This window comes from Camellia sinensis, chromosome 5 (assembly GCF_055761805.1).
Source record: "Camellia sinensis isolate YWXY chromosome 5, ASM5576180v1, whole genome shotgun sequence".
Lineage (NCBI taxonomy): Eukaryota > Viridiplantae > Streptophyta > Magnoliopsida > Ericales > Theaceae > Camellia > Camellia sinensis.
The window spans coordinates 39,111,017-39,183,105 of record NC_138965.1 but is presented as its reverse complement, the minus strand read 5'-3'; the positions used below and the strand labels follow the sequence as shown (position 1 = coordinate 39,183,105).

The 72,089-nt window shown below is 40.0% G+C and overlaps 1 protein-coding gene, 1 long non-coding RNA gene and 1 pseudogene across 2 annotated transcripts; 2 read left to right on the top strand and 1 right to left on the bottom strand.

The window, feature by feature from the left end:
* The first annotated feature begins 7,067 nt into the window (after nt 1-7,067).
* Nucleotides 7,068-8,192, top strand: LOC145790084 (uncharacterized). Its single transcript, XR_014328728.1, has 3 exons — nt 7,068-7,649; nt 7,731-7,829; nt 8,038-8,192. It is a non-coding gene; the product is annotated as an uncharacterized LOC145790084 (long non-coding RNA).
* A 39,973-nt stretch (nt 8,193-48,165) lies between these two features.
* On the top strand, nt 48,166-48,702 carry LOC145791347 (disease resistance protein RPV1-like). The gene has a single exon (XM_082871701.1). It carries the CDS (start codon nt 48,166-48,168, stop codon nt 48,700-48,702), a length of 537 nt encoding a protein of 178 aa, XP_082727827.1.
* Nucleotides 48,703-59,664: 10,962 nt separating this feature from the next.
* LOC145791346 (secreted RxLR effector protein 161 pseudogene) lies at nt 59,665-59,988 on the bottom strand (annotated as a pseudogene).
* Between the last annotated feature and the right edge of the window lie 12,101 nt (nt 59,989-72,089).

Below are 72,089 nucleotides of genomic sequence, written 5' to 3'. Positions count from 1 at the left end.
TGGGCTTATACCAACATGAGTGAGCCTCAGCCGCACTCACATCGGATGCCGGCGGATAAAAATGAAGTGCCTCGAAATGCGTGCACACGGGCACGCAAACCGAGGCAATGGCAAAATGCGATGTAATGACATGAAAATGACAAATGGGCTTATACCAACATGAGTGAGCCTCAGCCGCACTCACATCGGATGCCGGCGGATAAAAATGAAGTGCCTCGAAATGCGTGCACACGGGCACACAAACCGAGGCGATGGCAAAATGCGATGTAATGACATGGAAATGACATGCAAACATTCTAATGGAATTTCAGTAGTAAAATATGGGGGAAAACAGTCCCGAAATGAGGCGAAATGACATGAAATGCAAGGAATTGTCCCGAAATGTGAATTTAGGCACCCGAAATGGCCTATAGCTATGCCAAACATGCACAATATGGACATGCAATGCAAAGACAGAAGCTAGACAGTCCCAAAAAGGGCACTTTCACAATTATAAACATGGCCAAACAGCAAGCATAGGTATGGCAAAAATAGCATGCAAGAATAGGGGCCAAAAGAGGGGTAATGAAGCAAGTGATATAAGCAAAACCCAAACTGAAAAATTTCCTTCTACAACACTGAAGAGGGACCAAAAATATGAATATTTACAGTATATGGAAGCCTCAAAATCAGTATACAAACATGCTAAAAATGTGATGTAAAATGAGGCTCAAAAGGTGCTATAACATGAAGTATACAAAATAATCACCAAACAGAAAAAAAAATGTTAATAAAACATGAAGTATAGGCCAAAATAAGGCCACTTTCAGTTCGGACCAAGGTCCAAAAACAGAAGAAAAGAGGGCTGCCAATTTATGCAAAAATGGGGCCAAATAAGGGATATAACTACAAGTGACACATGGAGACACCAAACAATGTTGAGCCCTTCTCCAATGTTGAAGAGGGGCTCAAAATAAGCCTAACATCAATTTACAACATGCTCAAAAACAGATTGCTCATGGGCCAAAAATAGCATGCAAGATTGTGACATATAAGAGGATCAATAAAGCAAGTGTGTCATGGAGGGCTCAAACAGGGTTGAGCCCTTAATGAAAAGTGAAGATGAGCTCAAAAGAGGGCCATTTTCAGTCAGGGCCGGAGCTTGAAACAAAAAGCAAGTGGGGCTTACAAAAAGATCAAGAAAAAGGGTCAAAAGGGTAAAAGTATTACTTACCCTTGAAGACTCAAACTTTTGTTGCTTCTTGGATGAATTTGCAGCTCCTTTGGCCTTTGAGAAACCTTCCTTGTTGCTGGAAAAGAGGTGGTGGTGGTAGAGCTTGGTGGTGTAGAAGGAATGATGGTTAGGGACTTAGGGTTTTTCAAAGAATTGAGAAGGATGAAGATGGAATTGTGTATGGAGGTTTGAAGGAGAGTTTTTCTAACCCTTGTAAGTGAAGCCACCAGCTGGTTATAAGGGTTCAAAAGGGGGTGTAAAGGTGGGGGAAAAGGAGAGCAAAATTCTCCCACAAAATATCCCCCGGGTAAAGATCTTTTCTGGGGGATATTGCCCCACAGCTGTAAAGTGCACAGTGTAAGGAACACGGCCGGCCTATTACTTTTGCTCCAGGTGGCCGGCCGGCCACACCCCCTAGCCGGCCAGCTAGGGGTCAAAAGGTTCAATCATATTTTCTGGCCGGCCACCAACTGGTGGGGTACTCCTATGTGTGTACAACACAACCATGTGGTTAAAAGTCCGAGAAAGTGGGTCCAAGGGGTTCAACATTGGCTCGGAAAGAGGGGGTCAAAAGGGTCAAGTTGAATTACTGGCCGGCCATGAACTTTTAGGGTCCTCCCAGGTGTGTAGATCACAGATATGTGGTTGAAAGTTCTAGAATGTGGGCCCAAGGGGTTCAACATTAGCCCAGAAGAAAGGGGTCAAAAGGGTCAGGTAACCTTAATGGCCGGCCACCAACTTTTAGGGGCCTCCCATGTGTGTAGATCACAGATATGTGGTTAAAAGTTGGCAACATTAACTCCAAGGTGTTCAACATTAGCCCGGAAGTCAGAAAAACGGGCGTCGGAGGGCCTCAGAGGAGATATAACTGGCTGTTGCAACAATTACTAGCCTCCCGTCCTTCAGTGACCTTACCCGTGATAAAACAGAGGTACCTGCCAAAAATGAACGAAAACTGTTGCAAAACGAATGTTCGGGAGCCAAAACACGCAGTTCGGGATCCCGAAAATGGGCTGTTAAGCACCGAAAGTGGCGTTCGGCCACGAAGTGGGTTTCTCGGACCCCAGTGTCCCTCAAAAGGGAGCAAATAGGAAGTATGCCAAAAACCGGAGCAATAGGAGACGGTTAAGCGGTCCCGAACCGAGGCACATGGCCTAACGGCTCCGAAAACCGGAAATCGGACTCCAAAATGGGCAAAATGGCCTACGGCCACCAAATGTAGCCTACGGACATTGAGAGATGATCTACGGGATCTCTCCCTTCCCTCAAGAAAAGAAACAGAGAAAACTGAGCCTGGTTCGCAAACCGAGACGAGGCACAGAAGAGGGTTCGGAAGTCCGGAGGCAGGGCTCACGGCCGCAACTCTGAAACTTCTGAATGAGCACATTATGCAACATCACCAAGCGCTCAATCGGTGACGTCTGAGTCTTAAGGTCGGTCAAAAATGGGGTGTCTACAGTTGCCCCTCTTTGACAAAACTCGGAAGTCACAAGTGACGGGAGTGAATGTCAAAGCCCAGAGACGACCCATTTTTGACAAGGCCGAAGACTTAGACAAACATACAAGATAAACAGAGATGTGCCCGCAGGCATGCCCGCAGGCAGGGGGCAAAATGCAAATGATATGCAAGAAGCCGAAGGTAACCCAATGATCATGCAAATGCAGCAAGCTGTAATGAAGCAAGTATTCGCAAATAGATGCAACAGTTTTAAGCAAGAATGCAAAGCAACAACTACATTTCATGTAGTTAAGAATGCGGAGGATTATTCAATCCCCGCCACGTCTCACACGGAGAAGATACGATACCTGCGCGATTCGTCTGGTCGCACCAGCCTCAATTGAACCGTACATACAATATCGTGCCTGCAAAAGAGAGAGACTCAACGAGCACAATATGCTAACAACATGTATTTAATGTGATTCCGAAAGTTCAACACACGCAGTGCCGGTGAGTGAATGCATCACAATGCAAGAATGGAACATGTGTGATAACGCATGCTCAAACACAGAGGCATGCCAATATCAAGAAATGTACATGACAAGGCAAGTATGCTCATGAGAATGCAAGATAATGTGACACGAGCATGAATCAGGGTGTTCATTTGTCATGAAACAACGAGTACGGGAACGCGTGTTTCGGCGAAGGTAACTTAGTCGCGGCCTTCGATCCACTTCCCTGAAAGGTTACAACTTATTCAAAAAGGATACACTTTGATTTTGATGAATGATGATGAGACACATGTCAGAACTTGAAGCCGAAGTCCCGACGGAGCTATTTCGCGACCGGAAGTGTACTTTTCTTGAACTTTTTCAGGTCCCGGGAACTCCGATCTTCCTCAAAATTTGCAGAGAGCTAGGTGAGCATGTGGGGAGCATGGCCGGCCGTTTATCTTCCCAAGGGGAGGTGGCCAACCGGTTTTCAATAAACCTAATGGCTGGCCGGCCATTTCTGCAAAAAGTAGATAGCTGGCCGGCTAGGAAAAGGGGCCGGCCGGCCATGTGCTTTAATCCGGGGGTATTTTGGTCTTTTTCCCTCCTTTTTGCATGCTTCTTCAACCAAGGCTTGAGGCCTATAAAAGGCAGCCGAGGTCCCTTCATTTCTTGCCTCCTTCAACACTTTCCTCTCCAGATTTGAGTTTCACGCGCGTTTTCCAACGCCCCGCGCAAATTGTTTCCGCAAAAACACTCAGTTTCAAACACTTTGAAGCGATTAAATTCCGGCTTCGAAACTTCTTTTTGCATTTTCGCCACTTGGGGTAAGTTTGTCTCAATATTTGGATATTTTCTCGGGAGTTGACTTTTGTTGACTTTTTATTTCCCGAGAGTTGACTTTTGTTGACTTTTTCCAATTTTGGCTCATTTTGCTCATTTTTGCTCCCTTTTGCAGATTCTTTGAAAATGGCGGGCAATTCTTCCCACGGCGGAGGCTTTTCAGGTGCCGGAGATGATTTCGATCCCATGACTCTACCCCCGAGGACCCGACCTTTTATTCCCGGGAGGTACCGCCCGTCAGCACACGTCCTCTCTCGTGCTGTCTTCCGTCACTTTACCAGTTTTGACGAGCGAGCACCCGGGGATCTGCTTCTCAGAGAGCCGGAGCAGCATCTCTCTCATGAGGCCCGAGAGGTATTTACTTTATTTTATGTATTTCTCGTACATTTCAGTACCTTTGCCATGCTTAAACACGCAGCTTAGCTTATGACATAGTACTTTGCTTGCATCCCGAACATGTAGTTTAAACATTCGAATTTCTGAACACTCGGCTCATCAATTAATTGCGAACACACAGCCCATATTAGAACACACGGCTCAAACACTGATTTGTCGAACACACAGCTCGAATTCGAAAGTGAACACACAGCCCACACTTTACATTTTCTGAACACACAGCCCAGATTAAATAGTGAACACGCAGCCCACACTACTTGAAATTTGAACACGCAGCCCAAACTTCAAATTTTCTAAACACGCAGCCCAGGTAGATAGTGAACACGCAGCCCACAATAGTCGAAATTTGAACACGCAGCCCAAACTTCAAATTTTCTGAACACGCAGCCCAGGTAGATAGTGAACACGCAGCCCACAATTTAACTGAAAGTTGAACACGCAGCCCAAATTTCATATTTTCTGAACACGCAGCCCAGGTAGATAGTGAACACGCAGCCCACAAATTAACTGAAAGTTGAACACGCAGCCCAAATTTCATATTTTCTGAACACGCAGCCCAGGTAGATAGTGAACACGCAGCCCACAATTTAACTGAAAGTTGAACACGCAGCCCAAATTTCATATTTTCTGAACACGCAGCCCAGGCAGATAGTGAACACGCAGCCCACAATTAACTGAAAGTTGAACACGCAGCCCAAATTTCATATTTTCTGAACACGCAGCCCAGGTAGATAGTGAACACACAGCCCACAAATTAACTGAAAGTTGAACACGCAGCCCAAATTTCAAATTTTCTGAACACGCAGCCCAGGTAGATAGTGAACACGCAGCCCACAAATTAACTGAAAGTTGAACACGTAGCCCAAATTTCAAATTTTCTGAACACGCAGCCTAGGTAGATAGTGAACACGCAGCCCACAAATTAACTGAAAGTTGAACACGCAGCCCAAATTTCAAATTTTCTGAACACGCAGCCCAGGTAGATAGTGAACACGCAGCCCACAAATTAACTGAAAGTTGAACACGCAACCCAAATTTCATATTTTCTGAACACGCAGCCCAGGTAGATAGTGAACACGCAGCCCACAAATTAACTGAAAGTTGAACACGCAGCCCAAATTTCATATTTTCTGAACACGCAGCCCAGGTAGATAGTAAACACGCAGCCCACAAATTAACTGAAAGTTGAACACGCAGCCCAAATTTCAAATTTTCTGAACACGCAGCCCAGGTAGATAGTGAACACGCAGCCCACAAATTAACTGAAAGTTGAACACGCAGCCCAAATTTCATATTTTCTGAACACGCAGCCCAGGTAGATAGTGAACACGCAGCCCACAAATTAACTGAAAGTTGAACACGCAGCCCAAATTTCATATTTTCTGAACACGCAGCCCAGGTAGATAGTGAACACGCAGCCCTCAATTTAACTGAATTTGCATGTAGCTTATTTCACTTCATCGGTACACAATCTATTTCATTTTATCGGCACACAGCCTAGTTCATCTCATTGGCACACAGCCCATTTCATCTCATTGGCACACAGCCCATTCATCTCATTGGCACACAGCCCAGTCATCTCATTGGCACACAGCCCATTCCATTATTGACTCATGTATTCATTCTGAACGCAGGTTTGTTCCCGCAGTGTGCGGGGATATGTTTCCACCATTGCGCGGGATTGGTATGCTGAGCTCCCGGAGGGCATCAGAGACTTAGTAGACTTGGCGGGGTTCGGCCCCTTCTGCGTCGGGTTGTCACGTTGTCCTGCCAGGAGGACATTGATGGCAGCCTTGGTAGAGAGATGGTGGGACACCACCAACTCCTTTCATTTCTCTGCTACCGGGGACATGACCATGACCCCTTTTGACTTCGCTGTATTGACCGGCCTTGACGTCGGAGGTTGGTCCATCCCCTACGATGAGGATATGGGCGAGTGGGAGGCCGCCTGGACATATCTATTGGGGGCTCGCCCGCCTGTTGACAGGGTCTCTGGGAGAGTCCGATACACTTGGTTCTCCTCCCATTTCCGGCGGGCGGAGATGGTGCCTGAGAGTCCCGAGGAGGCGGAGCAGTACGCTCGTGGTTTCCTTATGTTCCTCTTCGGGACTACCCTGTTCGCCGACAGAGGGAACACCGTCGGGCTATACCTGTTGAGCGCTCTGGTTGACCTATCACAGGTCCATCGATATGACTGGGGTGGCGCCGGCCTGGCTACCCTTTACTTTTATATGAGCGCGACCTCCCGCGGGCGGGGCGATTTGCTTGGCGGCTACTGGAGAGCCTGGGAGGTACTTTTCTGTCCCCTTGATTTACATTTCTGCTTTTCATCACTTGTACATTGCACACACGGCGCACTTTTACAGTCTGTATTTTGCTCTCAGCATTTCGTACTTGCATTCTGCACTGTTTTTCTCAGCTATGGGTCTATGTATACTTCCCATCATTAGCCCCAGAGCTGGAGGTGGTAGGGATTCCCATGACCCCATATTCACTGGTATTCGAGGGCCCGCACCGGCCGAGACCTCGAGAGACCCTCCTTCGCCTGCGACAGTACTTTGACACTGTGCGACATTCAGAGGTACTTCAGAACTTTCAGTTCTTTTCATTTTCATCTTTGATTTGCTCTGTATATTCTCGGTTTCTGATTGGTTTATGCATTCATCATCCGCAGATCACATGGCAGCCCTGGGTGTCCCTGGGTGATGGTCTCTGACTTCAGTATACCGGAGCGTCGAACATCTCCCAGTATAGGGTCCTGCTCGAAGGGCCGGTTGGCAGGGTATGGTTCCTGGGGGAGCGCTTTCTGCGCCAGGTATGGGGGTATCTTTCTCAGGATATTCCCGCAGTACCCCCAGCCAGTATGCGGACTGCTGACAGACTCTCTTACTCGGAGGTAGTCGGCGCCATGCTGGGTACTGATGCTTTACTGCATATTGAGGAGGGGGACTACGCCACTTGCCGTCACATATATTTGATGCCTCCATTGACGGGAGCTCATATCCCGATGATGAGGCCTGCCGGTATGTCATCCTCGGGCCAGGCTCGGGCTCGGGCTGCAGACGCCCCTTCTACTAGCAGGGCCGGTACATCTAGAGGTGGGAGTAGACCGGTTCCTCCGGCTCCGTCGGTTCATCCTCATCCCGGATGGCCAGATATGCCTACTGAGTTGATGGCGTGGCAGTATGGGGCTACCTCTCCGACTCCGATTCCACTAGAGCCTCCGATGCCCAGTGATTGATACGCCATTGATCCGGACTCACCGCCGGTATGCTCCACTTTTTTCATTCATCATTCAGATGTTTAGACACTCTTCTGTTTACTGATGATTATGAGCTCATTTTTGCAGCCATCGCGAGGGTACATGGAGGAGGTGGTTGGACTGGTGGCCACACTCGAGGGCATGGTCCTGCGTAGGGAGGCACAGTTGTCTGTCGCGGGCATCCAGGTACCCTTCAGTTTTCTGGCATTTATCATACTTCTGATGACATGCTGATTTCTACTGCATCGATAGACTATATGTGTAGAGCACATCTAACACACACCCCACTTGGACACTGTATTTATATGCACCCACTTCATGTAGCCTTTGCTTGTATCTGCATTTGATGTATATATTTGGACTGATGCATTTGAATTGAACTCTTTGTTTTCAGATGCCTTCATGGTCCGGTCAGCCGCAGGCCAGGCCATCTGGGCCTCATTGGGGAGCTGGGCCATCTGGGCCTTTTCAGGGAGTTGGGTCACCCGGGCCTTTTCAGGGGGCGGGGTCATCTCGGCCTTCCCGAGGAGCCGGGCCATCTAGGCCTTTTCGAGGAGCTCGAGGAGGGCCCGTCTGCAGACGCAGGGCTCACGTTGTGGAGGTGGAGCCTGAGGAGGAGGAGGAGGAGGAGGAGGACACAGATCGTCAGTCCGAGACGTCTGCCGGGGAGGAGGAGGAGGAGGAGGAGGCTGAGGGGAATCCTGAGGATGACGGCGCTGACTCAGATGATGATGATGCTGTGGAGATTGTCCCGCAGAAGAGGATGAGGAGTGCTTCTCGTTCCCGCTCCCGAGGACTTTGATGTTGCTATTTCCTGCTTTATTTTTCTTTTTTTGCTAGTAGTTTGTAGCACTTTGCAAATTGTTAGGCAGTTTTATTTTTTGTAAAACTTGTACCTTTGTTTGTTGTAAAGCATGATGAAATGAAATAGCTTTTGAAAAGGCGTTTGTATTTTAAACTTTTAGCATCGTATCGCATCAATTTATTTTGCACAAGAATGAAATCGAATGGTAATGTGCACTGTGTAATCACCAAGTCAGGTAGTGAACCGACGCAACAAACTAAACAACTCAACTTACTAAGATATAACAGAATCCTTAGCAAGTTTACAACTCGATAAACAAAATGCAACAACGCAAATAAACAAGACTTTAACAAAAATTGCTTAAACAGAGAGCAATGACTCAAAAACACGAAACACGTCCGCTCGACAAACAACTCGATAAGCAAAACGACAACTCGATAAACAAAACTCGGGAACAACAAAGTGTACTTCGGACGATCTGGGCACCGGAACGTATCCGAAACGGAGGGAGATGAAGGCCTTTGATTCTCCCGTTGCATGGAAATGCTTGAAACTTCCTCTCGAAGAGTAAAACAGGGCCAAGGAGATACACTGCAGCATTGCTGGCCATCCCTAGGAGCCGGCCGGCCATTTTTGAAAAAGAGAATGGCTGGCCAGCTAGTTTTGAAAAAGAGAATGGCTGGCCAGCCAGAAAAGGTGGCCGGCCGGCCAGCTAGTCCTGCAGCCACCAGATTTTTGACACGTGTCCCCGTGAATAGTGTCTTTCCTTCTATAAAAGCCTCAACTTTGGGAACATTCATTTCATCTTAGTTTTAGACAAAGATGGAGGCGTTTCTCGCAGAAAATGTCACCTCTTGGATCTCTTCTCTAGATGGCTCGAAAAAGCTGAACTTCCGGGGTTTCGGCTTGAATGCACTATTCACGCTGAGCCGTACTCCGCTACAGCTTCCTTTTCTCCATGCCGCGGCAAGGTTCTGGAATCCAGTGACGCATGTTTTTAGCTTTGGCGGCCAAGAGATGTGTCCCACTTTCGAAGATTTTCAGGTTTTGATGGAGTCTGAATGCTCTGAAGTGATCTTGCCCCAGCTCCGTTTTGGCCATGCTCAGGCTTTAGGGCGAATGTGTGGGCTCACAGCGCATGACGCTCGATCTCTGATTTGCAATGGGGAGCTGGACATCCTCGGCTTAATCCATCGTTTTTCCGATGCCGGTGACCGCAGCAACCATTATTGGCAGCGTTTCCGGCAACACGCCCTCTGCTTATGTATGTTGTCTCACTTTCTGTTTTCCTCGGGCTTCGGCGGGGCTAGCATTCGCCTGATTGAAGTCGCCCAAGGTTTGAGAGAAGGAAAGAGCTGTATTGCCATGACCTTGGCCGAGACACTGATGGGCTTAGATTCTGTTTATCGCCGGGAGGCGACTAGGTTTGCTGGGAGTCCACTGCTGCTGCAGGTAATGTTTCCCACCCAACCTTACATGTATATTTGCTCACATCACTCGACCCTCAGGCTCGGTTTTTCTCACAAAACCCTTGTCTTACTTTTCTCTCATCGTACATCTCTCTGTTCTTTATTCTCTCATTTTCCATCCCTCCCCTAGGTATGGTTAATGGACAAGTTGCAGGTTGTGGACTCTTGCCCGGCCTATTCAGCTCGAGGCTACTTCTTTCGGCAGCGCCTAGTCAGTGCTCTTGACGAGAGGTGGTGGTTTGATTGGATGTGCAATTTGTCCGCAGACGACATTGCTTGGCGTTGTCCTTGGCTCAACCTCCCGACAATGAGCTATAGTATGTCTCGGCTGATTGGGATCCAATTGATTGGTTTCACCCACTGCGTATTCTATTTTCCGTTCCGGTTCCTGCGTCAGTTTGGTCATGACCAGACCTGCCCACCGGAGGGGATTGAGTATTCAGCCGCTTTCCCGATCCGGGGTGCACAGCTCGCCCGATATGCCACGGCATGGAGGACTAGAGAGCTCCTGGCCCCTGCTTCCACTTTTAGTTGCACTTTGTCCGATGAGTGCTTGGATTGGCTCAATGAGGAGGCACAGGTTGGGCCTAGCTTGGCTTCAGATGCTTCGTCCAGCTCTGGGAGGGGACGCAGAGATACTTGATTCAGCTATGCCCCAAATTTATTGCTTACTTAGTATTTTCAAGTTTTCTTTATGAATGTACTAAAAGAAAGCAACCTCGATTGTATGCAAGAGCAGGAGAACTCTATTTTGAAATCAATGAAATTGAAGGTTATGGTACTGAAAACTTTCCGCTTTTGGTCCAAAAATGGTCTTAGTCGTAAAAAGATTAATTTGAACAAAGTCAACTTTTATTAAAATTTTTCAAAACTATTTTCGATGTGGATGAGAATTGGACACGCCGAAAATCTGTCACTGAGACGCACAACCCCAGATCCCCGCAACTGGAAAGTTGCCCCTAGTCTGAAGAACAATGCGGCGCTTCAAAGCAACGGAAAGTTGCCCCTTGTCTGAGTAACTTTGCACTGTCGCGGCAACGGAAAGTTGCCCCTAGTTTGAACAGCACTGTACCGGAGATCACAATAAATGCTGATGGATAAAGATGACTGAGATGATCAAGATGGACAGAGTTGATCGGGGAAAAGTTTATGGCTGAACTTCAAGGTGAAGTTGCCTACGTATCCCAAAGATGGAAATCAAGCCTTACGTAGTTCAGGCTAATGTTCGCTCGAGTATTTTCACTCTCCTTTTGTGCTCTAACTTTTGCCAAGGCCGCCCTTTCGGGTTTTCGGCCTTGCGAGCTCAGTTTTTATATTTTCTAATTTTTTGTGCTCTGACTTTTGCCTAGGTCGCCCTTTCGGGTTTTCGGCCCAGCGAGCCTCTCAGGGATAGTATTTCTTCAACTTGTCCATATTGATCGGTTGTGAGAACTCCAAGCCATCTAGATCCATCAGAACCACAGCTCCACCTGACCAGATAGCTTTGATGATGTAAGGACCAGTCCAATTAGGTTTGAACTTGCCCCTTGGGTCGTGGATGGGAGCTCGGTTGTCTTTGAGCACCAAATCTCCGTCTTTCAGATTCCTGGACTTAACCTTCTTGTTAAAAGCCCGGGCAATTCTGCGTTGATAGCCTTGGATGTGGTACAGTGCTTTTAGTCTTCTTTCATCAAAGAGCATGAGTTCTTCGAATCTACTTTGCTGCCAATCTGCTTCGGCTATCCGGCACTCAGCCAATATTCGTAACGACAGAACCTCAATCTCAATGGGTAGAACAGCCTCCATTCCATAGACCAATGAATATGGAGTTGATCCAGTAGAAGTTCTGATTGAAGTCCTGTAGCCCCACAGAGCAAATGGCAGCTTGTCTGGCCAATCCCGATAGGTTTCCACCATTTTCTGCAGTATATGCTTGATATTCTTGTTGGCGGCCTCAACTGCTCCATTGGTCTGCGGCCTGTATGTAGATGACTTATGGAAAGCCACATTGTATTTTTCCAACAAATCTATCACTTCTTTCTTGAAGTGGGAACCATTATCTGAAATTATTTTGTTTGGCACCCCGTAGCGACAGATGATGTTGTTTCTGATGAACTTTGCGACATGCGACGCCTTCAACACCGTGTATGATTGGGCCTCGACCCACTTTGTAAAATAATCTATCGCTACTAGGATGAACTCATGCCCGTTTGACCCCTTCGGGGTAACAGCTCCGATCACATCAATTCCCCAGACTGAAAAAGGCCACGGCAAAGTCATGTTGTACAGTTTTGACGGCGGGACGTTCATGCGGTTTGCATGAATTTGACACTTGTGGCATCGCCGAACAAAACTAATGCAATCTTCCTCCATGGTTGACCAGTAGTAGCCCTGTCTGAGGATCTTTCTGGCCAACATTACTCCATTCATGTGTGCACCGCACTCTCCCCCATGGATGGCTTCCATCAGGCGCTTTGACTCTTCAGCTTCTACACAGAGCTTATGCATTCCCAGATGACCCCTTTTGTATAGCTTACCCCCGCAGATGATAAACTGAGCAGCCATTCTTCTGACAGCCCTCTTATCCTTGGCATTTGCCCCTAGTGGATATGTCTCCTTCTCCAAGAAGTTCCAGATGTCGTAGTACCAGGGGTTGCCGTCTTGAACTTCATCTATGGCGGAAATCGACTCATATGCTGGCGCAAACTTCTGATCAATAATGACTGGACGCATCCGGACTCCGGACGGGATGTCTATCATAGAAGATAGAGTTGCTAATGAATCTGCGAACCTGTTGTTCTCTCTTATGAGGTGGGTGAAATTTAGCTTCTCAAACCGAGGAATTAACAAATTCAAGGTTTGGTGGTAGATTATCATCCTTTCCTCCTTGACTTTCCAATCTCCTTTTGCTTGAGACACAACAAGGTTCGAGTCCCCAATGACGTCCAACCGTCTTGCCCCTAGTTTCAGGGCTGCTTCCAGGCCAGCAACACATGCCTCATACTCTGGTTCATTGTTGGAAACTTTGAACCGGAGCTTGAATGCTAAAGGGATGCGGGAATCATCAGGTGCTATCAGCAACACCCCTATCCCATACCCATATTGGTTTGACGCTCCGTCAAAGTACATCGTCCAAGTTTCATCTTCGACGTGCAGAATGGCTTCATCTGGGAATAGATACTCAACCGCTTCATCCCCCTCAACCGGGTGGTCGGCAAGGAACTCCGCTACCGCTCTCCCTTTTACTGACTTGCGCGTTACATACTTCAAATCAAATTCGGAGAGCAACAGCAGCCAGCGAGCTAGCCTACCCGTAAGTGCTGGTTTCTCGAAAAGATATTTGATGGGATCTAAACGCGAAACCAACATTACAGAGTGGGCTAACAGGTAGTGCCGCAGCTTCCTGGTCGCCCATACCAAGGCCAAACAAGCCTTCTCCAGCGGTGTATAGCGGGTCTCGTAATCCAGCATCTTTTTGCTCAGATAGTATATGGCCCTTTCCACTTTGTCTTCTGACTCCTGCGCGAGCATGCAGCCCATGGTAGTCTCAGTTACCGAAAGGTACAATATCAACGGTCTCCCCAGCTCTGGTGATGACAACACGGGTGGGTTCTGTAGATACTCTTTGATCTGCTCAAAAGCTGCTTGACATCGGCCGTCCCATTGGAATTTCTTTCCTTTCTTCAGGAGACCAAAAAGTGGTTCACAAGTCAAGGTTAATTTAGAAATAAACCGTCTTATGAATTGCACTTTACCCAGAAAGCCTCGCACCTCCTTTTCAGTCCTTGGTGGTGGCATTTCTAAGATGGCCTTGATTTTGGAAGGGTCGACCTCGATGCCCCATTGTGTAATCAGAAACCCTAGCATCTTCCCTGCTGTAACACCAAACGTGCATTTCTGGGGATTCAGTCGCAGCCGAAACTCTTTGATCCTTTGAAAGAATTTTTGTAAGGCGGTGTAGTGGCCCTCTCTATCTTTGGACTTGACAATCATGTCGTCCACGTACACCTCGACCTCTTTATGGATCATATCATGCAATATTGTAGTTGCTGCCCGTTGATACGTAGCTCCAGCATTTTTCAACCCGAATGGCATCACTCTATAACAATATGTACCCCACGGGGTAGTAAACGCAGTCTTCTCCCGGTCTTCGGGTGCCATCACTATCTGATTATAGCCTGAGAAACCATCCATAAATGAAAGCAAGGCGTGTCCTGCCGTGAAATCCACCAATTCATCAATGTGCGGCAAGGGGAAGTCGTCCTTCGGACTGGCCCTGTTCAAATCTCTGAAGTCTACACAGACCCGAATTCTGCCGTCCTTCTTTGGCACCGGAACAATGTTGGCCAACCAAGTTGGATATTCGGATACCAGCAGGAACCCTGCGTCAATTTGCTTGGTGACCTCTTCCTTAATTTTGAGAGCCCAGTCCGGGCGAATCCTTCTGAGTTTCTGTTTGACAGGGCGGGCCTCAGGATCAAGAGGGATCCGGTGCTGTACAATCTCAGGATCGATTCCAGGCATGTCTTCGTAGGACCACGCGAAAACATCTTTGAAATCTTTTAATAAAGCGACTAAGCGCTCGCGCTCCTCTGAAGACAACGTAGACCCGATCTGGACCAGCCGCGGGTCCTTCTCAGTACCGACATTCACAGTAGTGATTTCATCCATTAAAGGTTTAACAAATCTCTCCTGCTCTTGATTAATTAATCGTTGCAAAACTGGGGGAATTTCTTCCTCGCTGTTTTCATCAAAATTTTGAAAATCCTGATTTAAGCAATAAATCAAAGGCACAGAAAAATACTCGGAAACCACATCCACATCATTCTCATTAAATACTTCCAAGCCGTCAGATTCCTCTGTTACAACAGACTCAAAAGAAAATGAAAAAGACGACCTAGACAGGACTGTGGTATCCGGGTTGTCACCCCCAGGAATACCGGACTCAGACTCAGTCGAGCTGGAATCTGATTCCGACGCAGAAGATTCGGTAGAATCAGATTCCGGCTCACTACCTGACCCGGAACTGCTAGATAAAAAGCCTTCTTCATATTGCCAGATGAGAGAAGGTGCGATAGATGCATCCAAGATCGGCGTTGGAAAGCCCGCAGCTATTTCATCTCCAATCACAGAAACCGAAGAGTTATCCCCCAAGCACTCTTGGCCGATCGGAGGATCTGATAGTAGACTCGCCAGTGCTACCCCCATTTCAAGCTCTGTGCTCTCAGGCTCCACTGCTTCACACTGCTCAACCTCAGTTGGTGGGTCTGTCTGCGCTTCGGCAACGTCATCCCCAGATAATTGTATGTCGAAGAAGATTTCAAAACCGGGCACGCGCTCCCCCTCCGCGTTTAGCCATGGCTCCGGGAAGCCGCAGAATGGAAAATCTTCCCCCTCCCGGATGAAACGTCCGTTTAGGGTACCCCAGATGGGCCTGTGCATTAACTCAAATGGCTTCCCGGCCTTTTTTGCTCTGGCCCTTCCGGCCATTTCTTTTCCTTTCCTCACCCAATCCTCTTTGGTGGGCAGATAACCCGGTCCAAAGGCGTGAGGGTTGTGTGGCACTTCGGCCAATACTGAGACGCCCTTCCGGTCGCTTCTCCCTAATCCCATCCCGGGGGTATGTTTTAGCTTGTTCATGAGGTAGATAGATTGTGCACTAACATACATGCCCTCATTCACAGCCATGACATTCTGAACCACTTGAGCCTCGGCCAAAGTGAACCCCGACAAAAACACATCCTCCGTGCCGTGCTCGATCTCCAAGACAGGTATGGACACTTCCGGCGGCGGATGGATTGATGAATTTCCAAAAACAATCGCTACCCCTTTCCCGTGAGGGTACTTCAGCATCTGATGCAGAGTGGAAGAGACTGCTTTGACCTGGTGCAACCATGGTCGCCCCAAAAGTAAGTTAAAGGTTGCGGGAACGTCCAAGATATGAAATTCGACACTGTGTTGTCCTGGACCAACCTTGGTTTGAATTTTAACAGTCCCCATCACTTCTCTGCTGGTATTGTCATATGCTCTGATTACTTGGGTAGTTGGGACGAAGTCCACGGGTTTCAACCCGATTGCATATGCCGTTCTGGTCGGGCAGACATTAATCGCAGACCCGGTATCAACAAGTACCACCGGTATCCACTTATCTCTACATTCCACAGAAATATAGAGAGGTTTGTTATGGTTTGTGCCCTCAGGCGGTAACTCCTTGTCCGAAAAGGTTAATGCCGGGGAACCTCTTCCCGGAAAAACCAGCCCAACCAGCTGTTCAGGGGTGGTGTCTATGGAGAGTTTGGACTTGTCCATAGCAGATAGGACAGCTTCTCTGTGTACTCGTGATGCCATTAGCAGTCCCCAGATGGAGATATCTGCTTGTATTTTCTTTAATTGTTTCAGCACAGCTTCCTCTTCAATCTGCTTCTCCTTCTGTCTCTCCGCTTCTCTATCTTTCCCGGATGCCTCGGGTTGGTCCAGGTGTGGGGGTTTGAAGTACCGTCCACTTCTTGTCATATGGTCAACCTCATCGAGGTACCAAGTGTCATCCGGTTGGTTATTCCCCCAGTCTTCATCCGTGTGGGCAAGACATAAGTCATCGTCTTCCCACCACATTCCATTGGCAGCCAACAGACACCTGTCTGGCTCCGGTTTAGTTGTACTCTCAGTACTCTCTGTCCATATGCTCGCAGCATTCTCCATTTTCGTGCACACAGCACTTTCTGTCCCCTCAGGGCCTTTTGCCTTCCTGGCTCTCTCAGTAGCCTCAAACTTTTCTTGTTCCAGCTGCATCAGTACAGCTGTTCGTTCAATAATTCCCGTATCTGTAATGCCCATGTCTTGAGCGGAATTCTTAACACCGGCGCTCTCCGGCGATACAACTTGATTTTCGGCCGTTCCGGCCACAACTGATATTTCTGCCCCTGCCGGGCTCTGTTCTGGTTGGGCTTCCCCTGCTGCATCCGGCTGATCTTCGAGCCATCCCGTAGCCTCCTCTGATCCCTCATAATCATACCAGTTAATCGACGCATCCCCCAGTTCCTGGTCCTCGAGAAATTGCAAGTTAGCAAAGTCCTCCTCTACGGCTGTCAGCTCATCTGCCCATAGCCCAGATCCATCCCCCCGGATCATGCATAGTTCTCCTGTCTCTGGCAATTCTACACTTAGCCCAATTCGGCTCGTTGATAGGATGTACTTGCTTGGATCATAGGCTCCCCCAGCAAAATTCTACCCAGTCCCAGATTCAACAATCTCATTTCCTCCCAAAATCTGCCCTGCTCCGTCTTCGACGGTCACCACCACCGGTTTTGGTTGGGTTTTGGAGATGTCCACCATGCACAAGAAATCAGTGTAATCGGGGAGGAACACCTCCGGCTTGGGTAGGTGGGTGGGCGTAATATAGATGCTAGGATCGTAAGATGCGACCCCAGTCTGGATGAAATTAATTCTTTTGGGAGGAGGAGCTTGGTTATGTGGTGGGAGAGGGTTGGTTGTGACATTGGGTTTATCAGGAGGTGCGATCACCTGTTTGTCAATAAGATCTTGGATCTCATGACGCAATCTGTAACAACGGTCGGTGTCATGACCGTGTTGTTGGTGATATGCGCAGTACTTTGACGGGTCGTAAGAGGGGGGGAGTGGATTTGGTAATGGCTTTGGTTCCAGGGGTTTTAAATGATTCTTTCTGATCAATATTCCCAGAACCTTGGTCAGAGGCATATATAGTGGGGTAAAGGTTCTTTGGCCCCGCGGTTGGAATCTGTTTTGTGCGTTGCTTCCGGACGCGCCGGAGAAGGGTGTGGCAGTCATGGGCCTTGGAGGGGGAGGGGGAGTGGTGGTGACCATACCAACTTCCGAGGCTCTCGTATTTGCAGCGCCACTCGGGCCCGCATTGTTGTTACGATTGAAAGTCCTCCTCGGTTGTTCTCTGTCGTGGTCAAACAGACCTTGTTTCATTGCATCTTCGATTTGCACCCCCATATCATGTAAATCTGCGAAAGTAGGGAAGGGGACTACAATCATTCTCTGCATTAACTTCGGGTGGAGATTGCGCACAATCATCCGGATTTGATCTTTGTCAGTGGGCCTTAAAGTCATTGTTGACGCCTTTGCCCTCCATCGGATCACAAAGTCCGAGAAAGATTCCTTGGGCTCTTGCCTTGTCGTTTCAAGATCACGGGTTGTGACCTCGATCTGAGTGTTGTATGAATATTGCGTGACAAAGGCCTCAGCCATTTCATCCCAATTCTTTTTCACTTCATCTTGTAATCTTGCGTACCAATGGGAGGCCACACCCGACAGGGTTCGGCCGAATAGTGAGAGCTTCTGTGGTCGTGTAAGGCCCATTGGCCGCAAGACATCCGCAAACAGTCGGATATGGACCATGGGGTCGCCGGTCCCGTCAAAACGGTCGATTTGTGGCATTTTGAACCTATCGGGGAGTGTTACGGCCTCCTCGGTATATCCATCTTCGATATCCGGCATAGCCTTGACCCCTTGGGATTTCTTGAATAGCTTCTCCAGTTTGCTCAATTTCAGAGCTGTAAGATCAACCTCGACCTCGAAGGGAGAGTCCGGGTGATTGGATGTATGGACCTTGGACAGTTGTGGTGGAAGCGGGGGCGGAGCTGGCCCCGTTGGAAGACTCGTGTCCTCTTGTAAGTTTTGGACATTTGGTAGGGTATTCTGGGCATTTGGTGGGGCGTTCTGAACAGTAGGTGCCTGCTCAGGTAACGGAGCCCCCGCCGGAGGAGGGATTTGGTGTAAAGCAGATGCTGTATTCTGCTGTTGCAATCTGGCGATCAGTTCGGCCTGTTGGGCCATAATCTCGGATTGTTGCTTAGCAAGTTCATCCTGGCGGACGGCATCCTGTTGCATGGCCCGCATGGTTTCCTGCATTTGGCGCATCATTTCCTCAACTCCCGTTGGCGCCGTCATACTGTTTCGATTTGTCTGAACTACCAGTAGATCTGTCTCAGTGGGGATCTCAATCCAACTATCCGCTGATGGGGGAAACCACCGTTCTGATGATCTCTGTTCAGATGTACTGCGCTTTTTCGGCTTCCTTCTGGTAACAGGGGGTAGAGAATGGAACACTGGCTGTCCGTCGATTAGATCCTCAGATCGGTGGAGTCGACGACCTCGTGTCCAAGGTGCTTGGGGAATGCCTGCTGGGTTGGAAGCAATTGTGCTAAAACTGACCTAGCAAAAGATAAATAAAGCGAAAAGGAAATAAATAAACAGATAAACGGGCAGCATAACAGCTTAAAATAAAATGCATGACACACAGTCGGGCATAATCAACACACAGTCAATAAGCTGAATACACACTGTCCTCAAACACTGATTTTTATCCCTGTATCACTGTTCCCTAAAACAGAATCTGATATCCCGCAGGCCTGATACCCATAATACTGAACTGATGCCCGCAGGCCTGACAATTCTGAACTGATACCCGCAGGCTTGATACTCAAACTCATATACTGAACTAATGCCCGCAGGCCTGATACTGACAATACTGAACTGAAGCCCGCAGGCTTGATGCCCAAACTCATATACTGATATATGCATTCCTGTAGAGACGCACTCTAAAGCACATAACAGATAAGTGAGAGCCAAAACACCCCTATGTTGGGGTAGGGTTTCCCTGTCCTATTTTATCAGGAGCTAGGGTTTCACTATGCACACAGCGGTTTCAAACAACCTATAAACGGGTAAGCAACCTGTCCTAATTTGGAATGGTCACTATGGATCCGAATATGCACTAGGTCGAATGGTCAAAGAGGGTGCCCCGGTAAAACCGGGGTTTGTGTTCCCATACTGGCAGAGCCCACAACCGGTCAGCCTTATGGTCATGTCTTGACAAGACAAGCCTCCGGCAAACCGTTCAGGAATAGCAAATGGCAAACACGGTGTCCTAGGCGCACCAATGCAAATGCAATGCAAAGAAACATACAAGTGTAATAAAAAACAGATATCACGAGTTCGAGTCAAGTTCTCTAAATCCCCAGCAGAGTCGCCAGAAACTGTAGACGTCCCCGAACGCCCCGGGAGGAACGAGCTCTCGTTCTGTTCATTTGGGGTCACTACAGCTCGGACTCTTGAATGTCACGGTTCCTAATCTGAACCAAAGATTCCAAATCCGGCAAATCGTTTTGAGAAACAGATTTTTGAAAAAGTAGTGCCAAACATGGACTGCTTTGCCAGATACAGAGTCGCCACCTAAATATTTTATTTTGGGAAATTTAGGAAACCCTGACTCGGTGCCAAAAGGCCACGTGTCCGTCATCACCAAAGTTGCCTCGGCTCGGGAACTTGGGTACGATTGGGGAAGGTCACTTCGTGAGCACCCCCGCTCGCCCGGTCATAGACCGGCCTCTACTAACCATGATATCAATTTTTGAAAACTTTGTATGTCCTTAAACCGGTTATTAGCCAAGGTTACTATGTGATGCGCACAGCATACAAGTATAGACCGGGTCGCCTGAATTGGAACAAAACATTTCATGTTCGCTTTTTGAAAATGGTTTGCTACCCGCAGGTAGGCTTGAAACAATTGATGATTTATTCTAATTCAGATAACCCAACCTTCACCCACAGGCATTCAGGCAGTTATATCACATAAGCACATAGCCTCATGGTAAGCATGCTATTCATGGCAACACTCACACGCATGCAAGGATGCTAAAGCATAAAACTCACCAAGTACTCCAAGCCAAAATAGAAACTATATTAGAAATCATGCATGATCCTAAGTATACAAAAATGCTTAATGCAACACATGCAAAATGCAACTATAACAGGCTCGGCTATTCTAAACATGGCATATGAAATGCTACAACTATCATGTATTCAACTTTGAATTGAAAGTACAATGCAGTTAGTATGGTGCGCCGAGCCTGGTGCATGCGATACAGATGAATGATGCAAACATGCTGTCATACTGTATGCTAATCTAAACATGCCCTAATCTAACCATCAAAAGCGGATAAATAAAAGGGAGAAAGACGTGGGGTTGGAAGACATACATCACACTCACCCACACTTATTACAGTTGTGCCCTCACTCGGAGGGTCCGAATAAATATACAGTCCCAATATTACAGTCCCGAATAAAAGAATATTACAGTCCAAAATATTACAAAATTCTAATTAATTAATGAATTAACTAAAAAAAAGCAAATAAAACTGGCGTGCAAGCCAGGGACTGCCTTGCTTCTGATGGATGATGCATGTCCGGGTTGTCTTGCGCGGAAATCCACCGGAATGCCCCAATTAGCCTCTGTTTGTACTTTTTCTTGAAATGCGCGCCAAACTCCAGAAAGTTGCTGATTCTTGATTTTTGCTGCAACAGAGAGCAGGAAAGGGGCATAGCAATGTATTTCACAAATATATGCATGCCTCGATCCTCGTGCCACCAATCACGCATATCGATACATGATGGCCGAGGAGCCGAATTGCGCAATTCAATGTAGAATGAATGTACATGAAAACACAACAAAACCTAACTCCATCATGGATGATCCGGAGTGTCGGTGACTGGGGAATTGAGACGCGTTCCGTCACTCGGAGTACGAAACGCACCTCGTTTCCCGCGCCCGGGCTAACTCCAATTCCGAACACAATGCAATATGCATGACATGCATGAATGCAACTAAGACACAGCCTAGCATGCACAATGCTATGAAAATGAGATGCCTCGAAGTGCGTGCACACGGGCACGCAAACCGAGGAAATACATGAATGCGATCTAAGATACAACCTAGTATGCACTATGCTGTGAAAATGACATGTCTCGAAATGCGTGCACACGGGCATGCAAATCGAGAAAATGACAGAATGCAATCTAAGATACAACCTAGTATGCACTATGCTATAAAAAAGAGACGCCTCAAAATACGTGCACACGGGCACGCAAACCGAGGCAATGACAGAATGCGATGAAAATGAGATGCCTCGAAGTGCGTGCACACGGGCACGCAAACCGAGGCGATGACAAAATGCAATGAAAATGAGATGCCTCGAAGTGCGTGCACACGGGCACGCAAACCGAGGCGATGACATAAACAATGAAAATGAGATGCCTCGAAGTGCGTGCACATGGACACGCAAACCGAGGCGATGACAGAATGCAATGGCATGAAAATGTGATATGGGCTTGTACCAACATTAGTGAGCCTCAGCCACACTCACATGGGATGCTAGCGGATAAAAATGAAGTGCCTCGAAATGCGTGCACACGGGCACGCAAACCGAGGCAATGGCAAAATGCGATGTAATGACATGGAAATGACAAATGGGCTTATACCAACATGAGTGAGCCTCAGCCACACTCACATAGGATGTTGGCGGATAAAAATGAAGTGTCTCGAAATGCGTGCACACGGGCACGCAAACCGAGGCGATGATGAAATGTGATGAAATGACATGAAAATAAAAAATGGGCTTATACCAACATGAGTGAGCCTCAGCCACACTCACATAGGATGCCGGTGGATAAAAATGAAGTGCCTCGAAATGCGTGCACACGGGTACGCAAACCGAGGCAATGGCAAAATGCGATGTAATGACATGGAAATGACAAATGGGCTTATACCAACATGAGTGAGCCTCAGCCACACTCACATAGGATGCCGACGGATAAAAATGAAGTGCCTCGAAATGCGTGCACACGAGCACGCAAACCGAGGCGATGATGAAATGTGATGAAATGACATGAAAATGACAAATGGGCTTATACCAACATGAGTGAGCCTCAGGCACACTCACATAGAATGCCGGCGGATAAAAATGAAGTGCCTCAAAATGCGTGCACACGGGCACGCAAACCGAGGCGATGATGAAATGTGATGAAATGACATGAAAATAAAAAATGGGCTTATACCAACATGAGTGAGCCTCAGCCGCACTCACATCGGATGCCGGCGGATAAAAATGAAGTGCCTCGAAATGCGTGCACACGGGCACGCAAACCGAGGCAATGGCAAAATGCGATGTAATGACATGAAAATGACAAATGGGCTTATACCAACATGAGTGAGCCTCAGCCGCACTCACATCGGATGCCGGCAGATAAAAATGAAGTGCCTCGAAATGCGTGCACACGGGCACGCAAACCGAGGCGATGGCAAAATGCGATGTAATGACATGGAAATGACATGCAAACATTCTAATGGAATTTCAGTAGTAAAATATGGGGGAAAACAGTCCCGAAATGAGGCGAAATGACATGAAATGCAAGGAATTGTCCCGAAATGTGAATTTAGGCACCCGAAATGGCCTATAGCTATGCCAAACATGCACAATATGGACATGCAATGCAAAGACAGAAGCTAGACAGTCCCAAAAAGGGCACTTTCACAATTATAAACATGGCCAAACAGCAAGCATAGGTATGGCAAAAATAGCATGCAAGAATAGGGGCCAAAAGAGGGGTAATGAAGCAAGTGATATAAGCAAAACCCAAACTGAAAATTTTCCTTCTACAACACTGAAGAGGGACCAAAAATATGAATATTTACAGTATATGGAAGCCTCAAAATCAGTATACAAACATGCTAAAAATGTGATGCAAAATGAGGCTCAAAATGTGCTATAACATGAAGTATACAAAATAATCACCAAACAGAAAAAAAATGTGAATAAAACATGAAGTATCCAAAATAAGGCCACTTTCAGTTCGGACCAAGGTCCAAAAACAGAAGCAAAGAGGGCTGCCAATTTATGCAAAAATGGGGCCAAATAAGGGATATAACTACAAGGGATATAGGTTTGGCTTTTCTTAAATTGACCAACATTGGGTTAGGCTTGATCGGCATTATATAGTAAGACTATATGTGTCATTCTATATCCGGCCCTGCCCTTCATCAAGTCTAATCTAGCCATCCCAAAGCCTACTCAAAAAAATATCTAAATCTCAAGTCCGCCTACTTAACCCAACAGATATGAACTATTAATATTTTTTTTTTCCGTCTTGAGGGGCTATTAAATTAATTAAATTTTTTTAATGATTATTTGAATTTAAAATACTAATAAAATTCAATTATAAAGTATATATAACATTTTAAGAAGTGTTTTAATTTAAGATATAAAAAGAAGAATATATTCTTTATTGATTATTCTTTTTTTAATTTATTTTGTAACTAAATAATATAAAAATTAAAACTAATATTTTTTAATAGGCGGACTAGGCTAAAACTCTTTATTCCATATCATGTTTGTTCAAGTAATAAGGGTCTTATTTATCAAATTAAAGGTTTTGGTTTCAAGTCCTAATGTCTTCTTTATATAATTTTGTAATTTTTTTTTAATTTTTATGATTGGCGAAAGTAAGTAGTTAATTGTTAGATTAGCACATTGGGGAGTTGAAACTCACACACATACACATCTTGCAAGAAAATGGATGTGTTTGGTTTGTGTTTCAAACCATGATTCCACACTAATAATCAACTCTCTATTTATTTACAGTTTTCAAATCATGATTCCAAATCAATTTTAAAATATGTTCATATTTGGTAAACCAGAGAGGTTTTTGAATTTTTGATCTACCCGGTCGTCTGCCTGAATATCCGCCTAGGCAATTTTTGAATTTCTAGGTCTACCTGGTCGTCCCCCCAGACGTCTGGCCCGTTGACGGAAACAATATTTTTTTTTGTAATTATTATTTTTTTTAGCAATTGGCACCTGTTATCTGGGGAAAAAAATTATATTTTATTTTGATATTTTTTAAATATAGAAAATATTTTTTTGAGATCAAAATGACAAAATATATGGACATTTATTTAAAATTAACAAAAAAAATTAAAATAAAAATTAATTTGTCAAAGTAATTTTTTAAAAATAAAGCAATAATAATATTTTCTTTTAATATTTTAAATAAAAAAATATTTTTGGCATTTTTTTACCCTTTTAAATAAAAAAATTATTTTTTCTCAATAATTATTTATTTGAATTGAATTTTAAAAAGAGTTTGGTTATAAGTTTTGCATAGAATTTTTAATAGAGTTTTAAGTTGTATGTTTGGCTATGAGTTATAAGTTTTTAAATTAAGTTTTGAAAGTTCTTTTCAAAACTCATAATCAAATAACTTTTCACAAACTCAACACTCATTTCAAAATTTCAACACTTAATTCAAATCATAATTCAAAACCTTTTTCAAAATTCATAACCAAACAAATTTTCTCTTTTCAAATCATAATTTGAAAACTCACAAACTCAAAATACAACTCCACATTCAAATCATAATTCTAAACACAAACCAAACGCTACCTTGCTTTTCCCATTCTAGTCCTAAAAGTGAAACCCAAAATCCCCTCCTTAGGAAAGACTTAGTGGCTAAAGGGTTAGCCAACTAGATTAGAACATCTTAGTCATATAATTTTGTGTTTTTAGATAAGTTAGAAGGGCGTTTTATGAAATTAAAATGTCACATTGTGTCAACACCATCGGGCGGCTCTAAATGCACCCCATTTTGTTGGTTGGACAACCCAAATTTCATTTTGAAAAAAAAAAAAGCATTTTATCCTTTTATTCAATTACTAAATGGGATTTTTATTTATAAGTCCTTTTAAGGAAATTTGTTTAATGTGAAATCCTGTAAAATTTCTTATAATTTCAAAAGTCCAATTTAGATAAGAGTGTGTTTCATGAGATCTTATAATGTGTAAATTTGTCACGCCCTCAAAATAAACCCATTATATATATATATATATAATTGACATGCATTATTTAAAGAAAACAATTTATTAATTCATTCATCAGAGTATTACTAAATAAAAGCATTACATGTAACATCGAATAAAATGCCCTACAGGCTTACATCTTTTCAAGCCAACACTTGGATACAAAAAAATGAGTTCTAACTCAATACAAGAAAAGCCCTAGGCTTGGATGTTTACATGTACTAATAAATAAAGACAATTAACTAAAGATAGTCTTCAAAATCCAAGTCCCTTCCAAGCTAAGTCCTTGGAGGTAGCTTATCACCTGAACCTGAAAATGATGTTCCCATATAGGGTGAGCCACAGCCCAGTAGAAATATACTAAACCACATATAAGCAATGAATAAAGCAATAGCATTCAACAGATGGTTAACCAAGATAATCAATGACTCCATTTTACAGTCTCATGACACTATTGTCTAAGACACATTTTACTTTCCAACTTTATCAACATGGCTCAGAACCTGGCCAAACTTACCACAGTGAATTATATATATCATATTCACATTCCTCCAATATCAACAAACAAATGAGACTCAAGCTCAAATCAAAACACTTCATACTTCCAGTTTGATACACATTTTAGTGCTGTATCAATAAAACACTTTAATATAGATAAGCCCACATAAAAGTGATGCTAATGGAGTCCATCCCCTATCTCCTCCCAAACAAAATCCGGTTTAGAGGTCCATCCCCTATCTTCCCCTAAACCGTGGAGTACATCCCCTATCTCCTCCCACACAAAACAAAGTATGTAAACACATAACATATACATCACACAATCAATACACATAATGTCTGTTTTAATTCAACAGTCAAAATTAATGACTCAACTAATGTGATTAGTTTCAGTTATACCTAATCCACATGCATTGTCTACAACAATCACGACTATCCTCCACCGATAGCCCAAAACAGTTATTTCTAGACTTGGAAATAAATATATCAACAATTCCATAGGCGAGTGATTTAAATTATCCAACTACACCATTTAATCAATAAATTCCCCAATTTCATGAATTTAACCAAATTCCCCAATTCCCTTAAATTAATTATACAAATTAATTAATTAATACAACTAGGGTTTTTCCCCAAAATTACCAAAGTACCCCCCAACATATCAAAATACTAAAACTTAGAACAAAACTTATAAGATGGAGTAGGAAATCCCTACCTCGAAGAAATAGCCCCAAAAGAGAAGATGGAGATGAAAGCCCAAACTCCAAAGTGCTCCAAACTATCAACAATTCAGATTAAATGGAAGCCCTCGACCCACTCTATCTTTTTAATAAAGGATCTAAGGTAGAAACTCACTCTAAGTAGATCAATCCTAAGAGAGAAGGTGTGTAGAGGGAGAGAGAACTCGTACCTAGGGTTTTGGAATCTGAAAGGGAATGAAAAACTGATCTGAAACACGTTGCTGCCTATTTAAACCTAACAGGCTCGCTCGAGCGAAGACTTGGTCGCTCGAGCTACCAGACACAGAAAAGCTACGCTCGAGCCAAGAAAACCTTGCTCGAGCCAACAACCGAAAAGCTCGCTCGAGCGAAAGAAAACTCGATCGAGCGAAGAACTCAAACCCTCAGGTCTGTAACCAGACTCACGCTCGAGCGAAGGAACTATTGCTCGAGCGAAGAACGAACTAACTCGCTCGAGCGAAGAAAAGCTCGCTCGAGCCAAGAATGCAAAGCTACATGTCCAAACCAGACGCAAACTCTCGCTCGAGCTACCAAACCCCGGCTCGAGCGAAGAACCAAAACAACATCTCGCTCGAGCGACAAACTCCTCGCTCGAGCGAAGATCCAAAATTCTGGACAGCAACACTTGGTTTCTAAACCCTACCAACCTGAAACAAACCTGCCCAAACATATCCTATAATTCCAAATGAGAAAATAAGGGACAACAATAACAACAATTATACAATGACAGAATCTACGGAACCTAAGTCCGGATACAATAATCAAACGGGAAAAGACCGGGGTCGCTATAAAATTAGTGTTGGCATTAGACTATTGTGCCCTTAGTTTGTTCCCATTTTCAAAATTATATTTTATATTTCCTATACCCTATTTGCCATCTTTTTGGGAAGGTTATTCCCATTAGGCAATTGTGCATTTCTTCACAATCAGAATATCACTTTGATTGTGGGATTTATTGCGTTTCAAAATTTCGGATTAAATGGATGTGAATATGGCGGATAATCGATGAAGGTCTCATAGTTGTATGTTCTGCATTCATCAGCTTCTGAGAAGAATTGGTTATCACCAAGAGGTCTGTGTATATTTTTTGTAGGCTATTTTTGTTTTGTGTTACTGTTTGGGTAACTATATGCAGTCCACATAAAGTTTTGCCTTCAACATCATCTACTAGTGTTATAATTATTGAAGTAAACAAGCAAAATGCATGGCATACTGTTGATGTTTGGCTGTTTAAATGTCACGTTCACATTGTCGACATATAGTTACGAACAAGATTTGAGGATGCATTCAAATACTAGCTAAGCGCGTCAATGTCACACTCACCATAAAATAAAATAAAAATGCAATCGCAGATACGAATATCGCTGTGTTTCGCCACCAATTACTACTAGAAGACCCAAGTGTTGACCGATAAAATGTATCAATACGAAACTACATTAGTTGACATCACATTCTATTTGCAATGTGAAAAATCTAGAAATCCCCTAGATATTGATTTGTGATTATGTATCAATTTTAATGAGTAAATAGCAATCCCAAAAAAATAATCAAAGACAAATCAACATAACGATTTAACGTGAAAAAACCACAATTGGAGTGCCTCCAATTGTGATAAAAAAATCACGGGCAAAAGTCACAAAACAACCCACTAAGAAAACATAAAAGAATTACACAAGTGTACTCTCAATTATCTAGCGAATCCACGCCCGAATCGAACTGAACCCTACGTGCCTCTTCCAACCTCGTCTTCACCTCAGAATTGTCTTGCCCAATGTTGAATCCACAACGCCGATGACGATGAGCCACTCCAGAATCTAGCAAAGCTTCAGACCCAAATTCTTTGGAATCCACCGAAGAACAACACTCTCTTTTGTATTGAACGAAACAAACTATCCTTTGATGTATACTTTTCAAACCATAGTTAAACTTAAACAAACATCAAAGAAACTAGCAAAGAAGCTCCAGATATAAACCCTAATATCTAAGAAGAAGATCTGGAAGTCATAACCCTAAAAACAGACTGAAACACATATTTATAGAAAACAGGGCCGCGATGGTCACTCGAGCGAAGGATCTCTCGCTCGAGCGAGGAGACTAAAACACATATGAAAAATCTAGAAATCCCCTAGATGTTGATTTGTGATTATGTATCAATTTTAAGCAGTAAAAAACAATCCCAATCAAACAATTAAGACAAATCGACACAACGATTTTAACGTGGAAAAACCACAATTGGAGCACCTTCAACTGTGATAAAAAACCACGGGCAACAGCCATAAAACAATCCACTAAGAAGATATAAAGGAATTACACAGGTATACTCTTAATTACCTAGCGAATCCACGCCCGAATTGAACCAACCTCTATGTGCCTCTTCCAACCCCGTTTTCACCTCAGAATTGTCTTGACGATGAGCCACTCCGGAATCCACCAAAGCTTCAGGCTCGAATTCTTCAGAATCCACCGAAGAACAACTCTCTCTTTTGTGTAGAATTAAACAAACAATCCTTTGATGTAAACTTCTAAAACCATGAGGTGAATACTCAATCAAAACATCAAAGAAAACTGGTAAAATATCCCCAGATATAAACCCTAGAACCCAAGAAGAAGATCTGGAGAAGTTTCTTGAATATAAAGTAACCAACTCCTTGATGTATGAATCTCAAATCATAAGTTTAGAACTCTCTCAAAAACATCAAGGAAAACACACAAAAACCTCAGAAGAAAACTTCAAACAAAACCCTAGGGCTCTTGAATAAGATCTAGGAAAAGTAAAATCTAAAAACAACCTAAACAGATATAAATAGGCAAAACTTGTTCGCGATCTCCGCTCGAGCGCCCAACGGCCCGCTCGAGCGTCTTCAGCAAAATATGTGTGTGACAAAATAGAGGTCCGCTCGAGCGCTTGAGAACCCGCTCGAGCGCGAAATCATACATTCCAGTATTTTTACAAACCTGACAAACTTCTGAAACCCAGCATTCTCCGCTCGAGCGGACAGGCAACTTTGAATGCATTTTTGCATTTTGCTTTGGGGGCGCTGCCCCTCGACCCCGCCGTGGCGCTGCCCCGGACCCGCCAAGGGGTGCTGCCCCCTGGATCCCCGCGAGCTGACCGGGCAGCTCGATTCCCGTCATAATCAGCAAAGTGGCAATCTTGAAAGTACTAACAACACAAACTTCTCTGCAAGGCACAATTCGGGTTGGATTCGCATCTAAAACTCATATCCTCACTGAAATACAAGAGCGAATAAAATTACAACTGAAAAGGAGTTTTGTCAAACGGGATTGCCAACAATAAAAACCTAACAGCGTGCTTTCCAAATGTCTTCGCTTGAGCCACCAAAGTGTCGCTCGAGTGAGAAATGCAACTTCTTTATATTTTTACGGTCAGTGAAAACTTCTGGGACCAAGGATTCTTCGCTCGAGCGCACACTCCTTCGCTCAATCCCTGACATAATGAGCGAAGTGACAAACATGAAAGAATTAACACCACAAACTTCTTTGCAAGGCACAATTTGAGTTGGATTCGTATCTAAAAACTCATAGTCTCACTGAAATAAAAGTGCGAATATAAGTACAACTGAAAGTAGTTTTGTCAAACGGGGTTGCTAAGAATAAAATCTAACAGTCTCTCTATTTGGCAATGCCGTGACAAAACACACCTAGCAACTAAACTCTCAATCACCCCAATCCATTACAGCCAGTAAAAGAAAACTTCTTTCTCAAGGTCATGATCTGTAAAACAGCTATTAGTGCCACAAAAAGTATATGAAAAAGAAGTAGACATATGACAAGATTATCCTAAAGCATGAGATGGAAATATGAATATATATAAATTGGAGATTTTAGATGTTTTATAGCGATTTCGATTTTAACCCATTACTTATTGTATTCCGGACTCGGGTTGGTATGGTTTTGAATAGTTATTTTTTTTTATCTCTTTCCCTTGTCTTCCCTTTCATTTTGGTTATCGGGTTGTAATTGTGCGTTTGGGATAGGTTGGTTGCTTGTATTTCAAAACCGGTGTTGCCTAGATTTTGGCCTTTCCACTCGAGCAGGCATTCTTGTGCTCGAGCGGGCTTCACAAATTTGCTCCTCTGCTTGAGTGGCCATTCTTGCACTCAAGCAGGATTTGACAACTCTTAGTACCTTTGCAGAGTGCATTGGACGCTCAAGCATCCAGTCCCACACTCGAGCGGGGTCCTTCATTTGCAAAACTTCTGGGAGGGCGTATTTTACGCTCGAGCGCCACTTTTCATGCTCGAGCGGAACTTTGTGTCTGATGCTCAAGCGGGGCTTTCTAAGCTCAAGCGAACTGCGTGTATAACAGTCCGAGAAGATGATATTTTGAATTACTTTTTCATATCTCTCTCTCTCTAAAACTTTTCAAAAAGCTTGTTCTTGAGCCTCTCTCTCTAGAATTCAAATTTTCTCTTAGATTTCATTTACATCCATTGATCTTTTCACCCAAGTACCTTTGAGAAAAAGGTAAAGCTCGTCAAGATCTTCATTTTGAACCAAACGGAAATGGGTTTCGGTGTTCTTGGGGTTCCACTCTTGCTTGGCTTGTCTTCCTCTTTGAGGTAGGGATCTTTCTACACCTTCATATGATATTTAGCTTAGTTATTTGCCTCTTGTGTAACAATGGTGAAATTTGGAGATATTTAAAACAAACCTAGGGTTTTGGGCATAAATTGGAAAGAGGGGTTTTGGGTGAAGATGAAATAAATGCTTATGGGGTTTGGAAATGATGTTGTGTTATATCTAATTTGATGATTTTGGCACTTGGCTAATATTTGGGAAAAATGGGAAAATTACCCTAATTGGATCAAACTATTATTTTGTTCAAATAATTAGATTTGGCATTGAAAATGTGAAATTGAGAGGGTATTGACATGAATGGCGGGATTGGTTATGTATTATTTCATTCTTTGGTAGTTTCGAATAAACTATCTGTTATGAGATTTTATATCTGTTTAGAAATAATTGTATTAGGCTATCGATGGATGGTAGTTATGATTGTCATAGAAATTGCATGCGGATTAGGTAAATTAAAACTAATCACTTGTGCTTGTCATTAAATATGACTATATTTATATACATTATATATGTATGGTTATTTGAGAGTGGAAAGAGGACATACTCTGTTGTTTGAGTTTGTGTTTAAATACATTGAATATGTATGAATGATTGTTTGGGAGGAGAAAGGGGATTGACTCCATTATAATTAAGTTATCCGGAGTGTCCGGGTGAAAGTCTCGAAATTGTACATGGGTGCCTAGCCCGCGGACGAAATATCCGTAAAAGAAAAGTTTGAAGTGCTTACATGTTGACAATTTGTAATCTCATTTTGGTTGTTGAGAAATAACGAAATTGACTCATGAATTGGGAAAAATTAGTGAATGGAACATGAATTGAAAGTACATGGATTAAGATTTGAAATTAATATCTTACGAGTATATAAAGTTATGAAAAGTTTTATTACGGGCATTGTTTACGCACTTGTATTTATATCTTTGCTAAATTTCATATATTGTGTTAGATGATTTCTACTGGGCCGTGGGTCACCCTACTTGGGAATAACATTTTCAGATAATGATGGCATACCTCCACCAAGGCAATAGTGTTGAAGAGAAATTCGGGAGGGCAAGAGCTTTCTTATTTTGATTATATATATTTGTAAAGCCAAGGGCTTAAGATGTAATGAGCGAAGCTCACTTTTGTTGTAACCAAGTTAAAGCTTGGAAAGATGTAAGCCAATAGGGCATCTACTTCTAACAAACTCTTTGTATTCATTAACTTTATGTAATGAAAGGACTAAGACTCTGATTTATGCTATTATCTATACATGTTTGTGGGTGTGTTTATGATATTATTTTGGGAGTGCTACATTTTAAGAACATGTAACATGAAAACATGAACAGTAAGGCACATGCACCCGACACATGGCATGAATACATGAAATTTTAAAACACATGCACCCTACAACATTTCTCCCACTTTTTGTTACGAATTGACAAAGGAAGCTCAAAAAACAAAAGCAAGATCAAAAACCACACAAGCAAGGACAAGAGAAGTAAGCAATAAACAAGCAGTGGATAGCAACACAGAAATTAACTAATACCAAAGTCCCTTACCAAACCAATCCAAGATGAACCAAACTCCCCCTCGCTAAAAGCAACCACAAACACTAAAAACAGTGAACAAGAAGAAAAAGACAAAAACAAAATATGGTGAAGCAAGCAAAGAATTTCTGATTTGTACCTTAAAACACACAAGATTATCCAAGAAACACAATTACATGATAACAAAATGTGCACAACCTCTAGAAGATTCCTTATAAAAGAAAGTGATGCATTATGTGAAAAACATAAATCCCATGATAAAAGTGCACGTGTGACTCTTGGAGTTCGACAAACACTAGATTCAAATCCTAGTAATGATTTGAAAGCCAGACCCCTGGCAAGAGAATCTAAGCACAACAAAGGAAAATTAAACCACTAGGAATCAAGGGGTATTTGTTGAGTAAAAGCGGACGCTCCCCCCCAATCAATGAATCTTTTCTTCTTCTTTTTTTTTCTTTTTGCACATTTTTTTCTTTCTTTTGCACACTCATTGGTGGCTAACACGCTCAAGAGTATGGAAACCGAACCAGAGAAGCATGGATATATAATAAGGATAGCCTGGTTAGTGACTCTGAGGTAGCCTTTTCCTCATGGCTGGACTACAAAGAATAGAGAGGAAAGTCGTGGAGATGAAAAAAGATGGAAGGTGGTTAAGAGACTCAACATCACCCATGATATGCTAGTATAGGTCAATTCCTCTAGAAAAGCAAAAGAGACAATGACAGAAGTCCATAGAGAAAAATGATCACTAAGGCTGAAGACTCCAATATTTGCTAATCCAAGAGTGTGTACAAAATGAGACATACTAATCAAAGAACACACTCCGAAATGAGTGATGACCACAGAAAGCACACTCATATTAACATATAATGGATATTCTCATTAATTCCAATATGTCACAAGAACTTCTCAAAAATTTCAAGCTTGCAAAACCATACTAAGAAAATCTTTTTGGTTTTTTTTTTTTCCCCCTAAAATAAAGCAAGACATAAAATGAACAAGCACACACTAAATGATACCAGACATTAAATGACCCAAAAAGAAAAAAACAAAAAAGGCACACAGAAACCCCCCTTAAAAAAAGAATAAACAACTTAACACAAGTCAAGTTTTCTCACCCAAACTGTTTTAGTATGAACAAAGTTGTGAGAATTGCGGTTCTTGGGTGGTGTCTTAACGTTGTGGTTCCCTTCCCTTTCAATGGGAACCCGTCTTGACGTGGTTTCCAACTTCCTATTCCTAGGTCTAGGCAAATGCAAACTTGCTCCATGTTTGGTTTCAAGCACATCAAAATAGCAAGGTCTGTTATGACCCTTAACCTCATTACGACCAATGAAATGTCTCCTATCCCACGAGATGTCGGAATTTCTTCTATTTTTATGAGACACTCTCCCTGCAACTCATATAAATAAGGGTGAATATGATCATACATACCACAATGATGACAAATAAAAACAGGATGTACCTTCTTTTCTTTGGCCTTACCAACTCTAGGAAGTTTGAGAAGTCCACCCTCATGTTGAATTTTTTGTTCTCCCTTTCCTTGAGTTCTTATATCATGAGATGTGGATGCATTCTGTTTTTTCTTTTCTTACCACCAAAGCCAATGCCACTCTTGTCAGAACAAATTTGTTGAGACCCAATGATAAAGTCTTTGATCCTTTATTCCAAAGACCAATGGTTGCCATAGCACACTTGAGCTCTTCCTCTTTCTTCATCATTAGTTCTTCCAAAGTAACTTGAGACATCTCGAGAGATTCAATCTTTTCTTCATACGTTGCATAGATTTGCTGTAGCTTATTCTTCTCTGTCTTACAAGTCAAGAGTTTTGCACAAAGAGCTTGTCGATCACTAGAGAGAGAGAGAATTAGAAAAGTTAGAAAAAGATCCTTTTTTGCAACTTTATACAAAATAGACCGCTCGAGCGAACAAAACACCGCTCGAGCGTCAGACACAGAACATAGAAAACTCAAAAACTTGAAGTAACGAAAGACCGCTCAAGCAAACAAAACACTGCTCAATCGAACCCAAACTCCAACAGACAAAACCTCCCCAGAAATACTAAGCCTAAACTGTTTTAAAACATAACCTAAAGATCTAATTCACAATTCAAAGATTACATATGACTAGAATAGATGCCAACTACCTCAATAGATACAAGACTCAGAACTAAAGAGTATAAAAGGATTGGATCTTAACCCGGGCTGCTATATACATGATGTATGGATAAACTAAAGTCCTAAGCATGATTTGCTAATGAAAATAAGCAAATAAAAATGATTGAAATTATCAAAAGATAGAGTTTTACCTGTTAATTTTCAAGAACCCAAGAGCACGCAAAGAAAAGTGAAGAAAATAAGGATTTCCTAGCTTGTAGGTCTCCATCAAGCTTAGGTTCTAAGTTTTGTTCAAATCTCCAAGTGCTTAGGAAGTTTTAGTTGTTATTTAGGTGGTAATTTTTAGAGTTAGAAGGGAAGGGGAAGGCTTCTTTTTTCCAAGCTCCCAAATTCTCTCAAAAAGTTCACAATTTTGTAACCCCTTGAAGGGAGAATAAGGGGGAATGTGTGCTTTTATAAGCACTCCTAGCTTGGGGAGGAAGCCAAGAGAGGTTGCTAGGGTTAGCTATTGCTTTCTCCCTAGCACCTCTCTCCGATGCCGCATTATGTGGCCTCTCATGAGAGGTGTAGCCACACAAAATAAGTGCGGCCACACAAACAAGCTGTGGCCACACAATGCACGTGCGGGCGCATGTGCGGCCAAGAGTCCAGGTGTCAACTTTGTAGGTTAGGTGCAAGTTTGCATCGATTTTGCCTACTTATGTCCCAAAAAAGCTCAAATTGTCTTTAGATCAATGTTTTTTTTGATAAAATCGATCAATAATTTTGAAAAATATCATCAATCTAAGTGGATTTGGGCTTCCCCTATCTCTCGGGGTTGGAAAATTGGTTTTTGGCTGAAAAATAGGTTCAGGGGTATTTCGGTCATTTTTGCAAAAAAAAAAAATCATTTTTTTAGTTCAAAGTAGGGTATGGCAGCAACTTTCAACAACTTTCAATATTCCAAGGGTGGAGATATAACCATTTCATTATCAAGAGGCTTATAAGCGTCCGTAATGTTAGGGTCAGTCAAAATAAGGTGTCTACAATAAATATATCTATGTATAAGTATCAAATTTTGAATAGATAGAATAAAAAATTGAACAAATTGGAAAAAAAAAAAAAAAAAAAAAACTTGGTAAATTCCAACCAATTGGAAAAAATATGGTTGGAGAATTTCAATAGATAGATACAAATTTGAACATATAGGTTCAAAAAATTGAATAGATAAAAAAAAAATATTTAAATAGATAGGTTAAAATAAAAGTTTAAACGGATAGGTGGTAATGTAATTTTGAATCACCAGAAAAGATTTTTCCCTTAGATATAATATCTTACACCCTTTTTAAATTGGACATTTCACCAATCAATCCATAAAAAAATTAGGTCAAGTCAAGTAACTATTTTTAGTATTATTTTTTTAGGATAAATTATATAGTACCTTCTCTGATAAATGGGATAAATACAACAGGTTCTATTGAATGTAAAAAAAGAAAATTGTTTGAGACTCTTGAAAAAATTTGCACAATTTGACCTACAATCATGTTGCATGTGACCAAAATTAATGAAATGATATGAAAACATAAAAATACTTAAGACAAAATATATATTTCAATATAAAAGAGATGAAAATATAATTTTTTCATTGGGTGAATTACACTTTGCACCTTGCATTTTCCACCAAATCTCACTTTAGCCTCTACACATGAAATCATGATAGTCAACCCCTTATACTTTTCATCAAATCCTACTTTGGTCCCTGTACATAAAATTGTGGCAATCAACTCCTTGTACTTTTGGTAAAATCTCACTTTGGTCCATACACAAGTGTCAATGTTCCATTTCTGTTACTCAATAGTTTAAATCTTTAGCACAATCTAGTCATGTAATAAGAATGAGACTATGATATGAGGATAAAAAAGGAAAATCATCTACATTTTACACCAATACATGCTTTATCCCAAAATTTATATCAAAATATGACTGTATTAGGCTAAAACAAAATGCAGATTGTGAATAATTAAGAAGATGAATTAGGGTCTTACATAAATTGGAATTACGAAACTCTATTTTTCACGGTAACATAGTCTTCTGTCTATTATCTTTATTTCTCTTTTATTTCTTTGTTGCATTTTTTTTTTTAATTTCAAAAGCACTACTTTCTAGCATTTTTGTCCCAATTTTTACAATATGAATATATATATATATATATATATTGTATTATATACTCTTATGTGCTTATTACATAAAACAAAGTGTATTGGTGGGAAATATGGATGATTTTCCTTTCTGTCACTCATTTCATAGTCACATTTTTGTCACGTGAATAGATTTTGGCCTTCTTATATATACATATATAGCTAACCCTTGTAAATATAGAAACTCCTTGTCAATGGAGACACAAAGAGAGTGTAATTGTAAGATTGAGAGAGAGAGAGAGACGTAAACTACTAATAGGTCCTAGTAGTTAAATTTAATTCGCATCAAGTCCTATTAAAAATAAGTCCTAATAAAATCGTCACTAAAAATAATTTTTTGTGATGATTTTTTTTTGCATATGTCGCTAAAAATTGACAATTAGTGACATTTTTTGTCACAATTTTTATGAATTATTGCTAAAACTTACAATTAGTGACGTTTTCTGTGACGAATTTTTCAAATTATCGTTGAAAGTTAAAAATTAGTAACTTTTTTTTGTAAGAACTTTTTTTAAACTGTCACTAAAAGTTATAATTAATGACATTTTTTGTGACAGTTTTTAATCCGTCGCTGAAAATTAACAATTATTGACATTTTTTAATAGTGTATGATAAAAATACTATTAATTATCACATGGCCTATGGAATAACAAGTCTACCTATTAAGACTTGCACGTAAGTCTCTCAATTTTTAACCTATCTATTATCATATTTAAACCTATTTGTTCTCATATTTGAACCTAGACGTCCATATATGTTTTACCTATCTCCCTCCATTTTTTTTATCCTATCATTCATGATATTTTTAACCTAGCTGTCACAATACTTTTAACCTACTTGTCCCCATATTTGATCCAATTTGAACTTATCTGTCCTTATATTTTTAACATATTTGTCCCTATATTTGAACATATCTACACATAAATTTCCCCATGTTTGAACCTATCTATCCCCATATTTAGATCTATTTTTCCCCATTTTTTACTTTTTATTTTTTTCATTTAAAAGTGATTTAAAAATATATAGATAAGCATATATATTATTTTTAATTTTTAAATTTATTCTATTTTTAATTAATTTTTTAAAGTCCACATATAGGCATATTATATCCTATTTGTTTCTTTCTTTATTTTCCTCAAAATTTCACATTGAATGTCGATCTTAATTGAAAGACCTCAAAAGAGAAAATCCATATTGATCTTGTTTAAAAGATCTTCAAAAAAAAAAAAAATCTATAAATATCAATTTCATTAAAAACGGATATGTAGAACTCAAGTTATGAAATTTGAAAGTTTGTAAGTATAAAACAAAGACAATGGTACATTTGTCCAACAGAAATGCATTTTTTTATGACTTTAAGGTCATGTTTGATTCACAAGATTAATAGTGAAGTATTAATAATCCTATTAAATTAGTGTAGTATTCACTATCCAATTGGATTAATAATTCCACCCTTACCCCATTGCTAATAATCCTACAAATTTGTTGGATTAATTATCCATTGGATTAATAATCCTAAACCAAAATATTAAAACAAACATAGGATAATTGGGCCCACGGATTAATAATCTCAATCCCATGCTCTAATCCACCCAATCAAGCATGCCCTAAGAGATTAGTGTGTGAAGTAATTACCACAAAAGGTTAAAAATTAGATTTATGAAAATTAGATTTATGATCTCTGCTCTCTATTAAATACTTATTTTTTATTTAAGCACAATTTTTTATATACATATATTAAGTAATTACGAAGTCACAGTTTAATCTGATTTTACATATAGTTGAATTAATAATCTCTCAATATCTTTTTTTTCTAGCCAAATCTCTCAATCCAAACAGGGTATAAATGTATTAATTTTAATTTGGATGCAAGCTTTTTTTTTTCGAAGAGTATCGTAGGCACGATCATCCACTGGGTGTTTGGAAAGTAGGTTATCTTAGTATGTTATTTTAATTTTTGACTATTTTAGTAGACTAAAATAAATAGTTGTGTTTGGGAAGATGATTGGATTTTTTTATATTTAGATATGATGTTTGTGAGAGAAAAATTGAAATGATTATGGATTGGATGTAGCATTTTGTCTTATTGACTATTTTAACTTATTTTGTCGTTTAGTACTATTTTAACCCAAGAAGCCTATTGCCAAACACCCCCATAGTTAGGGTGCATAGATATATCATTTTTTTTTTCATCAACAAAAAGAGACCTTAAAGACATTACATCAACAAAATGGAGGTGGGGGGTGGAAGGAAGGTGCACATATCATCATGGCTAAACTTCCAAATTCACAAATTTGTGTGAAAAGATTAAAGTGCAGATAGCTCTGTGGTCAAAATGGCTCTTAAATGCAGATTATTCAGTGCACAACATTGTATCCAACCTCCACCGGATCAGGTTTGCTGTTTGATTTCTGTTGTTTCAGTCTGAAATCTGCTGCTGGTTCTTTGGCTTATGGTTTTTGCTATGGTTGGTTTCTAGCCAACTGTTGGGGGTGGTTAGCTTCAGTTTTGGATCCTCTTTTGCTGTTTTTTTTTTAGTTTTCTTTGCTATTGCTTGCTCTGTTAGCTCTGTTGTTCAGCAAAGTTAGCTTCAGTTAGCTCTGTTGTTAGCTACTATTTTGGATCCTCTCTGTGCTGCTGTTGTTGTATCCTTGTTCTCCCCTTTATTGATGTATCCTCATACTTGTATGACTCATTTCATCAATAAAGTCTCTTAGCTTATCAAAAAAATGGCTAAACTTCCAAATTCCAACTAGGAACCAATCAAAACACAAGCAATAAACACCTCCAACAGCCAGAAAAACATACACCAAAAACACAAACACAACCACTAGTTACACCTAGACAGCCGTCTTTTTGTCCCAATTTTTACAATATGAACATATATATATATATATATACTTTCATGTGCTTATCACGTAAAACAAAGTGTATAGGTGAAAAATATGGATGATTTTTCTCTCTTATACTCATTTCGTAATCACATTTTTGTCACATGAATAGACTTTGGCCTTCTTTTATATATAGCTAACCTTTCTAAATATAGAAACTCCTTGTTAATGGAGACACAGAGAGAGTGTAATTGTAAGATTGAGAGTGTAATGCCCCGACCCTTTACACGTCATCGATATTGTCCGCTTTGGGCCACGCCCGCACGGATTTGTTCTTCCCAATGGGTCACCCATCCTAGAACTACTACATCCTAAGCACGCTTAACTGGAGAGTTCTAATAGGGATTTCACCACTTGGGAAAAGGCCTCGATGCTATATAAGGGTCCAAGTTTTTACTTTTATAGCCCAGGAACTCCCCCTCCATTCCCGATGTGAGATACCGGGGCCTTACAATCCACCCCCCATAAGGCTGCACGTCCCCGTGCAGTAGCCTGCCAGCTCGCAAGCCCGCCCACATGCACCGAGAGACGCCAGGGGCCCACACCCGGTACTCCGGAGAGTCGGCTCTGATACCATTTGTAACGCCCCGACCCTTTACACGTCATCGATATTGTTCGCTTTGGGCCACGCCCGCACGGATTTGTTCTTTCCAGTGGGTCACCCATCCTAGAACTACTCCATCCTAAGCACGCTTAACTGGAGAGTTCTAATAGGGATTTCACCACTTGGGAAAAGGCCTCGATGCTATATTAGGGTCCAAGTTTTTACTTTTATAGCCCAGGAACTCCCCCTCCATTCCCGATGTGAGATACCAGGGCCTTACAGAGAGAGAGAGAGAGAGAGAGAGAGAGAGAGAGATTTTCCTGATGTTGGCCTTCTTAGGGTTGGTTCTTCGAACAGGAAATGAGGAGAGAGTATTGCTGGAGGTGATATAATGGCTAGAGTTAGGGTTTGGGAAATTAGGTTCAGAAGGTTATGGATGAGGGTAAAAATAGAACGTCATGTTTGGACAAAATTGTTAAAAAAAATAAAAAATACCCGCGGAGGGGGGGTGGGGGGGGGGTTCCAAAGAATAAATGTAGGTATTAATAGCAGCTCTCTATTTTTAACTTATTTATCATCATATCTTGACCTATGTATCTCCATATTTTTAAATGTAAACTACTAATAGATCCTAATAGTTGAATTTAATTCCCATAAAGTCCTATTAAAAATAAGTCTTAGTAAAATCATCACTAAAAGTAATTTTTTGTGATTTTTTTGTGTGCATATGTTGCTAAAAATTGACAATTAGTGACTTTTTTTGTCACATTTTTTATGAATTGTCGCTAAAACTTACAATTAGTGATGTTTTTCTGTGACGAGTTTTTCAAACTATTGCAGAAAGTTAAAAATTAGTAACTTTTTTTTATAATAATTTTTTTTAAACTGTGACTAAAACTTATAATTAATGACATTTTTTGTGACAATTTTTAAACTGTCACTGAAAATTAACAATTACTGACATTTTTTAATAGTGTTTGATGAAAAACGCTATTAATTATCACATGGCCTATTGAATAACAAGTCCACCTATTAAAACCTACACGTACGTCCATCAATTTTTAACCTATTTATCATTGTATTTAAACTTATTTGTCCTCATATTTGAACTTATATGTCCATATATTTTTTACCTATCTCCCTCCATTTTTTTATCCTATCATTCATGATATTTTTAACCTAGCTGTCACAATACTTTTAACCTATTTGTCCCCATATTTGATCCAATTTGAACTTTTCTGTCCCTATAATTTTAACATATTTGTCCCTATATTTGAACCCATCTACACATAAATGTCCCCATGTTTGAACCCTTCTATCCCCGTATTTAGATCTATTTGTCCCCATTTTTTATTTTTATTTTTTTCATTTAAAAGTGATTTAAAAATATAGAGATAAGTATATATATGATTTTTTTTGTAATTTTTTAATTTATTCTATTTTTTTAATTAATTTTTTTAAAGTCCACATATAGGCATATTATACCCTATTTGTTTCTTTCTTTATTTTCTTCACAATTTAACATTGAATATCGATCTTAATTGAAAGGCCTCAAATTATTATAAACATTTCACATATTATCTCATATTAATATTTCTTTTTTCTTTTTGGTTATTAGTTTTTATAATAGTTTTTAGTTTTTTGTGTTTGACCCTTTTATAATGGTTGCATTTGTCAGTATGAGTGGGCATTGAATGTATAATAAAATAATAAAAATTATTATAAACATTTCACATATTATCTCATATTAATATTTAAGTATTAAAATTTTGAAAGTAAATCAAAACTAATCACAAAAAATAATTAGTCCATATCACATGGTTAGACTTATTACTATTAACTATATAATTTACCAAGTTGTTTAACTTTTGTTATGGATATGTATGTAGAAATCACATGGTAATTAAAATGTGAATAAATAAAACGCCCAACTAACATTGTAATATTATTATTAGGATGATAAATTATGTATCTAAAAATCAAGTAATGAACGTTCTATTAAATCTTCTATCTTCACTTGTGTGATATTTTGCTTATTTGTTGCTCATAACGTTGTATCTAACTTGTTTTCGACTTTTTTTTTTTATTGCAACTGCACGTATATTATTTGTTAATTTTCTTATTGCTTTATTTTTTTTAAATATACCATTCTCTAATACTATCAACTTCAGGTGCTATTGGATTTATTTGAATTGTAATTGTTGAGATGGTAGATATAGATATTACACATGATCCAAAAGAAAATTGTGACTATATATATTAAATAAAATGTAAAATTGTAAATCTATATAATTAGTAATTTATATTTTTTCATCGTGAGATAATAATAATAATAATAATAATAATAATAATAATAATAATAATAATAATAATAATAATAATAATAATAATTTAATATAAAATATTATTTTAAGTATTTAAATCTACCAGCATATGTTGACACATTACTTTGGATATTTCACCTAAAAAATTTATGGGTTAATTATAACTAATAAAAAAAAACAAAAAAAACTAAAGTTTTATGCATTTTTCACTTTAAACCATAATATTTCAATTTCAACAAATTAAATCCTGGTGTTCCATCTGTATTTCAATTTGCCCCATCAGTCCATCTTCGCCTGTGTAAGGTAATAGAAGGGGTTTAAAGTGAAAAATGTGTGAAACCTGGGGATTTTTTTTGTGTAATTAACCATTTTTTTAAAAATTAAAATCACTAAAAAAAAAGATTAATTAAAACATAAACCTCAAGGTTTCACGTGATTTTCACTTTAAACTTCAACATTTTTCACTTTTAACCCCCCTCTGTTACCTTACACAAATGGAGATAGATGGAGGGGGCAAATTAAAATACGGGTGGAACTCCAAGGTTTAATTTGTCGAAATTGAAATACTGGGGTTTAAAGTAAAAAACGCGTGAAATCTTGGAGTTTTTTTTTTTTGGTAATTAACCATTAGATCAAATCAAAAATTAATTATTTTGCAGGAAAATCCAATCAGTTTGTATGTATTAATATATGAGTTTAAAAAACCACTAATGTATATTTGTATGTCACCCACTTTGAAGGCCAAGACCTTTCTGTATATTTTCATAATTAACATTCTCGTAGTTGAGTCTTATATGTTGGGTTTCTTTACAAAAGTAAAGTACATGATAAAGAAATTAAGACAATTAAAAATCAATATACTAGAACTATGTATAAAAAAAGCAAATAGAGTAAAAAAGATGATGCAAATTTTACACAAATTAGTTAAATATATGATAAAGAAACTTGGGTAAATTAATGTTCTAGAACTATGAACAAATAACAAAAATAAATATAAAAAAAAAGATGTTGTGAAACAGAGTTTATGCGAGGCAATGCGATCGATTATTTAGTTTTCATAGTTAACATTGTCATATTTGGTTCATATATATTAGATTTTCTCTACAAAAGTGAAATACATGATAAAGAAACTTAGGCAATTAGAAATCAATATACTAGGACTATGTATAAGAAAGCAAATAAAAAAAAACAGATGATGAAAATTTTACACAAATTAGTTAAGTAGATGATAAAGAAATTTAGGAAATTAAAAATTAATATACAGAACTATGAATGGAGAACGAAAATAAATTAAAAAGGTTATGAAACATAGTTGATTAAGAGACAATGCGATCAACTGTTCGATTCTGAAACAAAGTGGACTGTTATGTTTTGATTTAAAACCATTAGGCTATGTAATAAATTTGGTCCGAAACATCCGAAACAAAGTGGGTAATACTGATTGTAGAATTTATTTTAGATTGAGAAACAGGGTTATTCCAAACCCTCTGGAGCATAGTTGATTATTTTTTGTGCAAGTGTTGTAGTGGATTATGACCAGCAGTTATTCCAAACACTCCGAAATAAAGTTTATTATTAATACACAAAAACCAATTGAAAAAAAATAATCAAAGGGTTATCAATTTGCGAACAATGCCACTTTGAATCATCACCACTCATTTAAAGTAGATCAATTGCACAAAATATTCAGTGGGTCTGAATTCAATTTTCTAAAAATTGAGTTTTTTTTTGTTTTGCGTGTTTTTTTATTTTTGGTGAATATTTTTAAAATTTGAAGTTTTTTTTTTTTAAACTTTTTTTAGATGCACCTTACTTAAATGTATCTAAAAAGTAAAATATTTATGAAAAATATTTTAATAAATACACAAAAATACGAAAAATGTACTGAATTTTTCTCTTTTTTTTTTGTTGGTATTTTTGGTATTTGGTGATTTTTTAAAGATTTTTTTACAAATATTATACTTTTTTAACTGTATTTATGTTAGGTGTGCCTAAAAATTAAAAAAATTGCTTAAAATATTAAAAAACATTAGTGAAAAAAAAATACAAAAAACAAAAAGTAGAATTTTTTAAAAAGTGAACTCTGGAAATCAAAACCAAATAGAGTGATTTATTTTCTTTTTATATTTTCAATTTTTTTTTTGATTTAAATCTCACAAAATTTCTCTCACTCATTGTTAATGAGAAGACAATGGAAGAGACAAATATTGAACAGGTCACAATAATGGAATTATAATAATAATAAAAAATCATATTATAATATTTGAATGTGTTTGATGTTTGAATGCTCACCATTCATAAGAAGGTAGTAGAGAAGACAAATATTGAACATATCACAGTAGTCGAATTATTAAAAAAAAAAAAATCATATTATGATGTTTGAAGGTGTTTGAATTTCAGAAGGTGTTTGGTTATTCGGTAGATATAGGTTGCTGTGTGATATTTAATAAGTTTGGAAATGTATTTTCAGCAAAAAAAAAAAAAAAAATTGAAAACAAATGTACTCTTCAGATTTTTAAAATCGTAGTGGATAGTAGATTTTTGGTGATAAAAAATACAGCCCCGCTGCATACCCCCAGTGGGGGTCGCGCCCCACTGGCCGAAAACTTAAAAAAAAAAAAAAAAAAAAAAAAAAAAAAAAAAAAACAGTTTTTTTTTTTTTTGGCCAATCCCCAGTGACACCTCACTGGGGGTCGACCCCCAGTGGGGGTAGGAAGCATTAATCTAAAAAATATCTATTTTTAATTGTTTTAAAATGTAGTAATTGCAGACTAGTAAACTTATCCAATGCTATCTAAATATAAAAGTAGGCACGCGTGCCCGCAAAAAAAAAAAAAGAAAAAGGAAGGATAATTAAGGAAATATTAATCATACCTCTATGACACACGCGATGCGTATATAATTTAAATAAATAATAATAAAATTAATATTATAATGTATAATTAGCTTAAGTGGTATGAGTCCTCCTACCTTAAACTCATGGTCATAGGTTCAAATCTTACCTACTTCTTTGTGTAACTTCCTTTAAAAAAAAATATTTAAAACACTACCCATGACATGAGGAGATCAAAGGTTTTACTATATAAATTGAGGCCTTCACTTAGCGGATGTCATGCAATTCAAATAACTGAGAATAAAAGAAAATATTAATTTTGAATAAAAGAAAATAATAATGAAATTAATATTATAACATGTACTTAACTTAAGTGGTATGAGTCCTTCTATCTTAAATCTATGGTCATGGGTTAAACTTTGCCCATCTCTTTGTGTAATTTTTTTTAAAAAAAAAAAAAATTAAAAAAACACTGCCACGTGGCATGAGGAGAGTGCAAACAGTTTGATCATTTTCCAGAAACATGTCCTTATAGGCTTAATAGTTTAGAGTTTGGACTCTTGAGCAAAAGAAATCCACATTTGGATTTATGGGCTGAGCTCCCAAATTATAATTAGATATCAATTTTATTTTACTTTTGCAATTATCCCTCAATTTTGCAATTGTTAGCTTAAATTGAAATTTTCGCTGAAAGAAAATAGTGACATTCACAGTTTGAAGATAGAAAAAATTCTCTATTTTGATAAGATCAAGCATAGTGAAATTTTGTCATTTTTTTTAGAATTTTCATTTTCACCGATCTTGTTTGAAAGATCTTGACGAGATAATTATAGAAATACAAATTTTGTCGAAAACTATGACCTATATAAAAAAATTATAGTAGTTTTAAGTTTTTGAAACAACTTTAATACTGAAGTTTATGCAAAATGTGCGTTTAAAGTTGGTTAGTGTGTAAAGGTATTTTTGGCTAATATTATCCTTTGAAATATTAGAAGACATGAGCAAGGACATCCCTTGTCTACATTCTTATACTACTATAATCATCTAATTAGGAATCAATTAGGCGTAACTCAGTTGGCCACCAGTATAGTTCCAAGGAAGGTCATGGGTTTAACTCTCCTTAATGGGAAGCCGAATTAAGAGGCAAACACTTTGCAAGGGTAGGGATACCAACAAACACTTTGCAAAGGTGGAGATGTTAACTCTCATAGATTCAACTCTCCCCAATAAGAAGCTGAATTAAGAAACAGACACTTTACTAACAGCTAACTTTTGATGATAATAAAAAAATAAAAAATAAAAACTTATAATTAGGAGCCTCTAGACAAGTACTCGAAAAATTAATGTGTGACTCAATTTTATTTTAATTGTAATTTCACTATATTCATTACAACTTAATTTTTATGCATTTTTATTCATTACAACATAACATTATTTATAAATGTCAAAAAAAGCATCACAAACATACAGAGAATAATCATACAAACACTCACATAAACGTATGTAGACCGAAAACAATCGTCGGCCTTACATAAAATATGTTTGTTTCGTGAATTTTTTCCATCTGAGTAACGCTTTTGCAATTAATATGGTCTACAATCTCTCAAAAAATGTAAGCAAAAAGATTAAATGATACAACAGTTTCTACCACATACTTACAATAATAGTCAAAATGAATGGGAGCATTTGCTTCTAAACATTAACGAATTGCACATGCATAACAATGTTTGATTTTCTAAAATAATTTAGGATAGGATAATTATTTCTTGACCTTTCAATTAAGGGTAAACTACCAATAGGTCCTAATAGTTGGACTTAATTCCCATCAGGTCCCATTGAAAATAAGTCTTGATAAAATTGTCGCTAAAAATAATTTTTTTGTGATAATTTTTTACATACGTAGCTAAAAAGTGACAATTCGTGACTTTTTTTTGTCATGATTTTTATAAATTGTCGCTAAAACTTACAATTAGTGACATTTTCTTGTGACAAATTTTTCTCATAGGACCTATTAGACAATAAGTCCACTTATTAGGACCTACACATAAGTACCCCTAAATTTAATGACTAAAATATTCTTTTTCCGTTGGTTTTACTTAATGAAAATAGGCAAATGATTTAAATTGAAAATAAATCAAAATATTAGCATTTAAATTGACAAAATTGAAAATTCATGATTGATTCCATTACAAATCTCAAACTCTTGGATTTTTTTTAATTTTTTTTTTTTGTAATTGTCCCATATTTATATTACTTCTTGAATTATTTTTTCTATTGAATATACTTTCTATCTAAAAATATTTTAATTGCAATTAACAAAATTAAATATCATTCTTCTAGAGTAATGCCCATTATTCTTGTTATACATATAGCTTGTTTGAGCTTTGAGGCGTCAATAATCTTTTATTCCCCCTCTCAATCTATAGGTCTGAATCATACATGTCTAAGTGTTGTCGAAGACCTGGTTGGAATGAATTCTCGCATGGAGGAAGTCATTGAATTGCTAGGTTTGGGGCTAGATGATGCTCGTGTTATAGGGATATGGGAAATGGGTGGAATGGGTAAGACAACTATTGCTAGAGCTGTGTATGATCAAATCGCTTGTCAATTTGAAGGTTGCAGCTTTATTGAGAATGTTAGAGAAGTTTCAAAGAAAAGTGGTCTAAAAACACTCGAAGAACAACTCTATTCAGAAATCTTAATGGAAAAGGATTTCAAAGTTGGAAATATTGGTATGGAATTAAGTATGATAGAGAGTAAGGTATGCGGTAAAAAGGTTTTGATTGTTCTTGATGATGTGGATGTGTCAACAGAGCTAGAAATATTGGTTGGAAAGCATCACTGGTTTGGATTTGGAAGTAGAATCATTATAACAACTTGAGATAAACATTTGCTAATTGCATTTGGCATAAAACATGTATATAAGGTTAAGGGGTTGAATAAAGATGAAGCTATACGACTCTTCAATTCAAAAGCCTTTGGCAAAGGCCATCAAATGAAAGTTTATGGGGATCTTCTACATCGTGTAGTGGAGTATGCTAAAAGAGTTCCTTTTAGCTCTCAAAGTTTTGGGTTCATTTCTTTTTGGTCAAAACAAATGTGAATGGGAAAGTGCACTACAAACTTAAAGAAATCCCTGACAAGGAAGTTAGACAAGTACTTAGAATAAGTTATGATGCATTGGATTGGGAAGAGAAGGAAATATTCTCAGATATTGCATGCTTTTTCAAATGAAAGGATAAAAATGAAGTAACAAAAATATTAGATAGTTGCGGCTTCAACGCCTGTGTTGGAATAAATGTTCTTGTTGAAAAATCTCTCGTGGCTATTTCAAATAATAATCTACTGATGCAAGATTTGATACAAAAATTGGGATGGGATATTGTTCATCAAGAATTCCCTAGAGAGCCTGGAAAGTGCAGCAAATTATGGCTTTTTGAAGATATGTATCATGTATTGACGAACAATACGGTAAGAGATTTTAAAAAAAGATGAGCATGAACATTACTATCTTATTTAGTTAAAAAGTAATACTATACATATGAAAAAATTATACAAAAATTTCTTGCACAAAATGATGTGATTTGAACATGAGGTGGTAAGGGTGGAAGGCAAGGTCGAGGTCGCTGGGGTGTGCATGAGATACCGGTCCACGAGGTCCGAGTACAAGAAGAGGGTCTAGGCCAAGCTAACATGGCCGAACAAATGGGGCAAGCAGAGGTGCCAGGGCAAGCCGGCCAAACCGCAATGGGGGCTCTAGCCCGGGAGATGGCGGGGGCATTGAGGGAGTCTATGAACATACTTAGGGCGGAGTCCCAAGCCAGGGAGGATGTTGCGGAGACAAGGGCGAGCTTCCTCACGAGGGAGTTTTTGTGGGCCAAGCCGGATGAATTCCATGGCGGCCCCGAGCCAAAGAAAGCGGATGAATGGCTTGAACAAACCGTGAAGACTTTTGAGATGCTTTACATCAAGGACAGCGAGTTGAGGGTGACCCTTGCAAGCTACTATCTCAATGGTGACGCAGTCTAGTGGTGGAAGTATGCCAAGGGCCGAATAAAACCAACATGGGAGGCATTTGTGGTGGCCTTCCAAGACAAGTACCTACCTTCCACGGCTAGGGGGAGATTGAGGCAAGAATTCAAGGACCTTAAGCAACTAAATATGTCCGTGGCCGAATTGGAAGCAGCCTTTTCTAGTTTGTCCCGGTTTGCATCGGAATTGGTAGCGATAGAGGAGCGTCGTTGCTTTGAGTTCTAGCAGAGGTTGATGACGAAGATTTTGTACAAGGTTGCTGGGAACATGATCCGGAATTATGATCGCCTTATGGAGGCAGCTGCACATATGGAGATTATTGTGGAGGTCGAGGAGGAGAGATTTCAAAATTCGAGGTCTAGGGGTTAAGGGTCACAGGTAGATTATAGGCCCGATAAAAAGAGTAGAAACACCTACCCAACTCAGTCCCACCAACAACATTCTAGATCTACATTTCCCATGTCTAGTGCGGGCTCGGGAAAGGGTGCACCGAGCGGGTTTTCTTGCTTCAAGTGTGGCCAACTGGGTCACAAGGTCTTTGCATGTCCGTAGAAGGGAGGAGGATAGCAGATGTTACCACCACCACCACCTAATCGATCTCAAAGTCAGTCTCAGAGTAGAGGGCAGGGGACTACTTGCTATCAGTGTGGTCAATCAAGGCATATGAAGAGAGCTTGCCCGCGGTTGGGAGGCGCATCTGGCGCTTTAGGGTCGAGGCAGACTCAGAGCTACCAGCAGGCTCACTCAGCTCAGACTTCATGAGTTCAGCAAGGAGCCGCGTCGGCTCAGTCAGTACAATAGGCCTATGCTCCGAGAGATGAGCAGGTTGACTAGACGCCACAAGGGTGCGTATATGCTGTTACCGCGCTAGAGCAGTTGCCAGGATCCTCGATTGTGAGAGGTATTTTTATTGTGTGTAATTATTTGGCCAATGTGTTAATAGATACGGGTACGTCTCATTCATTCATATTTGCTGCATTCGCATCTGCATTGGGGTTAGAAGTGGTACAGTCAGCGTTTCCACTCAGAGTTGAGTCACCAGTTGGGGGTACAGTTGACTTAGATCTGGAATGTCGTGGTTGTGAGATAGAGGTTGCCGGGCGTAGCCTCCCGTTTTCTTTTGTGTTGCTAGATATGTCAAGTTTTGATGTTATTCTAGGCATGGATTGGTTGGCTTCGTATCAGGTAGTGATTGATTGTTTTCGGCGGAGGGTCACAGTGTGCACCTTGGGTGGTGATTGTTTTTACTTTCTGGGGGATAGGGTTGATCGGGTCTTATCGCCAGTACTTGATCCTCGTAGTAGGAATGAGCTTAGCGGTCTCCTTGCTACTCTTTTGGATAGTGAGAGTAACAAGACTCGAGTTGAGTTGCTGAGGGTAGTCTGTAAATACCCAGACATGTTTCCCGAGGACCTTACTAGTTTGCCACCCCACTGGGAGATTGAGTTCACCATTGACTTAGTGCCTGGAACGGCACTAATTTCTATGGCACCGTATAGATTTGCACCCGCAGAGTTGCATGAGTTGAAGATTCAACTCCAAGAGCTTTTAAACAAGGGCTTTATTCGCCCTAGCACGTTGCCTTGGGGAGCACCGACTCTCTTTGCAAAGAAGAAGGATGGGTCGTTGCGGTTGTGTATCAATTACCGCAAGTTGAATCGAGTTACCATTGAGAACAAATACCCTTTACCCAGAATAGATGACTTGTTTGATCAACTTACAGGGTCTTGCTGCTTTTCAAGGATAGATTTGAAGTCGGGTTACCATCAGTTGAGAGTTTGGGAAGAGGACATTCAGAAAACGGCCTTTCATACGCGTTATGGCCACTATGAGTTCCTTGTAATGCCATTTGGGTTGACTAATGCACTGGCTTCTTTCATGGATTTAATGAACCGAATTTTTAGGAAGTACTTGGACCATTTTGTGGTTGTCTTTGTGGATGACATCCTAATCTATTCGACCTCCGAGGAGGAACATGAGGCTCACTTGAGGATAGTGCTTGATTTACTTAGAAGACATCAATTGTATGCCAAGTTTGAGAAGTGTGAGTTTTGGCTTACCGAGGTGAAGTTTTTGGGCCATGTAGTCTCAAGTGAAGGGGTAACTGTAGATTCTTCGAAGATAGATTCTGTACAAGATTGGGAGCAACCTAAAAATGTTTTTGAGATCCGAAGTTTCTTGGGATTGGCGGGGTACTATCAGCGTTTTGTAAAAGACTTCTTTAGATTAGCTGTGCCTTTGACTAGGTTGACTAGAAGGGGGGTTAAGTTTGTATAGAGCGAGGCTTGTGAAAAGTCTTTCCAAGAGCTAAAGACTAGATTGACTACGGCACCGGTGTTGATCATTCCGGAGAGAGGTTTGGGCTACACCGTCTTTTGTGATGCGTCTCAGGATGGGCTTGGTTGTGTTTTGATGCAGGAGGGGAAGGTTGTAGCGTATGGTTCACGGCAATTGAAGATTCATGAGAAGAATTACCCCACCCACGACTTAGAGTTAGCAGCGGTAGTGTTTGCCTTGAAAATTTGGAGGCATTACTTATATGGCAAGAAATTTGAAGTTTTCTTCGATCATAAGAGCCTAAAATATATGTTTTCCCAAAAAGATTTGAATTTACGTCAACGGAGGTGGATGGAGTTTTTATAAGACTACAATTTTGAGTTACACTATCATCCGGGGAAGGCCAATGTAGTGGCCGATGCCCTAAGCTGAAAAATCGTGAGTAGTTTGGCGAGTGTGGCCATTCAGGAGTGGGTTATGTTGGGTGAAATCGGCAGGTTTGAATTGCAATTGGGTGAGTCTGAAGAGGGTGCAACATTGTTTACTTTGAATACTCAACCTGTTTTGATTAGTAAAGTTATAGAGGCACAACAGGGAGACCGTGAAGTGGAGATAATTCGAGATAGAATCTCTAATGGGAAGGAAGAGAAGGGTTTGAACATTCACTCGGATTAGAGTGCATGTTACTTAGACCATTAGTTTGTACCTGAATCTTATAAAGAGCAAGTGCTTCGGGAGTTCCATCACTCACGCCTTGCGGAACATCTGAGAGGCACTAAAATGTATCGAGACCTTAGCCGTCAGTTTTGGTGAAGGGGTATGAAGCCGGATGTCGCATCCTTTGTGTCTAAGTGCCTTACTTGTCAACAAGTGAAGGTCGAGCATCAAAGACCAGCGGGTTTGTTACAACCCTTGCCAATAGCTGAGTGGTAGTGGGAGCACGTTGCTATGGACTTCGTAGTTGGGCTTCCTAGAACGTAGTGGGGCGATGATGCCATTTGGGTGATTGTTGATAGGTTAACTAAGTCCACCCATTTCATTTCGATGCGAACCGGTGATTCAGTTGAGCATTTGGCAAAGTTATACGTAAGGGAGATAGTTCGACTTCATGGGGTTTCGGTAACCATTGTGTCAGATAGAGATCCTCGTTTTACTGCCCGTTCGTGGCTGAGCCTTCAAAAGGCATTGGGAACCAAGTTGACTTTCAGCACCGCTTATCACCTTCAAACCGATGGGAAATCGGAACGTACTATACAAATTTTGGAAGATATGCTTAGAGCTTGTGTCTTAGATTTCAAGGGGTCTTGGGAGAGGCACTTACCGTTGATTGAATTTGCTTACAACAATAGTTATCAAGCTAGCATAGAGATGGCACCGTTTGAGGCCTTGTATGGCCGGCCTTGTAGATCACCAGTTTGTTGGGCTGAGGTGGGGGATGCACTGTTGTTGGGTCCGGAGATTGTTAGGGAGACAACCAAGAAAGTTGCTCTCATTCGGAAGAGGTTAGCTACGGCTCAAAGTCAACAGAAAAGTTATGCTGATAAGAGGAGACGACCCTTGTCCTTTGAAGTGGGTGATCTTGTTTTCCTTAAGATCTCACCTAGACGGGGTTTAATGAGGTTTGGCAAGAGTGGTAAGTTGTCTCCGAGGTTCATTGGACCTTTCGAGATATTAGAGAGGATTAGGGAAGTGGCATATCGGTTAGTCTTGCTGCGCACAACTTTCAGGGGTCCATAATGTGTTTCATGTGTCAATGCTTAGGAAGTACGAACTCGACCCTTCTCATGTGCTAGATTGGGTTAATTTGGAGGTAGATGAGGATGCCTGCTACGAAGAGCGGCCAGTTCAAATCTTAGATACCCGAGAGCAAGTGCTACGAGGCAAAACCATACTGTTAGTGAATGTGTTGTGGAGACACCATGGGATTGAGGAAGTGACTTGGGAAAGGGAGGCGAAAGTCTGCTCCAAGTATCCGGATTTATTTGAGCATGCTTGATTGCTTTCTTTTAATTGTAATGTTCCCTTGTGTTGAAGGAAAAAAAAGTGTTGCATTGTGGATCACATGTTGTTGTATGTATTGTTGATTTGAGTATAAGGTTATGAAAGAAAGATATTTTGTTCTAAATGCTTTATTTCATATATCTAGTTTGAGAAATTGTGTTTTGATGAAATGATGAGGAAGAAAATGATAAATGTTGGTTGTATTTTGATGTTGCGACTTGATAATGTTGTTGGGCTAGTCGTAATGGTTAGAGCTTTTAGTTGGTTTGTTTAAAATTTCAGGGACGAAATTTCCTATGGTGGAGAGGTTGTGATGACCGGGTCCTTGTCTCCTTTATTTTTCTTCTTCCTCCATTCTCTTTTTTATCTTCGTTGGACTTGAAACATCCGGAATTGGGTCCCTAGATTAGAATTCTTGTTCTTGTTTGGTTCGGTATCGATTTTCGCTTATTCTGGAGAGCGTGAGGTCAAGTCCAGAGTGCCCGAAGGTTGAGCCAAAAACTTTTATAGGCTGGTTGGCTAGCCGCACGTGCGGGGCCCTTGGGCCGTATGTGCGGGAGAGGGGCCGTACGTGCAAGGGGCTAGGTCGCACGTGCGAAATTCAGGGGTGATGAAGGCTACACACTGCCTAAAAGGCATGTGCGGAAGGAGGTGCGGGAGAGGGCCACCGCATGTGCGGGGATGAAGGCTGCACGTGCGGGAAGGGGCGCTCCGCACGTGCGGTAGACTGGCAGTCCGAAACTCTATTTTTTTTATATCTTTTTGGTGCGATTGTATCACTCATTTTACACATCTCTCTCTAACTCTAAACCCTATTTTTCTCCTCCTTCTCTCTTGAAAACTTCCTTACACACTAGGACTCTTTGATTTTGCAAATTTTTGTGTCAAGATCATCATCATCTTCCTCTAATCTTGAAGATCTAAAGTTAGGGTTTCATTTGGTGTGGTGGAAATCCAAGACCCTCTCCTCCTTGAAACTAGGGTTTCATCTTCTCTTCATCATCAACACCTTGAGGTAGGGATTTCTAGAGTCATATATACTAGTTTTGCTAGATTGATATTGATTTAAAAGTGTACTTGAAGTTTTTGTGTTGATTTTAGATTTGATTCAAAATGTAGATAGTTTTGAATGTGGGTTGTATCTCAATCTTTTTACTATTTCTTGAGGGTTTCCGTTCCATTAAACTCATAAAAAATAGTTTGATGGAGTTTTTCTTGGAAAATGAGGAAGGTTTGTTTTTAAAGAAAACCCTAAAATTTGGGGATTTTGGAAGATAAGAAAGCACCCATGAAATTCTTTATTATCTTGTGTCAAGAAGATGAATGAAAGTAAATTTCATTAATGTGTAGTGAAATAGCTATCTACTAGAGGTAAGAGAAATGAGATGTTATTTTCATATATTTGTTAAACACTTGAGCATGTGTTGTTGGAAATTGTAAAATCTTGGGGATTGATGTTGAGAACGTAATAAATACATAGTCTTGAAGAGACTAACTTGCGATGAATTGTACATGGTGGGTGATGGTGGTTGTTGCTATGAATGGAAGGCGTATGGTTATGTTGTGAAATAACATTGCAAGAAAAGAAATGAGAAATTGAAATTTATTGATCTTGTTGTAGAGATATTTGAAAATGAAGAAATGTTAAGAGATTAATTGTTGCTTCGCATTCTCATTTGATATATTATCATTAACGTGCATGAAATGAATTATTACCATTATAGCATTCTCATCAAGTTCATAACTAGAGGGATTATATTGTAATGAGAATTAACAGAATGTGAAAGGGATAAATATGTTGGTAAGTCCAGTTAGGGGGTGTAGATGATTTTGATAAGTTGGCTTGAGTGTCCATGGTGAAAGATCAGAAACTCGCGCGGATAGGTGTCGAGCCTTCCAGTTAATACCGGTAAAAATGACAACCTGGTAGTACTTGTATAGTCTATTTGCAGACACCAGCCTAGGGATTACCAGTGTCGTATTTACCGCCCCTATTGATTTAAAATTGGAAGTTTTTAAATTGATGAGATTGAAAAATCTTATTGAGAACATGGTGATTTTCAAATCGTGCATTGAAATGAAATTCCCCTTTACTTTTGGCATAACATGAACATTAGTATTTTATTGAGATTTGGCATATCTGTATATACTTTGTTAGAATTCTCTACTGGGATTTATGCTCACCCCTATGGGATTTGGTGCAGGTAAAGATGTGGTGATCCTGTCGAACTAAGGGCATGGATATTTTTGTGAAGAGTAAATAGCTCTCTTATTTTTGTTGTATATTTTGTAAAGCGAAGGGCTAAACGTGTATGGGTCCGAGTGACCGTTTTGTGTAACCGGGCTATTGCCCTGGAAGATGTAATCTTTTAAGGGCATTTTATTTCTTTGAGATTAGGTGCTTCGCATGCTATAGATTCATGTGTATTTCTATCGTTGAATGTATATCCGCATGTGAAACTTTTGTATAAACTCTCTTATTAACTATGTAAAGATGGGAGGTTTATTGTCATGGATTAGTGAATGTTAATTAATGTGGGTAGTTCATGTTGAATTATTTCGGGGCGTTACAACCATGCTAATGACAACGCATATGGTTATCAATAGAAGAAAGAAAATGTGAAAAAAGTTTGAATCTCAGAACAGCTTTTATGCATTCCAAAATAGTTTTACATTTTTTTTTATACATTTTAATACAATTTTCATCTATTTATTGTGTTTTTAAATTACGAGGAAGCAATGCTTTTTTTACTAGTTAATTTATTGATACTCGTTCTATGTTCATTTTGTTTATAACTTTAACAAATTTCTAGTTGGATTTTGCTTCTTACTTGAAAATCTGGCACTCTTTAATTTTTTTGGTTTGATTTAAAAAGTATGAATATACTTTTCACTCCCCACTTTTATCCGAGTTTTACTTTGTTCCATTTGTATCAATGGAGGTTGTGGGTGTGTTTGTACAACATCGGGTGTTGCCAAGGGCGAACTCTTCGATCATGAAAATTGGTTCTAGACTTGGATTGAAGAGGTCCCAAATTCTATCGTTTTGGTTTTAATTGAAGCTCTTGTTTCTTCTTAATTTTGGTTATAACCATATATATATAATTCATACTCCCTTCTACCCATATTTGGTTATATTTGATCTACTTTTGAAATGTTCTCCTGATTCTTTACAAATCATAGCAGTTTTTGGTGATCATGTTGATCACCACAGGGTGAGTAACAATGGCCACTAAACAATAATTATATGATGTCGATGAAACTTTTCAAAAGGCTAAACTAAGCTCTTCGTATGGTTTCATCTATTAGCCTATTGGTAAACAAAGCTCTTTGTATGGTTTCATCCATCTAAGGTTTCTCCTATTTTCAAGCCCTTTTTACTACATTTGCAGAGACCATGAAACTATTGACCATCACCAACTGCAATTAAAACATACTTCCCAGCTAGTTTATACTCTTATCGCCAGCTCAGTATTCTTTTATGTCTGCATGGTTAGCCTGGGTGAGTTCTATTGCAAAGCTTGCATGCTTGGCATGAGGAACTTATATACACTACACGAAAAAAGGGCTTAAGAGGATGTTTTATTACTGGCATTTTTGTGAAACGCCAAGCATTCAATGTCATTCAGAAAATGCTGTGTTAGCCCTATGATGATACGACACCGATTTAGTTGTTGGATTGTCTTTCTAATTTCTTAACCTGACAGTTGTTTAGATCAAAATAGCCTTTTGGCAGGAAATTTTTTTTTAAAAACAGCCTACTTATCTCTCTAAATTTTATTTCTCACTCACAATAGGACAAATCAAATAATCAGATCAAAAATCAACTGGAGATGAAGCAGCAGGAATGATGAAGTCTGTACAGAACTATTGGAGGAGTGAAAAGGTACATAGGTTCCAGCCAGGAATCTAGAAGCTATTGATCATTTATTCATTTTCCCCCCTCTCTCTCTCTCTCTCTCTCTCTCTCATATCGAGCAGCAACGATGGCAAAGGATTGTATCAAGGGTTTAAACATCAAAGTCTCCAATCATGTTCAAGTATCAGGCGTGCCCTATGTGAAAAGGAGACCATTTTTCTCAGGTATGCTCTCTCTCTCTGATCAAACCTTGCTCATTCTTTTCATTGCTCTGTCAGATCTGGTTTTTTCTCTTTTCAATTGAACCTCACTCTTCAGTTGCTAAGTTGTATCAGTAGAGCTTTCTAGTTTGGCAACTTCTCCTTGTATATATTTATTAGGAGGAGATATAGATTCATTCAGTTACTTGGGTACTCCTCGGTGGCTATTGGTGTAATCAACACAGTAGCAAGGTAAGCAATATGGATCCTTTAATATTAGTCTCACTTTGATTTATTGAAGTATATATATGGACGTAGAATTGTATATAGATTTCAATAATGATTTATTTTTAAAACTTATGCACTCAAGTGAAAATCAAGTGAAATGATCTGTCCCTCCAAAGATCTTGAAGCCTCAAACATGTAGGACTTATAATAAGACTACAATCTCGAGGCAAGTAACTTTAAACTTGAAGCTCCAACACTTCTGTCCGTTACTCCTCTGTGCTATGTTTTTCTAGCAACATTGATCTTAGATTCTTAATAACGTAAAATTAGAAGCAATGTTGATCTTCTTTTCAGAATTTTTGTTTTTGTTTTTGCCCCCTTGATTCTCTTTCAAAGTGCTGACCTTTGGTAAATCATGACTGTGTTAGACTTATGTTTGATAATTTCACAGTGCCAATAATCTTCAGTAATATATTTATGTCTGTTGAATATTATTTGACTAGCACTTGGGCTGAAACTTGGACGAGCAGGGCACAACCCATTAAGTGAAACATTGAAAGTAACTGCTTGCACTAACAGCATGACCAGCCACCATGGTGATTGAGTAGAATGTATCCTAGTTGGTCACAACCTACATAGCCTAGTCTAGATATACTATATGTTGCCATGATTAGAGTTTTATTGTGAGTTCGTTGTGCCAAGAAGGCAGAAAACAATCACACACAGGCACACAAGCAAGAATACACAAAAATTTACGTGGTTCAGCAAATTGCCTACGTCCACGGACATCGGATTTCACTATATTTGGAACAAAGTATTACACACTCTGTAATTCTCTCTCCGCTCTGTATTCTCTCTTCAACTCACCACACAAAACTCCTCTCATTCATTACCCATTTATAAATCAATGGGAGAGACAAGTTGCCGATTTCATTTATGGCAACCACCAACATTTATGGCAACCATCAATCAACATTTATGGCAGCCATCAATCAGCAGCCACCGTTGAAAGTCTGAGCCAATCTTTAACAAATCTCCACCTTGGCGAGGATTCTCTATCCAACATAGTGATCGATCAACACTGCCATGCACCTGAAGGTGCTCAGTTCCGAGAGATGTTGCCCAAGTCCAAATAGTTTTGGAACTTGATCCCAGAAACCACTTTTGTGAGCATATCCCCTTCATTCACAATTTCTCGGACGAAATGGAAACGAACATCAATGTGCTTGGTGCGAGAATGATGAACCTAGTTCTTTGCCAACCAAATGGCACTTTGACTATTGCCGTACACCTCAACGTGCTTCTGAACAATACCTAAGTCCTCAATCAACCCATGTAGCCAAATAGCTTCCTTCAAGGCTTCTATCACTGCCATGTACTCTGCATTTGTAGTAGACAAAGCCACTGTTGACTGAAGCGTTGACCTCCTCCAACTTACCGGGCCTTTAGTAAACGTAAATAAATACCCTGTTATTAATTGGCGCTTGTCCAAGTCACCAGCATAATCTGAATCCACATATCCAACCAGATTCTGTCCGAGTCTATGATCTCCCTCAAACTTCAAACCCATATTAATTATGCCATGTAAGTACCTTAAGATCCATTTCACTACGTACTAGTGACCTTTCCCCGAATCATGCATATACCTGCTTACCATACTCACAGCATGTGAGATGTTAGGCCTTGTACAAACCATAGCATACATTAATGCATCAACTTCATTTGCATATGGAACCTATGCCATATGCTTTCGTTCTTCTTCTGTGCGTGGAGACATCGAAGCACTAAGCTTGAAATGAAGGGCCAATCGTGTACTCACAACTTTTGTTTTCCCATTTATGCCAAATCTGTCTAACACCTTTTTCAGATACTGGGTTTGGGTTAGACAAACCGTGCCCTTCTTCCTGTCTCTTTTGATCTCCATGCCAAGAATTTTCTTTGCTTCGCCAAGATCCTTCATTTCGAACTCTCCTACCAACTGTGCCTTGAGTTTATCAATCTCCACCTTGCTCTTAGATGCAATCAGCATATCATCTACATATAAGAGCAAATAGATGAAGGAACCATCAGAAAGTTTATGAAAATATACACAATGATCATACTAGCTTCTTGTGTATTTCTTTTCCGCCATGAACCGATCAAATCACTTGTACCACTGTCTTGGGGATTGCTTCAACCGGTACAACGATTTGTTCAGCTTACATGGCCAATTCTATTTTCCAGCAACTTTGAAACCATCTAGCTGGGACATGTATATCTCTTCTTCAAGATCTCCATGTAAGAAGGCAGTTTTGACATCGAGTTGGGCGAGCTCGAGATCAAACTGTGCAACCAAAGCTAGCAAGATATGAATAGACATGTGCTTCACAACAGGTGAGAATACCTCATTGTAGTCTATTCCTTTCTTCTGGGCATAGCCTTTAGCTACCAATCTAGCTTTGAATCTGATGTTGTCTTTGCCTGGGATGCCTTCCTTCTTGGTGTAAACCCACTTACACCTAATTGCTTTCTTGCCTTTTGGAAGTTGCACTAACTCCCAAGTCTGGTTCTTGTGAAGTGACCCGATCTCTTTATCCATAGCCTCCTTCCATTTGACACTTTCTGGATTCTGCATAGCTTCTTTGAAAGTGCAAAGAATATTATCTTCAATGATTGGAAGTGCATAGGCCACCATATCGGTCATCCAACTGGGTTGCTTAGTAACTCTTTTTCCTTTTCTGATTGCAATGGGTTCTGACTGTTATGGGGCCTCTGGATCTTCATTTTCATCTGAACTCTTTTCAAAATCTTCTTCAGAGCTGTCAACTGAAACTTCTTTAGGATTGTTGCTTGTCTGAGCAGTCTTTGTTAGAGTCTCAAACTCCACCTGCACTGACTTCATCATTGCTTTATCATTCTCTTGAGGATTTGGCTGCTTCAGCATTGTAGACTCATCAAAGGTAATGTCTCTTCTAGTGACAACTTTCTTTGATTTAGGGCACCAGAGTCTATATCCCTTGACACCGTCACTGAAGCCTAAGAAGATGGCTTTCTTGGCTCTGGGAACCAACTTAGATTCTGTAATATGAAAATATGCTGGACATCCAAAGATACGTAGCTGATAATTAGTAGTTGGCGCTCCTGACCATACCTCTAGAGGAGTCTTGCCATCAAGTGCTACAGTAGGTAGTCGGTTAACAAGATGACGAGCATAGTTCAATGCCTCGCCCTAAAATGCCTTGCTCAATCCTAAATGTGACAGCATACACCAGACTTTCTCTACCAAAGTGCGGTTCATGCGTTTTGCAACTCCATTTTGCTGTTGCGTTCCATTAACTGTGAAAAATCTCACTATCCCTTTATTCCGACAAACCTCAAAAAAGGGATCTGATGTGTATTTGCCACCATTATCAGATCTGAGCTTCTTGATCTTCCTGCCTGTCTGGGTCTTAATCATTTTCTTCCATGTAAGAAAGATGTCTAATACTTCATCTTTATGTTTCATTGTGTAAACCCATGCTCTTCTTAAACGACACAAAGTAGTGTTTACCTCCCAAAGAAGCATTTTTGGAAGGACCCCATACATCGGTGTAAACATAGTCTAGAATCCATTTAGTATTATGAATAGTAGTACCAAACTTAATTCTTGTTTGCTTGCCCAGTACACAATGCTTGCAAAACTCAAGCTTTCCTATTTTGGCGCCTTTCAAGAGGCCTTGCTTTACTAACCCTTGTAAAGCTTTTCTCCTGTATGCCCTAAACACATGTGCCAAAGTTTGGAAATGTCTGATGCATCATCCTCTGAGCTGGTGGAGACAGTTACTCTTCTTGTGACTGTAGAGCTGTCTAGGAAATATAAATTTCCCTTCCGAGTACCCTTCATTGCAACAAATGCTCCTCTAACAACTTTGAGGACTCCACCTTCCACAGTTACTCTGTAACCTTTGCAGTCCAAAACTCCTATTGAAATGAGATTCTTCGTCAAATCTGGTACATACCGAACATCTTCAAGAATTCTGATTGTTCCATCATGCATCTTCAGTCGAATTGTTCCAATCCCTTTTGTTCTGCAAGCTTGGTCGTTGCCCATCAACATAACTTCTCCATCGAACTCTCGTAAGCTCGAGAACCACTGCTTGTTAGGACACATGTGGTAGGAACATCCGGAATCTAGAATCCATTCATAAGACTGGCCAAGTGATGAAACTGTGAAGGCTGATCCTTCACCATTATCTCCATCTCGTTCAACGTTCACCTTTTCCTCTTTCTTGTCTTTATTGGGACAATCTTTTGCCTAATGCCCCTTTTGGCGATAAGCAGCACACTCGCCTTTTGCAAGACGTCTTCTATCTGATGATCTCCCTTTGGATTTTGAGTGAGACTTTCCCCGCCCTACATATCTTCTGTTATCCATCCTGCCTCTGACTGTCAAAGCCTCTGATGCTGAGTCCGTGTTTGCAAACTTATCTTTCCTTCTGAACTCATTATTTACCAAGGCGTTTGAAACATCAACATACTTGATCTTTTCTTTACCATATAGTAAAGTGGTGGTGAGATGGTCATATGTGTCAGGCAAGAAATTTAACAATAAGAGTGCTTTATCTTCATCATCAATTTGAACATCCAGGTTTTTCAAATCGGCAAGAATTTTGTTGAACTTGTTCAGGTGTTCGTTCATCGAAATACCTTTCTTGTAGTCGAAATGAAGCAACCTCTTTTTCATGTGGAGCCGATTCTCAATGTTCTTTGTCATGAACTTGTCTTCCAACGCCTTCCAAAGCTCCTTCGCAGTATCATATTCTGTGAAGGCGTACTTCTCTTCTTTTGCAAGACACAGTGGGATGGAACTACAGGCCAGGAGATTCACTTTCTCCCATTTTATCTCGTCCAAGTCATCTGGTTTGTCTCCCAGAGTGAAGTGTAGGTTCATATGGACAAACATATCTTTAACTTCGCACCTCTACATGCTGAAGTTGTTGCTTCCATCAAACTTTTCTACCTCGAACTTAGCATGGGACACCGGGGTCTAATGCCTAGAGTTACTTGTAGTCGCTGGGTTACTTGTGGACTCGGTTGATCTCGTTTCTGCAGATTCTGCCATTGAGACTGCTCAATAATCTCCACCACAAACAATAACGGACGCTTGAAATGCCTGGAACACGGCAAATTCTAAGCTCCCGAAAACTTCACTGAAAATTCGGGTCCGAATCTCAAAAAATAGAATCCGCGGTTGTGTCCAGAATGGTTGATTTAGCTAGGAAGCACTTTTCTCCACCTCTGTAGGGACCTCAATGAAATTTCTCCAAATCCAGGGGCCAAATTACAATTTCCCAAAACTCTGGGGACCTTACTACAGTTAATAGAAGTTTTAGGGGCTAAATTGCAATTTCAGCAAGATTAGGGGCTGAAATGTAATTTACCAAACTTTCAAGGGCCTCCCTATAATTTCAAAAAGTTCGGCTGACAGGAATTAATGACGTGGCAGATGTGCTGATGTGGCGCTGACGTAGCAGTTGATCTGGCGGTAACGTATCTCAACACGTGGCAGTGACTTGGCAGTGCTGAGTGGAGCACTGACGTGGCAGGTGTGCTGATGTGTCAATGACGTGGCAGTGACTAGGCTGACACCTGGCGATGATGTGGAGTGACATGGCAGCTTCCAAAAATAAATTGGAATTTTGTTTGGTAAGGTTTCAAACCAAAAGCTCTAACCACTCTACCAAGTAGGAACTTGAGCTATTTTAGTGCACAAGTGAATACTTCAAGCCTTTAGGACAAGTTGACTTCTTCAACCTTTGCTTCTTCGCCGGACTGAACTTTCTAGCAAGTCTCCGGCAGAACTTCGGCAAGCACGTAAGGGCACGTGAAATGTCCTCGTGGGTTGGTCTTTCTGGGTCTGAACTCTTTTCGTCGAGGTGGTCGTCGAGGTATGCTGAAAACTCGATTTTGAAAACTTTGAAATTTTTAATTTACAGAAAAAACACTCTGTTTTTTGCACAACAATGCTGTGATACCAATTTGTTGTGCCAAGAAGGTAGAAAACAATCACACACAAGCACACAAGCAAGAACACACAAAGATTTACGTGGTTCGGCAAATCGCCTACGTCCATGGGCAGCAAATTTCACTATATTTGGAACAAAGTATTACGCACTCTGTAATTCTCTCTCTGCTCTGTATTCTCTCTTCAACTCACCAAACAAAACTCCTCTCATTCATTACCCATTTATAGATCAATGGGAGAGACAAGCTGCCGACTTCATTTATGGCAACCACTATCATTTATGGCAACCATCAATCAGCATTTATGGCAGCCATCAATCAGCAACCATCGTTAAAAATCTGAGCCAATCTTTAACACTGTTCAAACTAGCTAAATAGTTCAGAATATTGATACAGGGCATATTGTTTATATAACCTTCACAATTATTATATCATCAAATTATTTGTTGAAACCATATTGAAAAAACAGATGTCACATGGTGCATAGAACTAGACAGGTTATATTGGATTTTTATACTTCTCTTATTAAACTTGTCTATAATGTGAAGTTCTAGATGGATTTGATGGTGGAATGTAACTTTTTGCATCCAAGCCTTTTGCTTGTTTTTGTTGTCATAGACGTCCATGGAATCATCAAATTCATGTCTTTTCAATGTGTTAATGTTCTTTTTGTAAAGAATATTAAATATTTAATGCTGTTCTATTTCATGTATAGGCTTTCACTTGTTTAGCATTCTATATTTGCTATGGTTGGTGGGTCCTTAAAGGGGAGAGATAGAAGCACAATGGTATTCTCTGGCTAGCTCATCACAAGCTCTATTTGTTGCTTTTGTGTATTTACTTCATTTTATTTTATTATTTTATTTTGTTTATAATATGCTTATGGGGATCCATTTTGCAGGGGGTCTTCCGGCCATATTAGTTGATCAAAATAAATTGATTGTAGCTATTTGGGGAAGTAACAGCTCTTTTTTTTTTTTTTTTTTTGATTAGCAAAAAAAGAAAACTTTATTGATGGAAAAACATACAGAGTATGAGAACGTACATCAATAAAGAGGAGGGTGCAAAAAGCATCACAGTGAAACATCCAGATCCCAACTAGGTTGGCACCAAGATGGACACCAAATCGTCTGCTAGCACAAACTCCAAGCTCTATGTTGGTGAGTAAACAACATACGGAGCAAAACAGAAACAAGCAAACAAAAGCGACCACAAAAATCAACATGGCACACCCCTTGACAATTCATCAGAAAACCTCTCTGTTGGAGCATTAGTTCAGCATATTAACAGTTCAGCATATCCCCACAGCTAACAGATCAATCCATTAAGGGACAGAACAACAAAGCATAGGTAGCAACTGGCATTCGAAGCAGGACAACAGTAGGAGAATACCCCAACAGATCAACAGCAGCAGATTAGTGGCTGTTACCCCAACAGATCAACAACAGTTCAGAAACAGATCAACAGCAATAACAGTTCACCCCAACGGATTAACACAAAGCACGCAAAGCAAACTCAACTACCATTCCTAATGCAGTATTACACTTGTTACAGATTAGACACAAGGTCATTAACAGAAAAAGTAGTATAGCAAATCCCACCAATGCCCCAGACAAGAAAAATGCAATTGCACTCTGATAACTACAGATGTACTCCCAAGTAACCACATCATCAAGAAAACCCATCAACATCTACTTAGCCTCATCTCAGAAAATTGCAGTTGCACTCCCACAACTACAGATGCACTCCCAATTCCCATTACAAGAGAACTGCAACAACCATTCATAAAAACCTCCATATCTGCCCCAAGCTACACCCCCTGACAGACCACTATAGCAGCTAACCCCCTAAGTTACTAAATGAATTTTCTTACCAGATGAATAGTCCTTACAATGTCACCAACAGAATATGAACAACCAGGATCAAATGTTTTCAGCCACAATGCTAGTCAAACTTTAATTAGCTCACATAACTCCTCCAAAAGTGGGGGCTTGTTGGAGAAAATGCATTCATTTCTGCACTTCCACACAGACCATACCACAGCTGAGGGGATAGCTCTCCACACTTGCCTTTCTTTCTTTCTGAACTTCCAGCTCATCCACCAATTAAATAAATAGTCCATGGATCCTGGAGTTGCCCAAGAAAGCCCCTACCAGTCAATTATGCATGCCCAAATTTGCCATACAAAGGGACACAGTAGCAGCAAATGAGTTACTGATTCCAAATCAGATTTGTAGAAAACACACGACAAGTCCACACTACCCCTCAAAACACCATCCTATTTAGGTAAACTGCAGTCTTAAGTCTGCCTTTCCAAGCCAACCAAGTAAAGAATTTGGCTTTGGGTGGAGAAAAATTATTCCAAATTAAACCAGCTGTTGTAACAGTGGGCCCCAATTCTAGATCACCGCATTTGTAAACATTGCTTACCTTGAAACCCCCTACTTGATCAGTCTTCCATCTCATATGGTCCTCTAAATCCATACTTAACCTAGGCCCAGCACCCAACCTGTCAGTAAGCCTTACCACTTCTTCTTCCTCCCAAGCATGAAGAGTTCTTCTAAAATTAAAACACCATCTATTTGAGCTTACCTGCCTTGAGATCAGCACACTCAATGACACCTCTTTCTCTATACTCAATTGAAACAATCTAGGAAATTGAGTACGCAAACTAGACTCCCCCAACCAATTATTAACCCAGAACTGTATTCTTCTGCCATTCCCAACTCTGAGTTCCAAACTTTCCATAAAGAATGTAAAATGTCTTGGGTTAGCTTGTGCCACAACCAAAATGTCCCTCCAGATCTGTGAAGTGACTCCAACTGCATTAGCTGGTGGCAGCCACCTCCCACCTATGGATCCATACTTGCTACACACAATTGATTTCCAAAGTGCATCATCTTCCATAGCATACCTCCACCACCATTTGAGTAACATGCATTGATTTGTAAGTCTAATGTCCCTAATTCCAAGACTCCCTTTTTGTTTGTTCATTATAATCTTTTTCCAATTGACTAAGTTTATTGTCCTCCTAATTTTTGTACCTTACCGTAGGAAATTTGCTTGCAGTCTATCAAGTTCCTTAGCCACACTTTCAAGAATCTTAAATAAGGACATATAATAAATGGGAAATAAGGACAAAATAGATTTAATGAGGACCACTCTACCTGCGAATGACAGCAATCTATTTTTCCATCCTGAAAGCTTTTTTTTTAAAGTTGTCGAAGACTAGAGTCCAAGATATTTTCTTGCTCAGATTGGCACCAAGTGGTAACCCAAGATATTTGAAAGGCAACTTATGACTTATACAGTTAAGTTTAGATGCAAAATCTTCCACCAAATCCTCCTCCACACCCACCACACATACCAAACTTTTGTGGAAATTTATTTTTAGCCTAGACACAACTTCAAAGCACCTTAAAATTCTTTTAATAGCAACAACTTCAGACCACTCCGCATCACACTGAATTATGGTATCATCTGCATATTGGAGGTGAGATACATTAAAACCTCTATGAGCCACATCCACTCCTTTAATAACTCCCATAACTTTTGCCCTTTTCAACATGATATTAAGCCCTTCAGCTACAACATTAAACAATTGGGGTGAGAGTGGATCGCCTTGCCTTAAACCTCTCTTCGGACAAACTCATCAGATGGAGACCCATTCAGAAGTACAGACACTCTAGATGAGGCAATGCACTCCTTGATCCAACCCACCTATTTTGCTCCAAAACCAAAATTTACTAGCATCTGAAGGAGAAAATTCCAATTTGCCGAGTCATATGCTTTTTCAAAGTCCAATTTAAGGATTAAACCCTTCTTTCTAGATTTCTTGCACCAATCCACCACTTCATTAGCAATAAGAATCCCATCCATGATGTTCCTTCCACTCAAGAAAGCTGATTGGGCTTTATCAATCACGGCTGGCAGCACTTGTTTAAATCTACTTGCTAAAACTTTGGACAGAATTTTGTAAACAGAGTTGATCAAGCTAATTGGTCTATAGTCTTCGATGAAAGAAGGATTATCAATCTTTGGGATAAGAGTTATAAAAGAGTAGTTCACCCCATACCCCAGCCTGCTGTTATCATGAAATTCTTTCATAAACTTCAAAATATCATCTTTCATCACCTACCAGCCTTTCTGAAAGCATAACATGTTAAACCCATTCGGCCCAGGAGCTTTATTCCCATCACACTCCTTTATCGCTGCCCATACCTTTGACTTAGTGAACTCTTTTTCTAGAATTTCAGTGACTTGACTGAGATCCACTTGAGTAAAGTAACCTCCAAGTAAGGGCCTGCATCTCCACCTCTCATCAAACTAATTCTTCAAATGATTGTACACTGCCTGTTTAATAGTTGCCGGTTCTTCAACAACAACATCCTCAACCTTCAGTGAGTTTAGCATGTTCCTGCTATGCCTAAATGATGCCATTATATGAAAGAACCTTGCGTTCTTAGCCCTTTTTAATGCCCATTCCAATCTTGACTTTTGTAACCACAACCATTCCTTTCTTTTTCCATACTTCCAAACTAACCCTTTAAGCTCCTTCCATCTTGCAACTTCTGACTCGGATAAGGCTCTAGATTCAGCAGATAAATCTAGAGCATGTACTTCATCTTCAGCCTCTTTAAGCTTAGCTTCCACATTTCCAAACACCTAAATATTCCATTTTTTTAAGGCCAGTTTCAGATTCCGCAGCTTATTCATAATGACATACCCAGCCCCACCCTCTTACCTGTGTATCTTCCCAAACCCTTTTCACTTCTTTAAGGAACAAGGGATATAGAACCCAAGCATTTATGAACCTAAAAGGTCTAGGGCCCCAATCTCTCTCACCTCCATCAATAATATGGGGTAGTGATCGGATAAACGCCTAGGTAGCCTCCACACTCTGAGTTTGAACCACTTGAACCAGTCCAGATTAACTAAGAATCTATCAATTCGACTCCAACTCTGAGAATTACCCCATGTGTATTGTCTACCCATCATAGGAATATCCAACAATTCCATTTTATTTATGAAGTTCCCAAACTTAGACATACCCCTACTTCTCCTTAAACACCCTTTTTCTCTCTCCACAATTGAAGTAATTTCATTAAAATCTCCGCCTAAACACCACAGTTTGGGATATGATTCTTTCAATATCTGATTCCTCATTTGGTGCATACACATTCCCAATGACACATTCAATATGCGAATAAACTGTACCTGACAGAAGAACAAACCTTCTGGAGCAGCAACAATCATTTAAAACAAACACTGAAGGGTTCGAGATGCACAATAAACCCCCTGCACTTCCTTCAGCATCCACGACCAAGAACTCCATTAAGTCAATATGCCATAGTGACCTAGCAAATCCTTCATCAACTGCTAAATGCTTTGTCTCTTGAAACAATACCATATCAACGTTTTTTATTTTTAAAAACTCCTTGATTCTTCTCCTTTTCTCTACCCTTCCAAGCCCTCTCACATTCTAGGATAGGATCTTTATTTAACAACTTCAATCTCTTAAAAAAAACTCTCATTCTGGTGTTGATTTAAACACCTCCCTTGCTCTTTTTCCTTGCAAGCCTTGCCTCATCTTCCTCCTCCAATTGGATAATCATTTTAGTTGTTTCAATTTCTTTTCCTTCCAAATCCAAGCCCAGCGCCTTCCCCAACTTAATTGTTTCCTGAGCTTCATGTTGAAGGGCTCTGTGCCTACCTGGACTATCAATAATCGACAGAGAAGCTGAGATCGGAGCGGCAGCTGTATGAAACAGAGCGCCTCTCTGGAAACCACCTCTGAAATTCATACCTCTTCTTCCAATCTTTCTTCTGCTCCGAAGCTCTTTCCCCTATCTTCGCTGCTGATTATTTCTGATCGCAGCTGGTTGAGCTATGCAATTACTGATTCCCTGAGCTGCTGGAAAATAATGTTGCTCCACCTGGGTCTAATTTTGAGATACACTTAATGGACCAAGAGGCTGGTTTCCACATCCCATCACAGGTCTTGAATTGTCAGTTGGCCCAAATACCTGCATACGTGACTTCTCCACAACGCCTGGGCTAATATTACCTGTACTATGACCAGGCCTGTTACCAACTGGCCCAATCTTTTCATTACCAGGCTGGGCTTCACCCAATACTACCTCTAAATTTATATTAGGCCTTCTAAAATCAGTCTCACTTAAGCTCCTTATAAGTCCAACTGAGCCCATATCAGTTCTACCTCTCTGACTTTTCATCTCTTCTATGCTCTGAACTAACCGTTCACGCATGCCATTCTTGAAACCTGAACATTCAATTAATGGTCCCGAAGCAACTTTTTGAGCCGCCACACCATCATCACACTACAGGAAAAATGGGATATGGTGGCATTTTTTTAACGACGTTTTGTTGAACGTCACTTGTATTAATTTTTAACGGCGTTTTATAAATGCCACCTATTCTTTAAAATAAAACTACACCGTTTTATAATAGGAGTCGCTTTTAAACGCCTCCAAATCCGTTGGCCTCACGCGCCTCCTCTCTCCCTCTTTGTTGAAACCCTTATTTTGAATCTGAGATGTAATACGCACGCATCTCTCTCTCTTTCTCTCAACCCTCTCATTCTCACACCTTCAAATCTCGCCTCTCTCCTGCTCACCCCCAATTGCTTCTAAACCCTCGAGAGTGATTTTCTTTGAGATTCAGATTCATGCAGGTTCATTTTGAGATTCAGAGCGATTTCGATTTTGAAGATCTCTCTCTCGATTTCAAAGCTCCACCGTCTCTCTCTCTCTCTCTAGATCTGGCTAGTAATCATAGTTTTATGAGAGAAGAGGGAGGACAGGGACTGGGAGCTTGCGAAGAGAGAGGCAGTGCTTGATTTCTCAGAGATTCAGATCGGTCTCAGAGATTTCATCTCTGAGCGATTTCGATTTTGAAGCTCTCTCGATTTCGAGGCTCCACCATGACCACCATCTGCACCAGCTAGGTATTGATTTCTGTCTCTCTCTCTCTCATGCTCTTCCTTCGCGTCTCTCTCGATTTGGTTATTGAAATTACAAACAAGTTTAATCAGGATTTGCTGGCCTTGTGTGAAAGTGACCGGAAGAAGGAGCTTTTGCTGCTACTACAGATCATTGACATAAAGATTATTTCTCTAGGTCATCTACCAAATATTTTCAGATCCTTGGGGAGGCTTTTATTGGAGTCTTTTGTGAAGAAATTTATTTTGGAATTAGAAAGTTGTGGTATGTCCATGATTCTTTCATTTTTATGATTTATAAATATAGCAAAGATCGAGTGCTCATTTTCTCGATTATGAGTCCAGAAATTTGTTTGTCTCTGATTTTGCAGCAGTTCTATTTATACTTGGGTTCAGATTTTGAAGCGAATTGGCATCCTTAATGGAATTATTAGTACCTTTTGTGTGTTCTGTAACAATTGGGTTGGGGAAAAATGGACCATGTTCTGTTGCTCTACCCGTTGAGTTGGTGTGTTTGGTCGAATATTTTAATTGGTGGCGAATCCAATGGGTCACGCCGGGTTCGGTGATAGAGTTGTTGCATTGGTGGGATGGGGTTTCTTTCAGAAAGATAGAAAAACAAATTTGGAAAGTAATCCCCATGGCAATTTTGCTGCTCAAAAATAAATAAATAAAAATTGCCAACAGGGTGAAGCTTAACCTCAAGGGAGTTTTGTATTCTGTCAATG

Bases quoted from the DNA above. Each gene is read 5' to 3' on its own strand.
- LOC145791347 (XM_082871701.1), top strand. From the start codon at position 48,166: ATGCCCATTATTCTTGTTATACATATAGCTTGTTTGAGCTTTGAGGCG.